The 70,852-nt window shown below is 31.3% G+C and overlaps 9 protein-coding genes and 1 non-coding gene across 17 annotated transcripts; 5 read left to right on the top strand and 5 right to left on the bottom strand.

Moving 5' to 3' along the window:
- The first annotated feature begins 1,932 nt into the window (after nt 1-1,932).
- Nucleotides 1,933-4,214, top strand: LOC108488396 (uncharacterized). The gene is made up of 4 exons (XM_017792678.2): nt 1,933-2,356; nt 2,729-2,851; nt 3,691-3,810; nt 3,909-4,214. Exons 1-4 carry the CDS (start codon nt 2,320-2,322, stop codon nt 3,971-3,973), a joined length of 345 nt encoding a protein of 114 aa, XP_017648167.1. The 5' UTR covers nt 1,933-2,319; the 3' UTR covers nt 3,974-4,214.
- A 7,230-nt stretch (nt 4,215-11,444) lies between these two features.
- Nucleotides 11,445-16,911, top strand: LOC108489269 (protein STICHEL-like 3). Of its 2 annotated transcripts, none has more exons than XM_017793675.2 (6): nt 11,445-11,873; nt 12,239-14,761; nt 14,874-15,389; nt 15,576-16,107; nt 16,208-16,271; nt 16,352-16,911. In XM_017793675.2, the coding sequence occupies exons 2-6, from the start codon at nt 12,499-12,501 to the stop codon at nt 16,442-16,444; spliced, it is 3,468 nt and encodes a 1,155-aa protein (XP_017649164.1). In that variant the 5' UTR covers nt 11,445-11,873; nt 12,239-12,498; the 3' UTR covers nt 16,445-16,911. The 2 variants fall into 2 exon arrangements, with proteins under 2 accessions (XP_017649164.1, XP_052875989.1); XM_053020029.1 differs by having other exon boundaries at nt 11,445-12,057.
- A 6,861-nt stretch (nt 16,912-23,772) lies between these two features.
- Nucleotides 23,773-26,531, top strand: LOC108489268 (U-box domain-containing protein 17-like). Its single transcript, XM_017793674.2, has 2 exons — nt 23,773-24,039; nt 24,247-26,531. The coding sequence occupies exon 2, from the start codon at nt 24,266-24,268 to the stop codon at nt 26,399-26,401; it is 2,136 nt and encodes a 711-aa protein (XP_017649163.1). The 5' UTR covers nt 23,773-24,039; nt 24,247-24,265; the 3' UTR covers nt 26,402-26,531.
- Nucleotides 26,532-27,925: 1,394 nt separating this feature from the next.
- TRNAE-UUC (transfer RNA glutamic acid (anticodon UUC)) lies at nt 27,926-27,997 on the top strand. The gene has a single exon. It is a non-coding gene; the product is annotated as a tRNA-Glu (tRNA).
- Nucleotides 27,998-28,385: 388 nt separating this feature from the next.
- On the bottom strand, nt 28,386-31,395 carry LOC108487106 (heat stress transcription factor A-4a-like). Of its 5 annotated transcripts, none has more exons than XR_008272212.1 (4): nt 31,166-31,395; nt 30,142-30,708; nt 28,981-30,039; nt 28,386-28,701 (listed from the first exon to the last, which is right to left on the bottom strand). XR_008272212.1 is itself a non-coding variant. In XM_017791344.2 (3 exons), the coding sequence occupies exons 2-3, from the start codon at nt 30,355-30,357 to the stop codon at nt 29,044-29,046; spliced, it is 1,212 nt and encodes a 403-aa protein (XP_017646833.1). In that variant the 5' UTR covers nt 30,358-30,708; nt 31,166-31,395; the 3' UTR covers nt 28,849-29,043. The 5 variants fall into 5 exon arrangements, 3 of the variants coding, with proteins under 3 accessions (XP_017646833.1, XP_052876049.1, XP_017646832.1); XR_008272211.1 differs by having other exon boundaries at nt 30,142-30,531; XM_017791344.2 differs by lacking the exon at nt 28,386-28,701 and having other exon boundaries at nt 28,849-30,039.
- Nucleotides 31,396-41,824: 10,429 nt separating this feature from the next.
- On the top strand, nt 41,825-44,987 carry LOC108487440 (BES1/BZR1 homolog protein 4-like). 3 transcript variants are annotated; one of them, XM_017791784.2, is made up of 3 exons: nt 41,828-42,320; nt 43,712-44,451; nt 44,534-44,987. In XM_017791784.2, the coding sequence occupies exons 1-3, from the start codon at nt 42,105-42,107 to the stop codon at nt 44,535-44,537; spliced, it is 960 nt and encodes a 319-aa protein (XP_017647273.1). In that variant the 5' UTR covers nt 41,828-42,104; the 3' UTR covers nt 44,538-44,987. The 3 variants fall into 3 exon arrangements, with proteins under 3 accessions (XP_017647274.1, XP_017647273.1, XP_052876048.1); XM_053020088.1 differs by lacking the exon at nt 41,828-42,320 and adding an exon at nt 42,869-42,920; XM_017791785.2 differs by lacking the exon at nt 44,534-44,987 and having other exon boundaries at nt 41,825-42,320; nt 43,712-44,455.
- Nucleotides 44,988-46,607: 1,620 nt separating this feature from the next.
- On the bottom strand, nt 46,608-49,740 carry LOC108487112 (uncharacterized). Its single transcript, XM_017791352.2, has 5 exons — nt 49,087-49,740; nt 47,992-48,858; nt 47,638-47,838; nt 47,145-47,340; nt 46,608-47,001 (listed from the first exon to the last, which is right to left on the bottom strand). The coding sequence occupies exons 1-5, from the start codon at nt 49,216-49,218 to the stop codon at nt 46,820-46,822; spliced, it is 1,578 nt and encodes a 525-aa protein (XP_017646841.1). The 5' UTR covers nt 49,219-49,740; the 3' UTR covers nt 46,608-46,819.
- A 143-nt stretch (nt 49,741-49,883) lies between these two features.
- On the bottom strand, nt 49,884-51,080 carry LOC108487113 (uncharacterized). Its single transcript, XM_017791354.2, has one exon. The coding sequence runs from the start codon at nt 51,078-51,080 to the stop codon at nt 50,127-50,129; it is 954 nt and encodes a 317-aa protein (XP_017646843.1). The 3' UTR covers nt 49,884-50,126.
- Nucleotides 51,081-54,127: 3,047 nt separating this feature from the next.
- On the bottom strand, nt 54,128-55,126 carry LOC108488268 (uncharacterized). The gene is made up of 2 exons (XM_053019934.1): nt 54,859-55,126; nt 54,128-54,774 (listed from the first exon to the last, which is right to left on the bottom strand). The coding sequence occupies exons 1-2, from the start codon at nt 55,124-55,126 to the stop codon at nt 54,128-54,130; spliced, it is 915 nt and encodes a 304-aa protein (XP_052875894.1).
- Nucleotides 55,127-58,089: 2,963 nt separating this feature from the next.
- LOC108488267 (uncharacterized) lies at nt 58,090-59,228 on the bottom strand. Its single transcript, XM_017792556.2, has one exon. The coding sequence runs from the start codon at nt 59,011-59,013 to the stop codon at nt 58,090-58,092; it is 924 nt and encodes a 307-aa protein (XP_017648045.1). The 5' UTR covers nt 59,014-59,228.
- Between the last annotated feature and the right edge of the window lie 11,624 nt (nt 59,229-70,852).

The following is a 70,852-nucleotide window of genomic DNA, read 5'->3' as shown; positions in this document are numbered from 1 at the left end:
TATCAAATTAAACTTTAAAACTAAACCAATTTATTAAATATCAAATTTAGGGTGACAATTGGATGTGGTGTGGTGTGATGTGTTTAGTTTATTTTTTGTTAGAGGCTACAGTATCTAATCTCACCGTTACCGTTATTTTTACACTAATAACAGATAAATACACTGCCCATCTAAACTCACCCTTAATCTATTTTTGGAAATGATCTTAACCTAATTCTTTCCATTTAAGCATTCCCTTTTACATTTGAAAAAGGAACGAAATCTTTCTCAACCAACAAACCTACAAAACTATACCTAAACCACTAAACATCGGCCACTAACACCTATTTGGAATTGCAGCAAAAATCAAATTTGGAACATTGAAAGTAAAATAACTCGACAAAGTTTATCTTCTTAAAATGATATTTATTTTAATTTTGGTTGTCATTATTTGCTTGAAAGCTCTTTAAACACAATTAAATTATAGCACAATTATGATATGTAAAAATTTATCCGTAAAATAAATCATATAAAATACAAATAAGACTTTAATTAAAATGAAAAGTTAAATTTAACATCGATAGTTTAGAGATATAATTAGAACGTTTTAAAATTTAAGGATTAATTTAAAATAATAATCATAGTTTAAGAATATATAATGCGATTAACTCTATTTTAAATCGATATCCTTTTCTATGACTTAGTCGTGCATTGACTTAGATATTTTACCTCAAAATACTCTTGGCAATTTCCTTATTTAAATAAAATTACTAAATAAATGCAAAACTAACCTACTGAATACCATATTAAAGTCTTAATAGGTTGACTTTCAATCTAATTTTTTTAATATTTAAATTTAAGTATTTTAAAATTTTGATGCAATCTCAAAGGACAATTAACACATTATGATAGGCTACATTTATATTAAACATTCCATTTACGTATTGCAATTACCATATTCAATGAACGGTTTAGCTATCATGGAAAAACAATTGAAAAGTGATTGAATTGCTTTTTTAACTTTTTACGTTTTTGTTATTTAACTTTAAAAAGTTATAAAATGATCGTTGAACTGTTTGAAAGTTTTCATTTAAATCTCTGGGCTATTAAATTTGTTGTTGTAAGCGCTTCTTTGTTCGCACTACCTACATCAATCGAAAGATCTTGTTCTCGTTCTCTCCTATAGCTCACTTTAAATAAATAAAAAAAATCATGAAACAGTTTTGAAAGTCATGAATATGAGAATGAAAATCCAAACAACTTTATTCTTTAATACCCAACACTGATTGTTAGACCTACTTGGATTTAAGATATGTTCATCTACTCGTCGATAGGTACTTATCTACGACACTAATCGCCGGATCGTTGCTTGAAGCTCGCTAGCTTAACTTAAAAAAAAACACTTAATAGCTTAGTAACTTAAACAAAAACTTTCGAATAGTTCAATGAATTAAATGAATACTTTCAAATAGTTTAGGGTCTATTTTATAACTTTTTGAAGTTGAATGACTATTTTAAAATTTCAGTCTTTACCAAATGACAACTACTAAGTTCACTAAGTTTTGTTATTTCCAAAATCTAATGTGGCAAATATATTATCATTTGTGTAATGTCGTGTCAGCTTGTTATTTTCACATATTACTCATTAACAACCACATTAATGGATTTTCAACTATCATTTGCGTTAAGATCGAAATCTCAAAATTAGGAAATTGCAGGGATTAAAATTGATCAAATTAAAATAAAGAGACTAAATCTACAACTTTTGAAAAGTACAGGGATTAACAACAGAATTTAAGCAAAAAAATTGATAAAATCACCAATTTAATTTTTTTTATGATTGAATGATCAAAACAAAACTTGTTAACAACTGAGGGACGCTACTCAAATTTACCCAAAACAAATTATACGAGAATCAAGAAACGAAGTTCTAGTAAATTAGAAGATTTAACTTCGTTAGGAAAATATAATATAAAAAAGAAGAAGTTTTGAAAAGGAAAAACAATTGTTGATCCAAACACTGTATATAAACCCAACTATTGAAAAGGAAGTTTCTTTGAAAATAAAAAAGAAGAAGCAAAAAAGAAAAAGAAAAGAAACAAGAAGAAGAGTGAAGAGGGAGCAACTCTTTTTCTTCTTCATTTTTTTTTTCATTAGCTGTCGCTTTAAAGGTCGCTGCTTGGTGCTTTGCGAAGGCAAAAAAAAAAAAAAGGTCCTAAACTACAGCCGCACCAACAGCAACAACAACAACGCCAGCTGCTGCTGTTTGCATCAATTTATAATATTTTCGATTCCTTAAAAGAAAACCCATTTTTTTTTATTGCTGCCTTTTTAGCCGTGATGGGTTGTACAGGATCCAAGCGAACCAGGGGTGACGGTAAAATGAATTAATTTATTTTTCTCTGTTTTGGATGGTTTAATTCGACTTTTTTTTTTTTTTTTTTGTAATGGTTGTTTTTCTTCTTTGATTGCATTACTTTGAATTTTTGGATTTGGTTATGGAATTTGACTAACTTTGACCAGGTTTTGATAATTTCTTTTTTGGTATTTAAAAGGTAGGGTTTAGATTTAATCATCATAAGATTTACGGTAAATCCATTTGATAATTTGATTTTTGTTTTTTACTTGACTGATATATTATGATGATTGATCCATGTTTGTATAGTAAGATTGAAAGCTAAAATTGTGTTTTTTTTTTTTTTTATTAGTTGAGGAGTTTATTGGTGATTTCAAATATGTTTTTTTGCAGAAAATGTGAAGAAAATCAGGAAACCAAAACCTTGGAAACATTCCGAACCGATTACGAGGACACAACTTAAGCAGATGCGTGATGAATTTTGGGATACAGCTCCTCACTACGGTGGCCAGAGAGGTATTTTTTTCCCCTTCGTATAATTATTTAGAAAGATCGATAATATCGTAGTGATTATTTGTTCGATGCAATATGGTCTATGCCAGTTGTTTGTGCAATGTTTTCTTCAGTTTCCGTCACACATTTATAGGTTTTACTAGGAAATGCCGCCTGGAAATGAGAGTCGGAGTAATGATTTATGTGAGGATAGAATCTTCATTTGGAAGTTAAGTTAGGGCTGCCATCAGGTTAGCAACCTGCCCGCATCGGACGTAATTTTCTAAATGTAATGCGATTAAGAATCTGTTCAATTAAAATGGTTATTTAGACAATTCGATTACTTACTATGGTTAACATCAAAAATTTTAAGATCACCATTAATTCTTATTGCTTTGAGCAACAAAATGTTGTATTTACGGTTGCTTGCGAGATGTGAGAACTTGACCCTATATGTGAAATCTTGCCCTCTTTTGCTCTCGAAAGTAAAAGGTCCAGGAGTCGGACTACCATTAAATGTCATATTGAATATATACATCTTTCTTCAATTCAAAATCTTCCCATTCACTTGCGAGCACCGTTTGCCAACCTATAAAGGTTTAGGTTAACAAGGGTACATTACATGTAAACTTTTTATATCTTGTCATTGAATTGGGTCGTTTATCCTCTCCAATTATTGCTAGATACTCTTTTTATTGAACCAACATCCCTATAGGTACCAACTAGGAATGTCTGCAGTGAGCAGTGTTTCAATATTGGAGATTCTTTTGTCTCTTTACTCTTTGACGAGATATTGTTTATGTGATGGGAACCTTATTATATAATTTGTGCTGTGCTATTCTTCATATCGGTTTTGTTACCAGAGATATGGGATGCTCTTCGAGTTGCAGCAGAATCTGAGCTAACCCACGCTCAAGCAATTATCAATAGTGCTGGGGTGATTGTCCAGAACGACGATCTAACAATTTGCTACGACGAAAGAGGTGCCAAATCACTAACAAACTAGTTATTTCTATTCTTTCAATGAATTCCTCCCTCCCCCCTATACTTTACGTTTTTGCCTGTAAATTCATGATTGCAGGTGCCAAGTATGAACTACCGAAGTATGCATTGAGCGAGCCGATCAATATGATTCACGAGAACTGACGAGAGAAACTGGAAAAAAAAGGGTACAGAAATTCATTTAGACTGTAAATTAAGGTCATTATCCTCTGGTTAAAATCCACATTTGTGTACACAATATAGTTAGTGTCAGTAAAAGGTTTCAGCTATGTCTTGAACCTTGTGGGCTTCAAGTAAAAACAGTTTTTTTTATGCTAAAGGAGATAATAAGAGAATATAAGTACATTTTATGGTGTATTATGGATTCAAATATTTCATTTTAAAAGCTCAGTTTTTTTTTTTTTTTTGATGCGTTAGCTAAGGAGTCATGTTTCTTATCACCATTTTTAAGTCTTAGTGGAAGGCTTTCTTTTTTTTTTTAATATAAAAAAAATTATGTACATAAATGAGAAAATTTATATAATTTAGATACTTTTTTAATACAAACTTTTATATTTATCAAACCCAAAAAAGCTTGATTCCACAATACCCTAAACCCAAAGGAATTTCAAATCCAAACAATTGTAATCACATCATCAATTCGAAAATTTAATTCGACCCAATTTAAGTTAATCGTAAATAATAAATAATCTGAACTCATTTAATTCAAATTTAATTTTGTTTGACTAATATATAACCTCAAATGATATGAACTAATAATCACTTTGACCTCAAAAATCAACCCTCAAGTGCTGGTAATCCAAACTCAAAATTATCATAAACATCTATAATTTTAAACCTAAAATAAACCCAAAGTAGTCCGAACAAAAAAAACTTCAAACATTTTAAAGTTTTGATTTAAGTCCATCTAAGTTGATGTAACCCAAAATCAATTGGGCGGCTGAACTTATGGTCCAATCCTCTCTTATACCACTTTAAGTATTTTTAGGTAAAACCTAGTCTAAATAATTACAAAATAGCCGCAGTTTGATTGCTTAATAGCTGTAAGTAGGCAGTATTTTTATTATTATTTTTGGGGTGGAACAGTATTTTTATTAATAAAAGGAGGGGATTAGGGGTGGGTTATTATATTGCAAGCGTGCAATGTGTAGAGTGTACCAAATGCGGCACTACCTTACCTTTCCCTAATTAAACATTTACACTATGGTTGGGGAATTTATTTAATAGTTATTCTTTCATTTAACCTTAAATAATAAAATAAAATTAATTTTTTGATTAGTCTTTAAAATTTAAATTTAAAAATATAAAAATATAATATTTAAATATAATTTAAATAAAAATAAAAAATATTTTAATATAAAAATAATTATATTAAGAATTTTATTAAATTATATATTTTGATATTAAACTTTAATAACAATAACGATAATATCTACCTAACAAAATTTATGCCAATGATACTCTGGTCATTTCGATTTTTTCTTTATATTATTACAATATCTATTACAGTTCTATTCCTTTCCAACTCTATTCCGTTTCAGTAAACTAAACGTGCTATTAATTTTAAACACCCTCCAAGTCTACCATCTATTGTGCTTTAATGGTCACTTAATCACTGCAAAAGGAAGCAACCTATTGCCGTGTGCTCAATCAACTAAATAAAAATGTTGAATCGAGTGATAAAAAATTTAATATTTTGTAAATAAAATTTTCAACTCGAATATTATTGATGAAAAAATTAATATTGATTGCAATTTTAAATTTATTTTAACACTGACGTAAGTTATAAACATTAAAAAGATTTATTGTTAAAAAAGAATGATTAGGAGGAGAGATTGGAACAAATAGCAAGAATATTGTCTGTCGGGAACTAGACATGAAGAAGCTCTTTCCAATGACTAAAAATGATGCCTTCCACTAAACTATCTTCCTTTTGTGTGTGTTAACATCAATACATAAAAGTGAGGAATCTTCATAGCCTACACCCCCATGATGATATAAAGGCAAATCTTAATCGTGAATTTCCTTCTTATTTTTTATTACGAGGGGAGAGATGAGTTTAGTCGAGTTTAAACCCTTTCATCGAGACTTGCAACCAATAACTTAGTTATTATAATTATTCATCGAAAGTGAATTTATCACTATCTTTAGTTTGGTAAATATTCGATGTTTTTATTTATTTTATTTATTGTTTTAAATTATTTGAAGCTGATTATTTTATTATGATAAATACTTATAATCATTTCAGATATCAATAACGAATCCAGAAATTTTTTTAGCAAGGACTAGAATTGAATTATAATTTTACCATAAATAAAAATTATAAGTTTATCATGTATTAATTTATAATTCCATCATTTTTAAGAAATTAAACTTTTTTTCATTTTCAAAGTGTAAAAAGTAAAACTTCACTAAATTAGCTTATAGTTTCATTATTTATAAGAAGATTGAAATGAAAATTTTCATTTTCTAGGCGTCATATATGTCATGCTTAATTTATAAAAAAATTAATCATCAACGTATTATAATATTTCATCAAAATTAATTATTATATTGATAAAATTTATCTTTTACCGTAAATCGCAAACCTTTTTCTTAATTATATAATTGAATGAACTAAATTTTACTTTCGAAAAGTAAATATAATAATTACAATAATAAGTATTTTAGAGAGTTCCTTCAGGACAATCATAAGCAAAGCCCTAACCAAAGAAAATTCCGGTCAAAGATTTCGACGCTATTATTAACTTTTATTCTTTAATCTTCATTATTATTAAATTAACATACAACCCTTTTAACTTTAAATCTAACAAATGCTTAATATATAATTATAGAATAATATCGTGTTAACTTAATGGTTAAGATATTTATCAATCTAGATAAAATTTAGGTTTGACTCACGTTAATCGCGTTACTATTAAGATTTTACTATTCTCTCATAATTCATCAATATACATATATAATTATAGAAAAACAATGCTTTATATTGTTTTGGCCTTGAGGACTGCTCCTTTGAAGAAAATCATATATTAAAATTAGAGAATATATTTGATTTACGGTGAAATTTTGCTAATAAATTTTATAGTATTTAGTTTTTGTAAATTTTGAATTTTAAAATTATAGTCTTAAATTAATCGGTAACAATTAAAAATTGATAAATTAAATTATGTTATTATTTTCGTATTATACTAAGTTGTGGGTTTGATCATTGTTCTCTAATTTGATAAAAATTGAAATTTAAAAATTTTAAAAAATATAAAAATTAAAAAGATCAAATTAAATTATATAGAATAAATCTACAATTTACACATTATATATAGACTAATAACACAATTTCCTGTTGTTAGCATATAAGAAAAATCCTTTTATCTAGATTCAGAATATTAATGCTATCTGAATAATATAAGTAAACTTTGTTGGAGGGGGTTTCCTATTTTATAATGAACAGAATGAAGGAATCCTAGAGACTATGCCATGGAAGACACTTCAGTCTGAGTTGGAGAGTGATAGGCGATATTCATTTTCCAATGGTGCACTAAGCAACAAAATTTATTCAAGTGGTCCATTCTTGACTTAGTGTATTTATTTATTTTTCATTTGGAGAATCCAAAGAAAAATCCACATGGAAACTGGATTGACCTGACATTATGCATATACTATATCCAAATACCACCCATTCCTTCCTCATGCTTGTTTATTGTAGGCACATGTGGTATTTCTCTTAAATAAGAAAAACCATAAAATATGGTCATATGGGCACACTTGCAATGCATAAAATTGTAATTTAATATGATGTACATTTTATTAAAATTTAAAATTTTATAATAATTAAATATGTTAGACCAAATTTTACTCTTAAGTCTGATTATTTGTTACGTTTCGAGTTCTAAAAGTGCTTTTTCATCACCGTATAGGTAATGAATAACCCCTGATTTTTTAGGTCAAAATTGCGGTAGAAAATATTTTTCCATCCAAACACAAAAGTTGAGATTTAGGTGTTTTAAGCTTTTGATTTTTGCGTTTAGAACTGAAAATTATCATAATATTATTATTTATATTAACTATTTTAAATGCATATAAAAATTAGATTAATATATATTTAATGTATCATATACATTAAATTATTTAAACATGATTTATGTATCATTAATTTTGCAATCAATTTATATTAATTACTTAAAAGACATTTAAAATTTATACTTTATGTAATATTATATTAAATTATTTAAATATCATATAATTTAATTAATTCTTAATTTTTTACTATCATGTCAAAAAAGACATTTTAACCTTTACACTTTTTTCGTAGTATTTTTCTATCACACTTTTTTCAACTTTAATGGCAATAGAGAACCAACCCTTAATCTCTATGTGTAAGCTATAAATCTAATTTATATTTTTCAATTTGATCATTTTAACCCTTATATTTTTTCTAAAATTTGAAATTCGATCATGTCTCGAACGGTAGCAATTATTACTATTTTTGTAATTATTATATAAAAATAAAAACTAATATAATATTACACATGTGATAATAAGTTTGTTGCACGATATTTTACTAAAAATTATAAAATCAAAATATACAACAAAATACATGACTAAGTACCCTAAAAAAAATGAGAGGAATATATAAAATACCAAAAGAAAAATCCTTGAATTAAGGATTATTATTTGATGTAGCCTTCAATTCAAGAGAATAGACATCCACCTATAATTGTAAATACAATATGTGGTATGTGGGGGTTGCTTTTCTTATATGTGGTTCCAGTTTAATATTGAAAAAAGAAAAGGGTACTGATATGATGTGTAGCTGAAGAGGAATAAATTTAATAACAAAATCTCACTTTTGGTGTCACCGTAACGGGCTAATCACCACTTGTGGGACCTTTTTCAAAATTGTTTTTATATAATAATATTATATATTTATGTGAGGTGATATTTAAATAATATAAAATAAATATCGAAATAGCATAGAAAAAATTAATTATCGGAATAGGTATTTACTACAGTAAATTGTCAATGTTGTCTGACTAACCGAAGACACCACCCTTATTTCCCACAGTTATTGTGATATGATTAGTTTAAAGTAAAAAAAAATTTTAGCACTGACATTTAATTGTATGACCAAAAGAGTTAAATTGTTAATTTATTAATTAAAAAATATTAAAAATATTATCGGTGCTGCCTAATACAATGACGTCACAAATTTCTTTTTAAAACTAATCATACCACAATGATTGAGGGAAAGTAAAGGTGGTGCCGTCAATTGGTCAGGCGTCACGGACGATTTACTGGAGCAAATACTTATTTTGGTAAATAATTTTTTCCAATCTTATTTCGGTAACTATTTATTTATTTTATATTATTTAAGTAAAAAAGTTAAAATTTTCACAATAAAATTAACTCTAATATTCAAACTTAATCTAAATATTAAAAAAATTTACATTCACTTCTTCCAATTATTTATTGATATTTAATAGTTTGAATCTCGTACAATTTTATTTACTATTAAAACCAGCAAAAGTTAACTCGGTAAAACTTCATTCGATAGGTTTCATTTATAATCCTTTTACTTAACTCGAGTTTTGGTTAAAATAAATAATAATTCATTACAATAAACTGAATAAATAATTATAACAAAAATAAATCTTTTGTGAGGTTTGCATATGAGATTTTAAAATTTCTAATAATTCAATATTGCCTATGATTGAATAAAAAAAAAGTTTGTTTGAGTTGGACCAGTTAGTCGAGTTGAAAATTAGTCGAGATATCGATTTAAAGAAAAGCATTAAATCAATTGAACGGAACAAATAAATCGATTGAATTAAATTTTAATATTTTATTATTATTATTTAAATATTTTATTTAATTAAACGATCGACTAACCAATTGATTACTTTGACCAATTCAATTATAAATCCGATTTTAGAAACATTATAAGAGAAAGAAAACTTGCCCTTTAAATTAAGATTGCATTAACTATAATTTTGAAATATTATATATATATCATAATGAAGACTTCTTAATCCATGCATGAAATAATTTTTTAATAATAATAATAATAATAATAATAATAATAATAATAAGGTGCTATGTAATTGATAACAATACATAGAAAAATGGGTTAAATTATGCATATTTCGTTTGTTTTTTTTAAAGATTTAGAAAAATAGGTCGATTTTAGAGATTTATATGAAAGCACGTATAGTTAGATGAGCTTTGGATGTGCTTTTTTGCTAACTGTGTAGAAAGCTCACTCAATTAGATGAGTTTTTCTGACAACTATACGAAAAGTTTGCCTAGCTGGACGAGCATTTCTACCAGCTGTGCAGAAAGTACGCTTAGCTGAATGTGCTTTTCATGCTCTCTCTTCAAAATCAACCTATATAATCTTAAAAAAATAATTTATTTGGTCAGTTAAAGAAAAATAACGACATATATAACTAATTTAACCAAAAAAATGAAAACCGAAAAAGTAAGTATCATCCAAAATGAAACCGGATTTAGTAATATTATATATTAAATATTAACCCTAATATATAAACAAAAAAAAAAATCCTACATTGGCATAAATGAAGAAAGCAGCTATTATTATGCATGCATGCATGATGAATCTTGATTGATGAAACTTCTATGAAAAGATGATGAGAAATTTATTTCTTTATCATTCACGTTGGTTCATAATTATGTAACATAAATAGAGTTACCAACTATATAAACATGTGTAAGTTAGGCAAAATCATGCTTTTATGATTAATTTCGGGTTCAAAAAAACTTTTTTTTACATCGATTAAATCTTAGTTTAATTGGTATGAGTTTTGTTATCAATCCAAGAAGACAGGAGTTCAAGAGCGTTGAAACGTATTATCCTCCTATTTATGGGTTGAGAAAGGACTATAAATAGTTCTAAGTATTATAGGTTCTAAATAATCTCATTATAAATTATGATCATATTTATTATTTTTTAAAAATTTAGAAGGGATTATGAATAGTTGAGCTATATTAACGTTAAAATATGCTTTAGTTCATACATTTTTCTTACTTTCGAGATTTAATTATTATTATTTTTATTTTAAAAATTCACGTGGAATTATCAATTTTCGTTAATTTTCTGTTCTTATAACAAAAGTTACATTGCAGTCAACATAAAATTAATAGAAAAACTGTAATAATCAAAATACTCTATTGCGGGATGGGCACGAAGAAATCAAATAAGAACTATTTTAATAGTTTTTTAATTTATATTTAAATGTTTAATTATATCCTAGTCCCTATACTCTTTAAACTTTTAAATTTTAGTATTTTTGCTTTAATTTCTATGAATTTAATATGATTTGAAAATTTAAATCCATTTAATAACACTTTAATGAGTTTTCGATAAATTTGATCATATAATATTTAAAAAAATAAAGTTCTGCTTTAAAAACTAAAGCCTAAGCCCTAAAACATATTTAAATTAAGCAGAACTATCCATTATACTTTACTTTTCAAACTCATAAATTCTTGAAATTAAAAGCATAGAACTAAATTGAAAATATTTAAAGAGTACAGTGACTAAAAGAAAAGTTAACCCAAAATTAAATCTCAAACAAACGGACAAAACCGCCTTATTGGCACCATGTCCTGTTTCAAGGCATGTCTCTCTATTACTATTTTTTTAACAGATCTAAGCTATAACCCTTTTCTCTCCCTAAAGATTATAGTTTTTTTCACCTCAAAAGAGCACTCTTTTTTTTTTTTTTTTCTTTAGATTCTTTCGTTTCAAGTACTCTCTTATCACTTTCTCTTTATCTTGAGGAAAAGAAGAAAAAAAAAAACTCTGATTCTATCTCTGGGCATTTTTTTTTTCTCTTTTTGTGGGACTTGACTATCGTTTTCTATAGACCCAGGGACCAATTTGTGAACCAACATGTGAAAGTGGGGGGTGGCAAAACAGTGATAGAGATTCAAAAAGAAAAAAGGATAGAAAAAAAAAGTTGAGAGAGATCTATGGGAGGTTCTTAATGATGGCAACGGTTCATTTTTGCTTTTTGGGATTTAACAGGTGAATGCAGTTGAAAACACCCTCTCTTTTTTCCTTTTCTTTCTTCTTCTTCATCCTCTTTGCCCATTTTTCTCTTTTTTTAGGACGTTGAAAATCATGGATTTTTAGTTTCCACCTCTCCTTTTTTTTTTTCTTTTCCAAAAAGCTTTAACTTTGAGGAATCTAAAGCCATGAATTTGAACTTGTGGGTTTCTTTGCCTTTTTTATTTTGCATGTTTCAAAAGTTTGTTTGTGTGCCTTTAATCTCATGCGTTGAAGTTGAAAACTTTTGGTCCAAAGAGCTCTTCTTGCTTCTCATGGAGTTAAGCTTGCTTGGTTTTTTTAAGGTATTTTCTTTGCTTACTTTTAGCTTAATACTTGTGTAGGTTTATGTCTTTGAGTACATGATGACGGCTAGCTTAAAGGACTTGTTGTGGTTGACTGGAAAATTTCAAGTTATGGGGCTCTGGTCCTTGAAAATGAATGCTTTGTTTTTGAGGAAATGACTGTGAGAGCTTCAAGTTACAGTGGGATGTGAGAAATTTGAGATTTGGAGACTGGGAGATTTAATGAAAATGCTATATATTTTGGTATGTTTGTTTAAGTCAAAAGAGATTCCACAGTGGTACACATTGATGCTTTGATCATGACCAGGGGTGTTAGTGATAGGATACTCAAGGATGCAAATGGTAACATTAGTGATCATCTACGGAACCACATTCATTTGACTAATTGTATCCACTTGAAGAACCATATGCATAAGCACAGCCCGATGTTGGCGGATAGGTCGCTTATGAGGGACCTTATAGTCCTTCAAAGATCGCGGTCCCTTAGGGACCCGTTTGCCAGTCCTCCTTCTTGGCATTCACCTTCTGTTGTTGATTTGCTTTACAAGAAGGGTGATAAGGGTGCTGTTCGAGAAGGGAGAAGGTCTTTGGGAGCCGAGGTGCAAACGGATAGGAGGAGGGTTTCGGTAAGCTCACCACCTTTAGCTGCAATGGGTGAAGCTAGTGGGGTCAATGAAGCATTACCAGTGACTAGTGATCGTAGTACTAAGAGTGGAGCTAGAGATAGTAGAAGAGTTAGGAGAGAAGAATCTGGTAGGAGAAGTAATAGGACTGACCTTATAGGTGAAAACAAGGAGCCTGCAATGGAGCAAGATGGTAATGATTTGGCTCCTGATGCAATCTCGGGTAATTCTGAACTGAAGAATAGGAAGAGTAAAAAGGTAAAAGGGAAGCAAACACAAGTGGTTCAAATCAAGACTCTATCTGAGCAATTGAATGATGTCCCTCCAGATAACGATGATGTAGCATCTTCAAATGTTTGTGGCAGGCATGCTAGACCAGAAAAAACACCTGAAGTCGCTGCCATCCGTGGTCATTCAAGTGGATTAAACAGGGTGAAAAGGCGTAAGTTTCGAGGGACAAGAAGAGCTCGGGCTGCTCCTTCCTCTAGAGAGGTTGGAGGTCAAAATGAGTTGTCAGTGGCTTCTAATTCATTCGCTCAGGGTTCTTTGCATCCAAAGTATGGTATGGAAGAGGAAGAAAATGAATATGATGATCGGAATGTCACTAGGGCCCCTAGAAATGGGTGTGGGATCCCTTTTAATTGGTCGAGAATTCACGATAGGGGTAAAACTTTCCTTGACATAGCAGGGAGGAGCTTTTCTTGTGGTTTATCGGATTCTAGATTACGGAAAGGTCGGTCAGGTTCCCATGGAAGAAATGCTCCTGAAATGCCTGTTGAATCTGATCCATCAAGCTCATCAGCAAAATCCAATGCGGAGGCACTGCCTCTTCTAATCGAAGCATCTGGATCTCTAGACAGCACCGAGAATGCTCGTTGGGTGAATGACTATTCAGGTGAGCTAGGTATATTTGCTGATAATTTGTTGAAGCGCAATGTTGATTCTGACCTTGCTTCTGAAGCTAGATTCGGTGACCAACGCAAGCTAGGCAGGAACCTCCGTAGCAGGCACCAAAATATAACACAAAAATACATGCCAAGAACCTTTAGAGACCTTGTTGGACAAAACTTGGTCTCACAAGCCCTTTCTAATGCCGTTATGAAAAGGAAAGTCGGGTTACTTTACGTGTTTTACGGACCTCATGGAACAGGAAAAACTTCCTGTGCTCGGATATTTGCCCGAGCTTTGAATTGTCAGTCAGTTGAACAGCCTAAACCTTGTGGTTTTTGCAATTCTTGTGTTTCACATGATATGGGAAAGAGTCGAAATATTCGAGAAGTTGGTCCTATAAGTAACTTCGACTTCGAGAGCATTATGGATTTACTGGATAATATGATCATCTCTCAACTGCCTTCGCAGTACAGGGTTTTTATATTCGACGACTGCGATACTTTGTCCTCTGATTGTTGGAGTGCCATATCAAAGGTCATTGATCGAGTGCCCCGGCGTGTGGTTTTTATTCTTGTGAGTTCAAGTCTTGATATTCTGCCTCATATAATCGTGTCCAGGTGTCAGAAATTTTTCTTCCCCAAGCTGAAGGATGCAGATATCATTTATACTTTGCAGTGGATTGCATCCAGAGAGGACATCGAAATCGAGAAAGATGCAGTTAAACTGATCGCATCACGATCAGATGGATCGTTGAGGGATGCCGAAATGACACTCGAGCAGCTCAGTTTGCTTGGGCAGAAAATCTCTGTTCTTCTGGTTCAAGAACTGGTCGGGCTTATCTCTGATGAAAAGCTGGTGGATCTTCTCGATCTTGCATTATCTGCAGACACAGTAAACACCGTAAAGAGCTTGAGGGTGATAATGGAAACCGGTGTGGAGCCTTTAGCTTTGATGTCACAGCTTGCTACGGTGATAACTGATATTCTTGCTGGCAGTTATGATTTCACTAAAGAAAGGCATAGACGGAAGTTCTTTCGCCGACAACCATGTGAGTCTTAAAAGAGAAATTTTAATTCTTCTGTTTAATAATGCTAAATAGTTCGACTGTTTGTTTCGATATTTATCTTCTAAAACTAATAGAATGCCTTTATGCAATCCAGTGTCCAAAGAAGATATGGAGAAGCTACGCCAAGCTTTGAAAACATTATCCGAGGCAGAAAAACAACTGAGGATGTCGAATGACAAACTAACATGGCTAACCGCTGCTTTGCTTCAGCTTGCTCCAGATCAGCAGTATATATTGCCTATATCTTCCGCTGGCACTAGTTCTCATCACAGCCCCTTGCCTCTAAGCGATGTGGACGGAAGACATGATGTCCGTAAGAGTTCTAGAGGCTTATCGAAAAATGCTCGGCTTGAAAATCTCCATGCTGGAAGTTTAGGGAATTTTGAATCTGGTATGGTTAATGGTATACATTTCGATAGGAAGAGGCATGCTGCGTCTGGGATGACTCCTCAACAAACATCAATAGTCTTTACTGAGAGGCAGAATTTAGTCAAAAACCGCAACGGGATCGAAGAAATTTGGTTGCAGGTGCTGGAGAAGATTCAAGTTAGTGGTCTAAAAGAGTTTTTATATTCAGAAGGAAAGCTGATCTCTGTCAGTTTAGGCGCAGGTATATCCTACTGTGCATCATGCTCGTCTTTGTGTGCCTTGATCATATGGTTTTAACATACTTGTACATGAGAAATTTTAGCAAGCTTGAATCCATAATGCATGCTTTCTGTACTCGAGGATAATGGGATTTGAACCTTAGTCATAGTTGTTTCCTTCTCCGTTTTAATCGAGTGTTTTTTTGCAGCACCAACTGTACAGTTGATGTTCAGTTCACCTATGACCAAATCTAAGGCGGAGAAATTTAGGGGGCATATTTTACAAGCATTCGAGACTGTTCTTGGTTCATCCGTGACAGTTGAAATTAGATGTGAAGCAAAGAAAGATGGCCGAGCTGGGGTCGGTCCATCTCAGATGGTCATGGATCTAGAGTCTAATTCTAGAAATAGGATGCATGCCGGGGTCGGCTCCCAAGCTCAGCAATCAGGGAATGAAATTGTTGAAATACCAGCTTCTCCAAGAGAAGCCAAGGATAACGAACATGCTGATAACTTTGAATCTAACAGAAGAGGTTTAACACTGGCCGATGCCGCAACTTATAGGAAACCGACATTGGCAGGAAGACGGAAACTTGGGGAACTAAGTAAGAGTCAAAGCATCGTTAGAAGTAAAGTGTCCCTCGCACACGTAATTCAGCAGGCAGAAGGATGCACGCAACGAAACGGATGGTCAAAGCGCAAAGCAGTTTCCATTGCCGAAAAGCTTGAACAGGAGAACCTGTATGTGTATATATATATCCAGTGCCACTATAGATCCTCCATTTATGTCAAGCTTTTTTTATCTTCAACTAAGAATCAAATTCATGTCTGAAAATTTCAGGAGATTGGAACCTCGGTCGAAAAGCTTGCTTTGCTGGAAAGCAACTAGAGTAACACGCCGAAAGGTAAATTATCTACCATTTTAACATAAATTAGCATTATCCTGATGAAAATGTTCGATTATCGATTTACTTATGTTCCGCAGCTCTCACGCTTGAAGATTAGGACACGAAGACCGCACTCGTTATTGAAGTTCGTCTCCTGCGGAAAATGTCTCTCTTCTAAATCTCCTAGGTAGGATAAATAACAAGAAAAATTTTGGATGGCTTTGAAGGGTTGGTGCCTAACTTGATTGAGTTCATATTTACATTTGTAATTACCCATTGTCTTGCTGGTTTACGACGTAAGTTCGATCTGTGAAAATTTTTTTTCTTTGAATAAATTACAAGCCTTCTTCCACTTCCCTCCCGGAATTAATTTCAGCCTATATTGAGTGGCTGCGGATTCGATTTTCTGCCATCCATGGTGGTGGTAACTGAAGAAATGACCCAAGGCAGGTATATAGGGAGGGGCCTGGAATCACCACAGCCATAGTGAAATCTTGGTATGCCTAGTTCATAACTTTGTTTAGCGAATGATTTTAAAATTAAAATATTTGAGCAAGTGTTACTGTAATGTAATGTGATTCGAATGAATTTTGTTCATATTACCTTTCGATACTGCTTGTGTTCTTGGAATCCTGTGGCTGATTTTGATATTCAGAAACTTCTTGTATTATTCGTACATCTTTACTTTTACGATTTTAAAATATAAATCTAATTGTTAATACCGTTAAAATTTTCTGATAAATTCAACATCTACCATAATTAGTCATGGCTTTGAAACTTATACTAACAGATTGTATTCAAACTGTTATAACTTTTTAGAAGAAAAGCACTTAAGGGATTAGAATCGTAATATGCAGAACATATTAAATTTTAGGCAAAGAAAATTTAGAGGAACATGCCGGGGTTCGAGTTATTTAAAGAAATAGGTTGATTTTGATTGGCCTTAACACGTGAAAAAAAGCGTATCTAGTAGGTAGCGCCTTCTGTCTTATAAGGTACGCTTTCGCCTTATGGGATGCCACATTAGCATCTTGTACCGTTTAAGAATTTAAAATAGGATTGTTGGATCAAAATTAAAAAAATAAAAATAAAATCACTTATCAAAATATGATAAACAAGAAAAAATTGGTAATTTTTATTCTAAAAAATCCGAAATAACTTTCATTAAAACGCCTCTAATTAAAAGCCATTCCAACAAAACCGATTTATTTCTTTAAATAACTCAAAAATCCACTTTTTTTTTTTTTTTTCAAAATCAACATCTATGTTTAATTTTACCTAAATTTTAATTTTTCTAATGGCACATATTTTCTTTGCTTAATGAAAAATTTGGGCTACCAACATTTGTATATTTTGTCAAAATAGCTTTAATTGTATTTTTGAGCATTTTTGGCCATTTAATGAAAATACCATTTAAAAATTAACGGGATGATGTGGAATTTCATATGTTGAATATTTTAATAAGATAACTCAATAAGATAATTACATGTGGAAAATAATAAAATAAATAAATAATACATTAAATTAAAAATAACTCTTAATTTAAAAAAATAAGCGTAATTATCTAAAAAAATTAACTCAGAGAAAAACATCGAAACAAACATCTGAAAAATTGAAACTTTTTGAAAGAAAACAAATATTGAAACGTTGAATTTATTCATTAAATCTGTTAGAAAAAGCAAATTTAAAAAAAGAACAAAGATTAATGACAAAAAAACTCAAAAATATAATTAAGATCATTTTGACAAAATAAACAAATATTAATAGCTAAATTTATTATTAAACCTATTTTTTAATTCCCTACCTTTTATTTTTCTGGTCGTTAGCTTCATATAGCAAAGTCTAAATCAGTTACATTGAAACGAATTTTCCAACATTCAAAAGTTCACACACCAAATTTATAAAATAATTAAATAAATAAATATTATTTCAATTTTTTCAACTGTACCAAAGTCAGCATTTATAAATTAAATTTTAATTTAGTATATAAAAAATGATTTGATTCAAATAACTTAATAGAAAAATTGCATTATCATTTTCTATTTCTCCACGTTTAAAAGAAAATTTTTATCTTTATGTATTATTTAAAAATTAGACAGTAACTAATAACGGCATTTTCTGACCACGTTGGATTCAGAATGTCCCATTTACTTATCAATTCATAACATAGCCGTGGGGAGTACGTGGGCCTTGTGTCCATTCCATTACGAGTAAATTACGTATAAAGTCATTAAATTATTAGTAAAATTATTTTTAAGTCATTTAATTTTAAAAGTTTTTACTGAATTTATAAATCAAAATTTAAACAGTTTTAGGTATGTTCTACTCATCAATGGATACTAATTATTGTTGTTTGGAGCTTGCTAATCAAATTCTTTTATTTTTTAAAAAAAACTTAATGGCTTAAATAAAACTTTCAAATAATTTAATGACCATTTTATAACTTTTTGAAACCAAGTGACCAAAACATAAAATTACTAATAGTTTAATGTCTCTATGATATTAAATGAATGAATTTTTTTTATTTACAACTTAATTCAAAATAAAGGATTTCATTTACAAAATTAAAAAAATTAATGTTAAATAATAAATGACACTGAAAAAAAGTAAATGTTGATTTTGGTGAAAATTTGAATTTAATTATTATTTTAATAATACAAACATTAAATTGATTTAATTAAAAGGGATTGATTTGATAATGTACTTATAATAGATAGACTTGCTAGGTACTTTCACCAAATTTCAATACTATTTGTTTGATGTATGGTTGGAGATGTTTGATATTGACTACTTCCTACCTGTCAATTTAATTTATTAATATTAAATGGTTCAATATTACATTAAATTATCATCATCTAACTTGACTGAAATTTTAGATTTAATCTATTTTCTAATTTGATATAATTTAGTGAATTCATTTTATATTATTATTAAAATATTTAAATTGATAAAAATTAATTTAACATGGCTAATTTTAAAAATGATAATAATAATTTCGGTTGTGATAGAGATGTACATGTTAACAACATTTGAGATCTGAATCATATTTATTTTTATTTTCAATTTAAAAAGAAAATATAATATAATAATATTAGTTAATGTTATTTAGACCATGTGTTTTTAAAAAATTCAAATTTAATTTCATTTATTCTCATTTAAAATTTAAATGATTTATTAAAAATATTTTAACTAAATTTATGAATTTTATTTTAATTTGGAATAAAATTAATTTCACTAATTTATAAAACAAAATGTTATTATAAAAATCTAATTTTAAAAACACTATGGATATGATTTTTATCATATAAATCTATTAATTATCAAGATAAGAGGGACCCGTAATATTTATTTATATTATAAGTGAAAACGATTATAAATAATAAAATAAACCATAAAAATCAATTTTATAATAAAATTGACTATTATAATAAAGTGTTGTTACAAAATTGTTAATTATAATTAAAAATAAAATTAAACATTTAAGCGATATCAAAATTATTATTTATCCAACATCTTTTAACTAATTTGTAGTTCACTCTTCATTCTATTAAATTATGTTGAATCTATGAATATTAAATTTTAAATTTTATATAAAATAGTTAATTGAGTCTTAGCTCGACCAAGTATGGACATTATTATTAATGTAGGAGTATGTGAGTTTGAAATCTGTTGATACGCATTATCCTTTTATTTATCAGTTGAGGAAATATTTTATATAAAAAAAGAATAGATATAATCATAACTTTATAATGAGATTATTTAAAAAATTATTTATTTTAAATTTAAATGAAGATCGAATGAAAATAAAATTTAAATCCAGAAAATTAAATCTGACTTTTATTGAAATTTGAAAATGTAATAAATTATTTGGAAAAAAATTTCAACATAATGAATGATTTGAATTAAGCCTTAATTTTGTGGCTATGAGGAAACTGTGTTTTGTTATGGTCCAAACATTTCGTTGACTTTTTAATTTTTTTTCAGTTTTTTTAAAGCACTGACCAAATTCTATGTACGTGGCGTAATCGTAGCCGACAATTTATCGGGGGATTTGACGGAAAGGAAATGCAACACGTGGAGGCCAAGGGTGAGGAGAGTACATGTGGAGATGTGTGGTTCAACGGACGTGAGATGATCCAGCTGTATCCTGGATAAACACGTAGCAGATGAGTTCCTTGAACTCTCCAAATAAGCTTTTGTCTATTTTAAGACATTTCGGTTTTCTTTTTGTTGTTGTTGTCGGTTTGTTTCGAGTGTTAGATATATCTTGTCTAAAAACTAAAAAGTCAACTTATAAATGTTATCAGTCAAAATAATTTTTTGGTTAATGTAATTTTTGGCCCTTAAATTTTACAATTAAGTCTATTTTGGTATTTCAACCTTTCTATCATATTAATCCTAACACTTTCATTACTTTAACAATTTGGATCTTAAATTTAGATTTTGTTAAAAGATGATAACATGATGTCATCACTTAAAACTTTAAAATATATTTTTAATAAAATTTTAAAAATATTATGCACAAAATCTAAAAAACACAAAAAAATTGTATAATATATATTAACTTTAAGGTAATGACATGGTATATTATCAAAATACCATAACATCACCTTTTAACAGAATTTAAGTTAAGGGATCAAATTGAAAAAGCTACCAAATTTCAAGAGTAATATGAATAAAAAAAGTTTAGATACCATAATAGACTTAATTCTACTCGATGTCACTAAATTATTGGTAAGTTTACATATTGGTTGCTCAACTTCAAAAAGTTACAAAATAGTTATTAAACTATTCGAATGTTTTCATTTAAACTACTGAACTCGTAAGTCTTTTTTTTTTTTTAAGTTTAGTTGGTGAGCTTTGAATGACTGTTTGACGATCAACAGTGGAACAATACCTATTCATAAGTAGAAGAATATATCTCAAATCCAAGCTGATTTGACGATTTTTTGTCAGAAATTGAAAAAGAAAATTGTGTAGATTTTAATTCACATATTGTTAACATTTAAATCTATTTTATGAAAAAAAAAAGCTAAATTGTAGAAACTAAGGGAAAGCTTATCCTTTCGAGTGTCGAAAATAAGAACAGATAAAGCTATACAATGACAATTTTAATAGCTCAACAACTTAAATAAAAATTTTTGAACAATTTAATAACTATTTTATATACTTACTAATAATTTTTCTTACCAAATAGTTGTCGCAATTACGAAATGATAAAGCAAATCTCCTTTCCTAATGACTTCACTACTTCACGCACCTAAAAGTCGCGTGGGCCATGCCTTCATAATTAGGGTCAACTCTTGAATTGAAGTAAATCTTAGGTATAAACAACTCTCCAGTCCTTCTCAAATTAGATATTAAGCAAATTGATCCTTTTAAAAAATAAGCAATTTAATCCCTATAAATTTCAAAAATGAGCAGATAAAGACAATTAATAAAATGTTACTATTTTTCGTCCATTTTACTAATATTATTTGGTATAATAACAAATATAATCTCCAATGTTTACATATTATATCAATTTAATCATAATTTTAATAAAGTTTCAACAAATTTAACTCTTAACAGCAATGCATCTTATCAAATTAATAGAAAAAAGGCCATAGTTGCGTTCCATAAACTCATGAACAAGCATTGGTTTTTCTACTAGAAAAAGAAGGAAAAAGATAAAAATAAGTCAATAAATATTATTTTTAGATCTTTTAAAAGTCTAATTTTATTTATTTTATATGCCTTTTAGAATCAGGATCAATTTAATAAAATATGTAAATATTGAGGGTTAAATTAGTTTATTTTATTTGAATTAGGAATAATTTAACAAAATATGTAAATATTAAGGACCAAATTTGTTATTATACCAATCAATATATTGTATAATGGATGGAAAATAGTAGCTCCTTTATTAATTATTCTTAATTGCTCATGTTTGAAATTGTTTACATAAACCAATTTACTCAAAATCGAAATTGAGAGAGACTAGAGAAGTCTTTTTACCTAAATCCTATAACCAATTTTGCTTTATTTTAAAGTTTTATAGTGAAAAACAAATATAATCATACTCCTACACCACAAATTGCGTATGTGTCACGGAACTAAATCTTATGTGGCCTGTAACATTTATGTGGTGATAGATCGGGATTGGGATAAATCATGAAAAAGAATCGTTTTCTTTTTCTTTTTCACGTTACTAAATCATATAAAATTTTAATGAAGTTAGTTTAAAAGTAATTTGTATATAATAACATTTTCATTTAATGTACTAATAATTATAAAAAAAGGTAAAATACTAAATTTAATTCTCAACATTTATTCATTTTGTCACTTTGATCTTAATTCATTTTTTTATCACTCCAACCGTCAACATTTCATATTTAGTTTAAAATTTTATTTTGTGAGTGAAAGTTGCTTGAACTATTAAAATTTTTACGATACAAATGTATCAAGTCAGATGATAGTCCATATGTGCTTCATTGCAGACATGATAAATTTTTAAACTTTTATGAAGTATATGTAAATTTCACGTAAGCTTCTAAACGATCGACTTTAAAATTTTAATTATCTAACTTATTTTTCATTTTAAAAACAGTAATTTAATTAAAATTTGTAAGTACGAGAACCAAAATGACTAAAAAGAAATAGGATTAAAGTGATAAATAGATAAACTTTCTTTTAGGCGAAATTAAAGTATTTTTCGTAAATGTTTTATAGTCCATTAAAATTAATTTTTCAGAATTCACAATAACCTCCTTTAATAATATTATCTTTCAAGTTCGAATTTAAAATTTTCATTAAAAATTGTAATATTTATAGATGATATCAATAGTTGGAATGAGGAATAAACCAAGGCATTATATTATTTTCAAAGTGGAATACTCCTAGAAAAATTATTTGCTTTCTCAAATTAAAAAAATTACAATTATCTCATAAAAATTAGAATTTAGAATTTATATTATTATTTTTAAATTCAAGTCCATTATTATTTTATTTTAAGTTACATTACTAAATATATATATATATATTTAAATGTTAAACCATGGGGCAAAGCCAAAACAATTGTTTAGAAATTTTAATTTTTATAGTATATATCTTTATAATTTTTAAAAGATTAAATCAAATTTTTATAATTTTAGGGGATCAAAATATAATTTTACTTTTTATTAATTTAAAATTTTAAAAAAATTTAGAAGGCCTAAATGGTAAAACTAATAAATTTAATAAAAATTTAATAAAATTAATAATTGGAGTTCAAATTTAAAATTTTGAAAAAGAATCTAAAATAAAAGTATATATACTAAAATTTAAAATTTAAAAATAGTTTATAAAAACTTGCAATTATTTCTTTGAGAAATTGGCAAATGCCAACAAACAACAAAACTTAAAGAAGAGACAGCCCCCAAAGCCATCTAAAAATAAATTGTAACCGGACAAAGTGACATCATCACTCTACCCCCCAAGCCCTAAAAAAAGGGCCGACCTTTATAGTTTAACAAAATCTAGTTTTTTTACAAACAAACCAGTAAAAAGGGTAAACACAAAAAAAAAAAGCTGTACGCATTTAAGGACCCCCATTGCTTTCTGGGTGAACAATTAATGGACTAAAATATGATTTTTTTCAGTCAAAGCCATACGCCATTTATTTTTCATAGCAAACTGCATTGAATTTTCTTACAGGAAAAAAAAGAAACACGAGCAAGGAAGGAAGAAAAAGAACAAAGCATGAAAGGATCTTAAGAGAAAGGGACAAAACACAGTGTCTTTTTTCATTTTCCTAAACGCGGATTAGGTTCATGTTCTTAAACAAAATCCCCTTCTCATTTTGTATATAAAAATGTTTTTTTTTTGGGTTGTGTTAAGAAAAAAAAAACCAAATCTTTGCTGTATTGTTTATGAACATCCTTTGAAGATTTAAATAACAACCCAAGGACTAGAATAAAGCTGAGAATCTTGGGTATTCATTAGATTTTAAAAATTTTCATTTGTTTTGTTGCAGATTCTTGAGTTTATCAACAATGGCATCAGCAGCTATATTCTCTTCTGTAAGGAGGAGAAGGTCGCCGTCTCTAGAGGCTTTCTTGGTTCCTGTTGACTTAACACAAGTGGCTCTTGTCCAAACCTTGGCCGCCTTGTCGTCCGATCTTGTTTCTTGCTTTTCCGACCATGTTTTCTTCTTTCAACGGAGGAATTCTCGGTCTTTGGTCCGAAGGGTGGAAATTTTCCTTGTGGTTTTGACGTATTTGAGGGATTCAAGGTCTGGTTCCTCGTCGAACTTGTCTCCAACAGCCGTATTGTGCTTCAAGGAACTCTATTTGTTGCTGTATAGGTCCAAGATACTACTTGATTATTGCTCTCAATCCAGTAAGTTATGGCTTTTGCTTCAAAGCCATTCAATTTCAGGCCATTTCCATGATTTGAATCAAGAAATTTCTACCCTTTTGGATGTTTTCCCTATAAAAGATTTGAATTTGAGTGATGATATTAAGGAACAAGTAGAGCTTTTGCAGAAACAAGGTAGACAATGCAAATTGTATGTTGATAAAAATGATGAGGTTTTAAGGCTTAAATTCTTTTCATTTCTTGATGAATTTGAGAATGGGAGGATACCAAATCATGTGGAATTGAGGTTGTTTTTTGTGGAGAGACTGGGGATTAAAGATGTTGAAAGTTGTAGGTCTGAAATTGAGTTTTTGGAAGAACAGATTGTTAATCATGAAGGAGATATCGAACCTGCGGCTTCTGTGCTTAATGGATTCATTGCGATTACTAGATATTGTCAGTTTTTTCTATTCGGTTTCGAGGAAGATGAGTTGCGGTTGTGTTTCGAGAATCCGAAGAAACCATGGAAAGGGTTGATTAGTCAGGAGATGGCGCATACGTTTTTGACTATCCCTAAGGACTTTTGTTGTCCTATATCGTTGGATTTGATGAAAGATCCCGTGATAGTTTCAACGGGGCAGACATATGATCGGAGTTCGATAGCTCGGTGGATGGAGGAAGGGCATTGTACTTGTCCAAAGACGGGGCAAATGCTTGATGATACTCGCATTGTTCCTAATCGAGCTTTGAGGAATTTGATCGTGCAGTGGTGTATTGCTCATGGTGTTCCGTATGATCCTACTGAGACCGGTGATGCATCTGCAGAGTCTTTTGCTGCGGCTTTGCCGACCAAAGCAGCGATTGAGGCCAATAGAGCAACAGCAGTGCTTCTTATTCAACAACTAGCAAATGGATCTCAAGGAGCTCAGACAGTAGCTGCTCGTGAAATTCGTTTGCTGGCTAAAACGGGGAAGGAAAACCGTGCTTTTATTGCGGAGGCTGGGGCGATACCGCACTTACGGAAGTTGCTGTCATCCTCAAACCCCGTTGCTCAAGAGAATGCTGTTACTGTGATGCTGAACTTATCTATTTATGCTAAGAACAAAAGTCGAATTATGGACGAGGATGGTTGTCTAGGATCGATTGTTGAAGTCTTGAGACTCGGGCTCACAGTGGAGGCTAGGCAAAATGCTGCAGCAACATTGTTTAGCCTCTCCGCAGTTCACGAGTATAAGAAGAGGATAGCTGATCAGGGAGGAGCTGTTGAAGCCTTGGCAGAGTTGTTGAGAGTAGGGACACCTAGAGGGAAGAAGGATGCCGTGACCGCTTTGTTTAACCTAGCGACTCACGCAGACACTTGTTCGAGAATGATAGAGGCCGGAACTGTTACAGCCCTCGTAGGAGCTTTAGGAAACGAAGGGGTGGCGGAGGAAGTAGCAGGTGCATTAGCCTTAATTGTCAGGCAGCCAATCGGGGCCGAAGCTGTAGGGAAGGAAGAAACGGCAGTCTCAGGACTAATAGCAATGATGCGATGCGGAACACCAAGAGGGAAAGAGAATGCTGTTGCAGCATTGCTCGAGTTTTGCCGCACCGGTGGAGCTACCGCAACCAGAAGAGTGCTCAAGGCCCCTGCAATGGCTAGTTTACTCCAGACACTATTGTTTACCGGTACAAAACGAGCAAGAAGAAAGGCCGCATCACTTGCTAGAGTGTTTCAGAAGTGCGAGAACGCCGCTTCACGTTTCGGAGGATCGGGTGTTGGATATCCATTCGCAAGCAACTCAACTACGAACGACGCGTCGGTGGTACCCATGTCCATTTCAGTGTTGTAATGGCATTGCCTCCTTTTTTGTTGGCAAATATAAAATTACAAATTCTTTCATTGAAAAAAAAAAGTTTATACAACTACTGTTCATTCGGCATGATTTTCATATATGTAATTCCAATGAATTAGAATAACAATGTTATAATAATACTGAAAAAAGAAAGAATACTGTTTACAAGTTCATCACTTTAAGCCACCCGCAATTTACAATATTTTGCTTGTTCTAGTGGTAATTATGATATAAAGGTGGGCAACCATGGCCTTGCTCCATTACATTCTTATTGCTTATACATGTCATCACACATCATTACACAGTTTTGCCATTTGATTTGCTAATGGGTCATTAAGTGGGATTTAGCAACTTGCCAACTTACTTAGAACACCATTGGTGTATCTCCTTAAAAAAAAAAAAAATTTATGGCATTGTATCTGTACCTGGATTTAACCCGACCCAGGGACTCAAATATTCTAAGTTGGAATTAATTGCTGATATGAACTACTCATTATAAACATTAGAAGAAAGCTTTGTAAAGCAAACATAAACCACAATCCACACTTATCTTCTTCCTAATAATAATCGCATTAAGATGGGGGGGGGAGGGGGTGGGGTATGGGACATATACTTACTGAAGAATGTAGGGACTTTTCTTTTCACCACATCGAAAAGAAATATATTTGGGTTTTTGTTAATAAAAAGTTCTAGATGACAGGAGCAATGCATTAAATTTATAAACCATAAATATGATTTGTTTATTGGTTTTATATAATGATCAGTTATTGTCAATTTTTATCAGTATATGACCGCAATATGGCAGTCAGTAATAAAGGACAAAGTTTGAACGTTCGTGTTCCTTCCAATGTCTGACCATTTGCATGCTACAGGATGGGAATGGACATTGTCTGTTTTTAGTAGAAAAAGAAAGGTTAAATTTTACTATTAGGTTCCTGTACTTTATAAAAGTTGTGGATTTATGTCTTTATACTTTAATTCGATCAATTTTAGTTTTTATATTTGTTGAAATTTGAAACTTTAGTCCTTATCCAGATAGTAGTAGTTAAATCCGTTTGGTTAATTCAATTACAATTTATAAGTCTTGTACTATGCATATAGTTGTAGATTTAGTCCATATTCTCCAATTAGACATTCAAAATCCCATAGTTTTCGAATTTTAAAATTTCAATATTGACACAAATGATAGTTATCAATCTATTAACTTGATTAACAATTTGCCGCATCATATTTTAGAAATAATGGAATCTAACATAATGGGCCCAAAAATGACCAAATTAAAGTACAGAGAGTAAATCCACACTTTTGTAAAGTACAGAGACCGATAGTAAAATTTAACCAAAAGGGAAAGTGCTTTGAAGACTACTTTTTTCTTCTTTTGAGTGACGTAAAGAGCCCACAGATTGCAATCGAACTCAGGCTGATATGGAATGAAAATGGGGACCAAATTGGTCATTGCAAGTCATTGTGTTATTTTATTACATTATCAAGTAAACATTTTATTATTAACTAATCAAGTCATCCATTGTCGTCCAGTGGTTAGGATATCTGGCTTTCACCCAGGAGACCCGGGTTCAATTCCCGGCAATGGAAATATCTTTTATATTATGTACAATTGCCCTATTTTTTATTTTAATACTACATGGGCCACAGCCCGATACCAAAAAGAATTTCAACCATAGGCCCGTTTTGAGTTATTTTTATTAATATTAATACATTTTTATAATTAAAATTAACTTTAAAATATTTTTTTAACTATTTAAACCGAGACAAAAAAGTCCTTATCCAAGCCTCGTTCAAGTTGGGTTGAGCCATGACTGCTCTAGTGACATCCTTCGGCTCAGGTGAGCCTCTTCGCAAGAGGTAGACAAAGTAAGTCGTCCCTACAGGAGCCCGGCACTGCCAAGAAAGATGGAAGAGGAGAGGGTGACAGCTGATTGCCAGCGGCCAAGCAAAGAAGATCCAGGGTACTTTTAGACAGTTTCTTTTTAGTTGCTTTCATATATTTAATCTTTACCTAGAAGTTACTTGAGTTGCAAGCATAAAAATACAAGAAAATCGAACTTTTTACTTAAGACACTTAAGTCCATACCATCATAAGCTATATCCATCAAGACATTTTTTCCTAAACCCTCAGCCATACACCCTTCTACTGCAACACAGCAGTTAATTCTACTTTTCCAGCAAAATGGATTGATTTTTTCAGTAATTTCACAACTACGTAACAACACCGTCTACTTCAATCAGGTACATCTGCATTTCCCAACTCGACATAAACACAGCATGTTGTTAATCACCTGTCGGAATACATTTTCAAGACGTTAATGAAGCATGCCTATTGCAACCTTTAGCAGACCCTCACATGATGCAGGCAACAATATAATCATCAAATATTCCATAAAATACAGTAACATGACAACTTTGCAAATACATTAAAATCAGAGTTATTCTAAAAAAAATATGTGAATCTGAACTATATTGAAGCGGTAAAAACAAACAGCCATGTATACAGCACCTAAAAATAAAATGAACAAGTGAATATTAATGACATGCTTTAGTTTTCAAACCAATCATACCTAAACTTAATACATCTGAAATACTGAGGCACCAAAAGGTGTAAAAAGAATAGTCAACCGATATCACGTTCTCTCCGCAGGAGTAAGATGCCCCATCTGTTCTGCAAGGTTATTTACATTCTTCGTATTCCACCAAAATTTACCATGATCACCGGGTTTGCTTTCGTTCTTACTAGCATCGGAATCTTTTCTTTCTGACTGAACTTCCTGTGTATCGGTTGAACCGGGATTTTCAGTCAAAAATTGTTCCCAAAATATATCATTAACCCCAGTTGTTGCAGGTGCAGTAGTTCCTGCAGTTTGTTCCCTTGCTGTAATAGGCTCAGAAACAACAACGAAAGCAGGCTCAGAGTTCATGTCAATCCCAGGGGATTTAAGTCGAGCATCGATATTAAGCTGTATGCAAGATATTGCTGGGGTATCTACACAACTTGTTGATTCATCCAATTCAAGGTTTGACTCATGTTGAATGTTGGTTTGACCAAAATCGTGTACCGCATTCTCCCAAAACACCATGGATGACTCTAATTGTTCAAATGGCTCCATATTAGACAATGATGTACTATCTACATTTTCTCTAGCAATTAGGGAATTGCCTGTCTGACTATCTTCGATCCCGGCTTCATCATATAAGTAGGCAATTCTAGTCAACCTTCTCTTTCTGTCGTTAGTCTCCAATTGTGGGGTCAGATTTATGGCACCTCCTGGTTTCTGCAAGACACGAGCCACGGAAGACATCATAATTTGTTGCCGCCGTTCCATATCTTGTAAACGCTCCCTCAAAAGCCGCATTTGCAACTGAAATCCTTGACGCTCCTGTTCATGCCTCTTTAACTCTAAAGCAAGCAACTCTTTTTCATTCTTAAGTCTCTCGATCTCATCTCTTAAATTCTGTCTCTCTGATTCCGTTAATGAAGATGCTCCTTGACCTAAGTGACTCTGCATGGAATAACTATGAACCGGTTTGCGTCTATGTATGTTTTTCAGAAGATGAGGCTGACCTCTTATAAAATCATCATTCGCAAATTCCCACTGCTCTGGATCAATTTTCCTGAAACCCTGCAAAGTATGGAAATAATTTAATTCAAGCTATAAAAAAATAAAATAAAAATGTGCTCGAGCGATAAATGTCGGAAGGAGACAAAGGAACAAGTGGCTCACATATGTATTAAGCTGTCTGATAAAGCTAGAAAAGTTATTGTGCTTGAAGAATCTCGGAAGTAAATCTCTTGCAAACTCAGGAGGATTCCATACAACGAAACTCTTATCACTTGCACTCCAGGACACGATAGAATCTGTGGAAGGATCATCCACCATCTCATACGTCTTCGCAAGGAAAGGAGGGAGCGAACTTGAGCTGCCCTGAGCATCATCCATACCCAAATTCCACTGTATCTAATCTCAAACACCCTATGTTTGGTTCCCCAACAGTCAAATGTCAACCAACTTCAACAATTTCCTCATAAATCTCAGAACTTAGAAACTAACATCCTCACTCCAACCATCAATCTCGCCCTTATACCGTATGCAGCCGACCGGAGTTTGTCATCCCTTATTAATTAGGATCCATAATTAGTCAAAAGGCTCTAATTCATGATTTGAATCAAAGATCAAACCCTTAATAGCAGTAGCATCAAACACCGAATGTATAAAATAAGCAACAGCTTTGTTGACCACTTAATACCCCAAAATCACAAACCCAGATCAATAAAAGAAAACCCTTTAATCCTGTACAAAACCCAGTCAAATATATAAGCTGTTTCGATGTAATCAGCTAAAAATTTAAATAAATAAAAAAACCCTAATCCAAACCCCTAAATTCTCCAAAATTCAATCAAATAAAACAACTTTGTCCTCCAATCACAAAACTACATATCATTCAAGTTCAGCTTCAAATTTGAAAACAAAACAGAGGTTTCTGTATTCAATAAAAGCAAAATCAAAATGAAAAAACCCATCAGAAAAGAAACTCTCTGATTCTATTATTAGCTGGAAAACTATCGAATATTCAACAAGCCGTTACTAGAGCCACAATCACAACTTTTTTTTCTCATTTTTCTTACAAAAGATGAAAAGAAAAGAAAAAAATTACAATAGAAACAACTTGAAGCAAAAGCAACAAGAAATGAATTAATAATTAGGTTTTGATGAATGAGTCACGGGCGTTAGTTGAGTTTGTTGTTACCTGAGACAAACTATAGGCCAAAAAAAAAAAAAGCGAAGTTGCAGTGAAGATGATGATGACGACCCAGAATTCGAAAACCACAAACAAACAATTCCAAAAAAAAAAAAAAGCCGAATCGTTTTAGAAATCTGAGGGTTTTTTTTTCTTTTCCCGAGAATATTTGGAGATTCTCGTTTTCTCGTTCCTTGAACCTAGCTATGCTAATTTGTAAGAAAATTTTATTAAATATTAATAATATTTAATATTAACTAAAATAGTAAAATTGTCGTTGAAATTTTAAAAATTGGGCATTATTGCTTTAGAATTTGACGTGAACTAGTGAAATTCGCTTTATATATATATATATATATTATTTTTTTGATAATTTAAAAATACGAAGAAAAAATATTTTTACGCTAGAAAAATATAAATAAAATAATAGGGTTGATATGGAAATCTCTAAAAATATATTAGAAAATTGAGGATTTGATTCCTTGAATTAGAGTGTTGGGATTTTAAGCAATTTTATTCTCCATTTACCTTACAATAGTAATAATTGGGAGGGCTTGTCTTCTTGCTTAGTACTTTTCATTTATTAATTCATTTTCATAAAGAGAATATTTTATTTTCTATCAACATGAAAAATGTTATAAATATTTTATTAATCTATTGAAGATAAAAAGTTTGATATATTTTACGGTTTTAATATCCATTAAGAAGAACATAAAATTTATCACCAACAGACTGATTTGAAGTTGTATCTCGTGTTTTTATTAACAAATTACTCGATTATTCTAGATTTTAACAAGATTTGAACCTACACCATTTGCAAACAATGCAAAACTTTATCTGTTCAGATGAATCATTTTCTTTCCCGATCACATCATACCCGATATGTTTCTAAATATAAATATCTATCTTATTTGATTTTGAAAAGGTTAAAACATCGTAAGTCTGTATACATATAAGGTAAAATTAAATTTTTAGTCTCTTGAGAAAATTTAGAGTAATTTGATCAATTAATTTTAAAAGCGAATAATTTATAACAATTAATCATGATGAAATTACTCTCTTTTTAAGAAAAAATAATTTGTTTAATATTGAAATTGAGAGAAAGAATAAAGCATGATAATATTCCCATTGCTCCGTGATTGGCTGTTGAAACTCGAGGAGTGGGCCATGTAACACTTGGTTGACTTTCGGCAAAAGAGTTGGTCCACTAAATCATTTGGAAAGTGGGCCCTACGTTTAGGAAACTATAAATGGGCATTATAAAGTCAACGCTGAGTAAATGGCCCATATGGATCTTTCTTGGGTTCGTCGCTGAATTCATTTCATTGGCCCAAACTATGGCTTAAGTTTAATGCTTCATTAGTTTTATAATTTGAGTCAAAAATTAGAGTGCAATTATTTTGTAAGTCAAGTTTATGGTTTTTTATTTTAAATTTTGGATGGATAATTTTAAAATATTAAAATCTTAGAATTTATCAATTTAAAATATCAATCATCGTAATTATATTGTTTAGATAATTAATTATTAGAATTTCGTAAGTTAAAATTAATTATCAAATATATTAATAATAAAAATATGCAAGATATATATTTTGTTTGTAAAAACTATAAATAGTTTTAATAATATAAGATCTTAAATTATATATTAAAATTTGAGTAAATATATATATTAAAATCAAATAAAATTTATTTTTATATTTAATTTTTTATTCTATAGTAGGAATATGTACATTAAATAATTAGGTAAATTGTTAAAATGATCACTTTTGTTTATATCATGTTACGTTAAATTGTTATAACATTTTATTCACTAAACCATTAATTGTCATTAATGACAATTAACAATGTAATGATAGTGATGTGGCACATTCAATCATCATTTCAAATAAAATTTTAAATTAAATTATACAATTGGTTCCTATATTTTGTCGTTTTGAGAAATTTAATTTTTTTAATATTTTTTAATTTTTCCTTTTCTTTTTTTTCATTCTTTTTTGCTTCTCTCTCTGTTTTTCTCCCTTCTCTAACTCTTTTAATGTAGTTTGTTTCTGTTTCCCATTTTTTAAAATTAAAGGAAAGAAGAAAAGGAAAAAATAAAAAAATTTAAAAATAGAAGTAAAAGGACTAGTTTTAATAAATGAAAACATAGAAAATCTATGTTAAAAGAGATGGAGAATAGAGGAAAAGCAGAAGGAGAAGCAGGAGAAAATAAAAAAAAAAGAGGAAAAAAAAGTTAAAAGAACATAAAAAAATTAAATTGTTCAAAACGAAAAAATATGAAGACCAATTATATAATATTACCTAAATTTTTTGTTTAAAATGATAATTTAACGTGTCGCGTTAGCTTACCGTTATACCGTTAACGACAATTAACGGCTTATTGACTAAAATGTTATAACATGCTGACATAAACGACTAAAATGTAACATTTTAAACATAAATAACTAAAAATTAAACTGAAGTGAAGAAAAGAAACCATTTTAATAGTTAATTTTAAAACAAAATTATGATAAATTTTAGAAAACCATGGATTTAAAAGGAAAAGAATTTTTACAACTTAAATAAAGTAAATTGGGATAAACTCATGATGTAAATTTGAGTTGAATGGATATTAAATTACTAAAAGTAAAAATATAAAATTAAATTTTAAATATAAAAAATATAAAGACGACATTTATCTGAATCGAATCAAGATATTAATTTAAATAAAAATTTTAAATCGATTAAACTATAAACATTTTTAATTTTAAATAATTTTTAATAATATATTTATTCCAACTATGACATGATCGGTGGTTTTTCTGAAAAGCTTGATAAAGATTTGAAACAAATTGTAAGCAAAAGAAAAACAGGGATGCCAAGTGGGTGGCGGGCATATCGGGCATCACCTGACCCCACCATTGTAACGGATAATATGATTGAGATGGACCCCACCACATTTCAACAACCACCGTGAGAACCCAAAAAAGAAAAATGTACACTCTCTTATCTCATTCTCTCCCGTAATGGGTGCCTTGCGAAACGGATAATTAATCATAAAAAACTGCTCCAAAGGGAAAGTGGGGGTGGCGGACTCAACGGTACTACTTTCAACTCCATTTATATGCCCTCTTTGGAATCCGCCCCAACATACGTTTTATTTTTAAAAAATGTTATTGGATTTGTATTTTAAATACAGATTTATCTTTAAATTCGCTTTTTTTTTTAAAAACAGAAAAAATTACAATTTAAAAACTCTTGTCTGCTAAAAAATACAGAAAAAATTATAATTTAAATACAGCTTTGTCTTGTTGGATAGCTATAACTACCACATTAGGAGGTACTTCAAATATTTGGAAGGAAGTCTGCTAAAAAAGACTAATCATTACCAATTGGTCTACAATTAAGATATACTCTCTAGGTACACACTTGATTTCCCATTGTCCTTTAGATTACAAAAATTATTTAACTCTTCTAAGTAAAGTAATACCAGAGTCCACAGCTTCTTCCATGGACAAGACCCTGACTACTTCGAGATTATCAATTTGAATATTGACTCTCTTGTACTCTTTATTTAATAAATGAGAATTCTATGAAGAATACCCTAAAGTTCTACATCTAAAAGTGAGTATCTACCTAGGTAATGCATGAATCCCAAAATCTAATTACATCCTGATCATGAACCACTCCACTCGCTGAGATATTTTTAAAGGTTTTAGCCATTGTTCCATCAAAAAATAAATGCACCCAAACATATGAAAAGTGATGATAAATCTTTGAAGAGGTTGAACTAGCCTTGGTCCCAATTAAAAAAGATATTTGTTGAGGGTTATTTTACTATTTGGAGGGAAATTTATGAAGTGTTATTTATTAAAAGTTGATATATCCCTCTAACAGGTTTCGATATAAATTTAAAATGTTAATGTTTGATATTATTTTTTAATTTTATCTTTTAATTTTATTTTGATTTTATTAACAGTCAAGGAGATTCATAAAGTGAAAATAATTTAATTTACTCCGATATAATTTTGGATTAATTTCTGAACCAATAAGTTTACTACCACTTGTCTCTCAATACTATTACTATTAGCCGAAATAGAAGAACAATCCAAAGCAAAAAAATGCCAAAATAAACGAGGGAAGATTGTCTCACATTTTATAATCTGTATAAGATAAAAAAGACATCGGTTTAAATTTGAGTTAAATTTAAATTTTAGTCACAGTATAAATAAACTGAATGTAAATAAATAAAACAATTACTATGCCGGGAAAAAATTATTGTCTTAAAAGTAAATTCATCTTGATCAGTGTAATCGTGTAGTGGACGTTGCCCTCAATGTTAACACACAATTTCAATATTCATACACCAAAAATTAAAAAAAATAAAAAAAAAGTGGAACACAATTAGTATTACTCTTCTCAAAAGTATAAAGAAAAGTAAACTGAAAACTTGGTCAAAAATTTAACCGGAATTTTTTTTTTTTAACAGAAAACAGACGAGTTAAAAAAGGCAAAGAAAAATTGTAGTTTGCTTCTTGTTGTGAAAAAATGAGAAGAATGAGTTGTTATTTATCAGGTTTTCTAAATGGGTAAAATGGTAAAATAACAATGCCAATTTTCGAAAATTGAGAATTTTCTTTAACCGAAAATATTCAGTAATAACCAGAAGATTTTCTATAACTGAAAAAATATATTGAAAAACAAATAAAAATATTTTTAAAATAAAACACGGACTAGGCCAAGTGACAACAACACGTATTGAGTCTTTAACCCCAATTTACTCCATAAAAATAAGAGACGGTACTGTATTTAAATCCCCTTTTTCTCAATTATTTACATCACATTACCAACAAAATCAAATTAAGTTGTAATACGAATCATTATACTCCTACTTGTATTATAATTATTTCTTTTGCTTTAGAAGCATTTAGATTTTAGACCACTACCATTAAACAACCTCGTATATCATTAACGAAAATTCTATATTAAAAAATAATAATAACACTTATCCATTCAAATTCTCGAAAAACATCCGTTCAAATGTATTAAAAATAAAAATAATTATAAATGTAATCTCGATGCTTATAAAAAAAATATATAGTTGAACAGTAACTAAGAAACTATCCCGCTACATAAAATTAAGAAGCATGAGAGGGACAGAGAATCAACATACACAAACACGTAGTACCGAATGTTTGCATGAAATCCGACTCAATGAATGGTAAAAGTGTTACTCGTTATTTGAATTTGAATCGCGTTAATTATATTTATTGTTCAGATTTTTTTTATTATAGTTTAAAAAAATCAATTTAATAATTATGACAAGTTTAATAACATAATACATCAATAATCGATATAATTTAATCATAATAGCACAAACAAAAATAATAAATCAAGATAATTTTTTTCGTAAAAACCCTCTTTAAAGTAAATGATAAAAACAATGTGATTTTAAAATCTATTAAAAAATTCACTATAATCAAAATTTTACTACAAAATTATAAGTTAATCAGTATACAATTGAGACATGACTATTATCAAATAATTTCAAATAAATTTTAAGAGAAAAATTAAAAATATTGTTAAAAAAGACTGACTTTAAAAACCAAAAACCTGAAACGACAGTATTCCAAACTAAAATGGGACTACACAGACTGTAGATTTTTTAGTCTACTAACTACTGTAATCAGCTCCAACGGATATCAAACGGAGCTCGGATGGAAAAAAATACAAAGGGCCTGTTCTTTTGTGTTTAAAAAAATACTTTTGACTCTAAAAATATTTTTAAAAAAAAAACTGTGCAGAATAAATTGTTTTTAGTTAAAATTTTTGGCTTTTCAGAAATATTTTTCTCTCCCAAAAGTACTTTTAGTGGTTAATTACTTTTCACCCCTTTAATAACATAATATTTTCCTTTTTTTCTTGGTGCTTAATTATAAAGATGTTAAAATCATTAATTAAAAATAAAAAATATTTTTAAAATACTAATTACAAGTATTTAATGGTTATATTTAAATATTTAAAATGTAATTTATATATATTCTAATTAAATTTTATAAGTAATTAATATTTATTACTTAAAACATTTAAAATTTATATTTCATATATGAAAATATTAACAACAAGTTATAATAATTTTTATATTCTTATTAAAATATAATTATATTAACTAATTTAAATTTTATTTAAATGCATATTTGTTATCTAATAATAACATATTTAAAATAGAAATTTTATTTTTAAAAATATTTTTAATAACAATACTAAATATTTAAATTTTAAACTAAACTCTTTAAAATACTCCTCAAAAATACTTTTCTACAGTAATTTTTGAAAAATATTATCAAACTAGCCCTCTATGTAAATAAACTGTTTTCTCCTTTTTATTCTTTATCTTGCAGGTTGCAGCACACAAGCTCCTCTTTTTCAACACCCCACAACTATATATATATAGGGTACACATAGAAGTGGGCTCCCACGTAGTGGGACCACCCACTGCCCAACACTGACAATGTGACGGTCAGTCAACTCAGCCAGTTCTTCGCATGCTACCGGGCCCCACCGCATATAGTCCCTAATGACCAACCGATACATTAGCTACTAGACGATCCCAATTATTTTCACTTTCTTTTCTTCTTTTTCTGAAAGGATTTTTCACTTTCTTTAATAATAAGAAAATTGAAGACACTATTTTTTTTCCAAAATTCATTCAATTAAATAAAATCAGAGAAAAATATTAATAAATACTTATAGATTATGAATAATAAATTTTATTAACACAACAAACGTTTTAGCTTCAATATCAATATAATATCATGACACGTTAATATTTGATTTTATTATAATTCAAGCATGACATATCTAGAATAATTACAAGCATTTAATACGATAAAACAACCAGCCCTGAATAGCCCAAAGCGATAAGCCAAAATGAACAAAAGAGTCGAGCATTCACCACATTAGAGAGAATGATAACAAAACCATCACTACAATCACTTGTAAAACTAATCTTACATGCATAAACAAGACTAAAAAGTATACTATAACAGCAGATAAAAACTTCAAAAACTGAAAATTTATTAAACAATAAAAAAATAAACAAAAAAAACATAAAACTTAAGACAACATGAGTTCAAATCGACTTGTGAAATCATTTACTATTATAAAATACTATCAAAATAGAAACAAATTAAGAAATTAATGAAGAGCCACCCACTTTCCAAGAAAAACTACTAGTGGTCGGTGGAGTTTTAGTGAACGGCAGACGTTGTCATCTCTCCCTTACAACTTTTGAAGACAACAAAGATACTCACAAAATAAATCTGTAAATTGGAAAGAGATAAAACATGTGGAGTGAATGAGAAGAAGAAATAAATAAATGGTTGATGAAAGGGGAAAAAAGCGAGTGATGCTAGCCCGAAAACTAGCACCGCTGCTAGACAAAAATGGCTTGGGAAAAAAAGAGTTAATATCAATATTTTTAAAACCAGATTGATGTCGAATTGATCAAATTATTGATTTTAGTTTAACCAATTTATCTAATTTAATTAAACAAAATCATTTAAAATAAAAATATTAAAAAATAAAGAATACCAATTCAACTATCAATTAATCAGTTTAAAATTAATCAATTTGATTTTGAAAACAATGATTACAATACACTTACATGTTGGTGAATAAATTTACGTATAAAACGTATTTATAAAAATTTGATATATATATATAAAGCCTTCAGTTAAAATAGTAAATTTGGGTTATTAAAAAATAGTAAATTTGATACATTGAAACTTCTGCTATTTTAAGTTCAAAATATATCTTGCGTGTATTCTTAAGAAATTTATATAAAGAGATAAAAAGACATAAATATTATCATTATAATCGTAATCTATTTTTTATGTAGAAGTTGCTCACCTTATCTTTCAATTATGAAATTGGGGATTTGAACCCCACTCATAATAATGGAACATATTTCATGGTCAGTCGTTTACCTGTTTGGAGAGTACCCACGACATAGGAATCAATCACTGTTACTAACAGTGAACACCCTAATTTCGACTATCATTTTAATATCTTGTTTTGTAAAAATAATAGTTTTTGATAATTTGATGATTAAGTTGGAACTCAAATAATTGGTGATACAATTTCAATCAAACACATAAATAATAAGTAAATATTAATTAAAATTTCCTTTTTTATACTATATTTATTTTGAAACATAATATTTACATTTCAATTTGTTACAATTTGATTTGTTTATTATTGTTAATTTCTAATTAAGGTATTTATTTCTAAATCGGTATAGCTCGTACTTGTTAAAACTTTCTGTTTTGGTAGTAAATTGGAACAATATAATGCCTAGAAGTACTCATAACTCATTCTCAACCCATAAATAAGAGAATAATGCGCTTCGGCGCACTCAAACCCACGTTCTCTTGCACTGACAATAATACTCATACTAATCAAACTAAAATTCTGGAGACATTAATTTTAAATATAAAATACTAACATAATTAGAAATTTTAGTTAGTTAGTAAATGGTGGATGATAATTAACTTTCGTTAATTTTAAAAAGTTTTCCTTAGTATAGATTTATATTATATGTACTTATATAATAAATAAAATTAAATTGACACTGTAAAAATAAATTTTATATATTTACTTGTAACTTAAATGTATATTAATAAGGTATAATGATTGATTTAATTTTCTAATTTAAAAAAATATATATATATATATATATATATTAGTTATTTATTTATTTATTTTTATCTATTTAGTTTTTAAATTTGCATGGTTTTTTAATCACTTCAAAATGGATGAAAAAAATCTTAATTTTAAAATAAATTAGTTAATTGGTTACATGGCATACACATAAATGTCACATCTGCAAAGTTAGACCGATGTTAACATTTTCATCCATATTAGGGTGATTTGATAAAAATGCAAGTTTAAGTATTAAAAGAGGCAAAAAATTAAATGGTTAGCTATTTTTCTTTTTTTTTGCAAAGTTAGAGGGATCCACTTATATCGGTGTAAAACTTAAGTTTGACGTTTATGGAGATCATGCATATCAAGTTATACCGATGTAAGTGAATACCTCCCCTAACAATATAATTTACCAAATAAAAAAACACATTGCTATTACTGTTATTTATGAGTAGATACAACTTATTATTTTATAATATTTTTTATGAGATGGGTAAGTTTTTAAGGCTTCAACATGAGATTAAATGTTAATTGACATCTTATCACTAGTTGGTTGGTTAGCATAGTACTTATATATTTTTAATTTGTGCTGAACTTATTAATTTAATTAATTTAATGAATTAATTAGACATCGATTTAATTAAAGACAATAAAAATATTATGATAATATTTATATTTCAGTAATTTTATTATTTATATTAAATAACTTAAAATACAACTTTTAAATAGATATTAAAATGAATGAGTGGTTAAGAGATTAATTTAAAACTCAATCCTTGCTATTGAGTATATATAATTTTAGGGTAAAGTTATGATGTTTTTGGAAGTTGAGGGTTAACTTGTATATATACTTATAGCTTTTAAAAGGATTAAATTAAAATTATATCATTTTTCAAAGGATCAAACTATAATTTTGCTACGTATTATTTTAAAAATTTATAGATTTGAAGGAGTTAAAACATAATTGTTCCATTCTTGGGGGAGCTAGGGTATTGCTTGCCACATAGTCTATGGGTTGGGTAGCCCGTTAGTTCTGACCCAACTTGCATCAAGTTTGGACAATACTTTTATATTTTGAGTCGATCCGACCTGGCTTGAATTTAATTTAAATAATAAAAATGGTTAATAATGTTAAACTATGTCAAAATAAAGTGTATTAAACTAATAGAGATTAAAATCGAAATTTAACACATTATACTCCAAACATGCTTTAGTTTTTTTAAAGGGATAAATACTAAAATTATACATAAAGTTTGATACAAATCGTAATGTTGTATATAAACTTTAATTTGGCGCATTTACACACATCAAGCTTTATTTTTTGTTAAATTTTTACGTTTCACTAACTTCATTATTTATGTAGCACAAATTTCCGTTAAATCACGTGTAAATTTTGATATGACATTTTGTTAGGTTAAAAAATTATTTTAATTGAGATTAAAAAATGGATTTGGAAATAAAAACCATTTTTGAAGTGTTTTATTTTAACCTAAAAAATACCATGTCGATAATTTACACATGATTTAATAAAAATTGTGTCGCATAGACAATGAAATAATATGAAAATTGAACTAAATTAAATTTTGATATATGCAAATGCACTAAATTAAAATTAATGAGTAATATTATAAAATTAATTAAAATTTATATATAATTTTGATATTTATTTTTTAAAAGGTATATTGAGTTTTTTAAATTATTGGGATAATTATCCAAACTCTCGACAATTTTAAATTTATTGATATTAGAATAAAAGAAGGAAAATATATTATAATTATTTATTTAATATTTGACTATAATTAGTTTTAGTACAACTTATACTTCTGTTTTTATGGAAAGTACAACTACATATTTCCTACTAGAATTAAAATGAAAATAAAACATAACATAAACAGCCAATTGACCGAAAAATATCTCAAGTTGAAAATACAAAAATACACGTGTTGCCCACGTGATCCTGGGTAAATCATTTCTATTGCATATAATAAGTGGCTCTCTTGTAATTTTAACTAACATTCATGCCCAATTACACTCCTCCCTTATAGCTCACACTTTTCCTTCATTTAATAGCACTTCCATCTCCAAAAAAAACCAAAACGAAAAAAGAACACTGGAAATAATAATATTAAAAAGACCGCCAAATCCTTTTGTGTTTTTTTTTTTCTTTTTTCATCTCTTCGTTTGTTTCTCGAGAAAATATACACTTCCGGGTTCCGTGAAGTTAATCGAGTTGCCGGCGCTGCTTTGAGGAAGGTATTGAAGCATGACGTCAGGGACGAGAATGCCGACGTGGAAGGAGAGGGAGAACAACAAACGGAGAGAAAGGAGGAGGAGGGCGATCGCGGCGAAGATCTTCGCGGGGTTGCGAATGTACGGAAACTACAAGCTACCGAAGCACTGCGACAACAACGAGGTTTTGAAAGCACTCTGCAACGAAGCCGGTTGGACCGTCGAAGAAGACGGCACCACTTACAGAAAGGTAAACAAATCAAATTCCAGAACCATTCAACTTTTTTTTTTACATGCGATTATGCGTATGTTAGTATAAAGGTAGCGAATTGTGATAGAATACGCCTTGGTGTAGCAAGTTGTCTGTTAAAACTGTGATGGTGTCGGTTAAGAAAAAGTGAAAGCACAAAGCACGAAGGTTTATCAAAGATTCGTTTTTTCTCTGTTGATGTTACTGTTTCGGCTTCGGTAAGACAAAAGGACGAAGAAGATTTGTCCAGGCAGCTTTAACCAGAACTTGTTTGTTAGTAAGACGATAATGCCCTTCGTCGATCATCAAAAGAATTGCCGGTGTTTTATTCTTTTGCTTTCTACTGTAGCATTTCAGGCAAGGGTAATTGTGACATTTAGAGGACACTATGCATCTCCTAGATTGAAGCTTTGCAGCTTGCTTTAATGCAGCTAATAATGATAAAAAAAAATGCTTTTCTATTTCTCTTTTTCTTCTCAAAGGTAAGGTCACTTTGGTCATTCTCTTTCACGTTTATTATATGCATTCCCGGGATTATTGGCTTTGCGTGCTGCAATGCTTTTTAATGAGTTTTATGAGAAAATGAAGGAGAAAAAAAAGGTGATCCTTGGATTCCTCTTTTTGTGACGAGATTTCAAAAGCGTGTAGGGATAGGGTTTTAATTAATTAAGCTTGTAATAAAACATGTTAGAATAGTTAGCGTGTTAGCATGGTGTGCTTGTGTTGTGTTAACATATCCTATCCAAGTAAGTCTAACGCCATTGTCTTTGACAATAGTTTTCTCTTTAAATCAAAGTTTTTGTCGGGTTGTAATGACCATGTTGTCCCATCATGCTTTTTTTTTTTTCATCAGAAATGGTCTAGAGACAAAGATGTCGCATGTGATGTTTGGCAAAATGAAGACTGGTAGTTAGATTCTCTTTAGAAAAATGATTTATGTTCATAATCAATCATTGCTTGTTCTTTTCTAGTCGTTGTTATTAGAGTCAGGTGGTTGAGACAAAGTTAGTCATTGTAGATGGTGTGAACTTAGGGACTTGAAGATTAGCATGAGCAACGATTTGGGGTGTTTTTCTTATCCAAAAAACAATTTGGTTTTTTTTTCGGTAATATGACTTCACGTTGTCATGGTGGCTTGTGTGTTAGCTACTATGTGTATGAAATGAATTTGCTCATACTTAAAGATAGGGGATACCAATGGTGAGGTCCATATTCTATGCAATCAGCTTCTTGCAAGAACTGTGTTCATGGATCCATGAAAATTTTCACCTATGATCATTGGGGATGAGAAAGTAGGGAAAGGGTCTTTAGAGAAATGTGTATTTTGTTATTTTTGCTCCGACGTGTAGAGCTGTTTCAGTGATTTTGTGTTGGTTTTTCCATTTCTGCAGGGATGTAAACCAGTGGATCGTATGGACATAATGGGAGGTTCTGCATCAGCTAGTCCATGCTCATCATATCACCCAAGCCCTGGTTCATCTTCCTTCCCAAGTCCAGCCTCATCCCATTACACGGCCAATGCCAATGGCAATGCTGATGCCAATTCCCTAATCCCTTGGCTCAAAAACCTTTCTTCTGGTTCATCTTCAGCTTCATCCAAGCTCGCTCACCATCTCTTCATCGCAGGTGGTTCCATAAGTGCTCCTGTCACTCCACCACTTAGCTCTCCAACTTCCAGAACTCCTCGAACCAGAAGTGATTGGGATGAAATGAATGCTGGCCCAACTTGCACGGGGAAGCGCTTTTCTTACCTGCCTGCATCCACTCCACCAAGTCCAAGCCGTCAGGTTTTTCCTGATCCAGGTTGGCTTTCCAGACTTGAAATACCCCAAAGTGGGCCAACATCTCCTACGTTTAGCCTCGTCTCCCGAAACCCGTTTGGATTTAAAGACGAGGCCTTATCACGAGGAGGTTCACGAATGTGGACTCCAGGGCAGAGTGGCACATGCTCACCCGCCTTTCCTGCAGGCGTTGATCAAACATCAGATGTTCCCATGTCTGATGCTATTGCTGCCGAGTTTGCCTTTGGCAGTAACATGACAGGGTTAGTGAAGCCTTGGGAAGGAGAAAAGATCCACGAGGAATGTGTAGCTGATGATCTCGAACTTACACTTGGAAATTCAAAAACCAGGTAATTCGGGATCAATCCATGCATTTTTCATAATCCTTCATAGGCTTCTTCAGTTGTCTAATAAACTCGTTTTGACGAACAGATAGAGCTCCAGAAAGAGAATGAGCATCACATCAAGCAAACACTGTCAGAAAGAGGGCGAGAATATAATTTCCCATGGGACTTCTTTAAAGCTTCGTCATTTAGATCGGAAGTTAAAAATTTTCAAATCAAAATCTAAGATTTCTATGTTTCGGTCGGGCAACAATTTTTCGAGTTAGTACGATGACTAGAAGAAGCACCTATTCCAATCTCCAACCCCATTAATCACTTTTCAAGCAAAAGAGAATAGCTCTAATTCCTATGAATTTGCCTCTATTAAGTGCATGCACTTCATTCCTCTATATTTCATATTCCGTCTTCTCCAAGTTAGCAAACAGCATCAACAATGGTACTGGCTGATTTGTATGATTGTGGCTTTCTGATTGAAAAAAGTGGTTTTTTGAATGTCTGAATTCTTACATATTTGCTTATGAAATGACCTTTTTTCCTTTTTATTCCCATGGAGTTTGAATATAGAGTATATATAATGAACAATGATGATAGCAAGCAATGCAATCATTTCCCATATCCGTTTGATAGGGTAAAAGAAAATTGGAAAACAGTGGCAAACGTGGAAATGAATGATTACCAGTTCAAATACTTGCATGTTTACAACACTAAGGACGATATAATTTAACAGTATGGGGGCAATCAAAGCCAAGATCAATTGATCATATGATGATGTTTTGAGAAAAACAAAAAATGGTGTCATGGTCCATGAAGAGCAGCACTCCATCATTGCCTTTATGTTTCTGCCTCTTTTTACACACTGCATTTGCGTTGATCAAATCAGTAATGTCAAGACTAAAATAAAACTTTATCTATATTTTGGTCACTTTATCTATAGTTTGACCAAAGAAGATTTTTTCTTTTAAAAAAATAATCAAAATTTAAGATTATTTTCTTTTTATAATATTTTAGATACTAAATAAATATTAAAATCATAGATATTTGAATATGTTATATATTTTATAAATATATGAAATTCATACATTAGTATGGAATTGTGTTGAACAATTATTGAATTGATATAACTAATATTCATATACGTGAATATTTTTAACTTTAATTGATATAAATTTTGGCCCGATAATTAGGTTCATTTTGGTATTTGTATTTTTTTTTGTCCACTCTGGCACTTAAACTTGATAACTAAATCCATTTTGATCTTTGGACTTGAAAAATATAAAAGTTTGATGATGTGACACTTTGAGATTGTACTATATTATCACTTGAAAATTTAAAAATTTATATAAATATCTAAGTGATTATGTGGTACAATCTTATATGTCACATTCCGTGTTTTAATAATCAAACTAGTGATTGAACAAGTTGAACTATTAATCATTGATTTAATCAGTTTTTTTTTACCAATTTCAAGTAATTTTCGAGTCAATCGGTTCAACCTCTTTGTTCGAACCGTTACATTGATTAATTCTCAGACAACCGATTCAGTCCTGTTCTAGTAACATTGATCATCACATCATCAAATCTTGACATGATCCAAGTTCAAGGATCAAAATGGATAAAAAAAGTACTAAATCAGATCTAGTTGCTAAGTTAAGGGACCAAAAATTATATTATCCCTTTTTGACTTCACTACAAACCCGAGACAGAGATGGATAAAAGGATCCCGGCTCCTTCCACTCCATTACCTTCCCTATTACCCTCATGTTGCATTCCAACTTATTTGGCTGCTGAGAAATCAGGAGTCAGACTTGGAGTTGAATGGTAATTAGGAAAAAGTAAAATAGAAAAGAAAAAGGGTTTGATAGTGGTAATGCAATTATAGTGCTGCCTTGTGAATTATTGCTCTGCAGCCGCACAATATAATCACGCTCTCCTTTTACCTTTTTTGCAAACGCCAAAATGGTCCGGTGTTTTCTTTTTAAGTCGTTTGTAGATTTTACGGTATGCATGTCGTAGATTCTTGTATTTTAATTTAATTTTCGAATTTTAAATTTTTAATTCCAAAAAAATGAATAGGGCCGTGGGTGGACGGAAAGCATCCACGGTGAAGTCTTGGTGATGCACCGACATCGTATCGGAAAAGGATATATTAGCCAACAACATAATTTAAACAAATATATTTGTTCTTTCTTTTCTTTTATGATTTGAACGTTGTTCAACAATATGTACCTGCATCTTATACAGGTAAAGAATGATGGTATGGAAGATGACATAAATATATATGATTTACACAATGTACATAAAGATTCATGTTGAATTGGATCCTTCTTCATACTGAGTCTTGAAGCTAATCAGTTCGGAACCTGACTTCCGGCATTCAACTTAGTGTGCTGTATAGATCAGAAAGAGCATGGTAGAGAATGGCAGCAGCAGGTGCTTGAGGCATTGACCCTAGAAGTATATCTGATGCCGTTATTGTTTGGCTGCCATAGAATCGGGAATTCTCTCGTCTGCGAGTTGTGACGATACTTCCTTCGAGAGAACATCCGAAAAAAGCACCTACATATTCAAACATAATATCAGTTATAATGGCGAGTAGCAGGGACCTTCCGTGTGTAGACGACAGACACTATGTTAATGGTCAACATGATACGATGGCAGTCCCACTAAGACAAATAAGAAACTAAAATGGATCCATTTACCTTTACTGCAGCTATATGTATAACAAGCGGCACAACCACCATCACCGACTCGTAAATTAGCTTCTGCAGCCCTTCCTACACTACCAACAGCAGCACTCAAACCAGCTCCGAAAGAAAGATGTGCATTGCTACTAAAAGTCTTGACTGCATCATTTGTTCTCAAGATTATAATAAAATCGGTCAGTTCACCCCCAGCCTGCAAAATGTAACCCTTAATAGTTAGGAAACAAAATGGGAAATAACCTAATTTTACAAGATTGGTCCATTGCATCTGATTGTCGGCAAATCCCAATTGAATTCCCCGTGCTCTGCCGTTTAATAATAAAGTTCAAGCAATGTTTGCATTTGAATTGTTCAACAGTACGTAACAGAGATGCTCCAACATGCAACAAACAACCACAACATACAGTCATTTTCGACTTTGTTGGATGCAAATTTCGAATAGGAAACGCCTATTGTATGTGTTGTTAAAGAACAAAGATTAAGTATTCACCTGAGCTCCCCACCCTACACCGAGTGAAGAAATGGCAGAGGGTGGTGACCAGAAGCCATCCTCTCTACGAGCGATCACGACTCCCGTACCAATATTATATATAACCATGACACCAACTTTCACAACAGATATTATTGCGAGGCCTTTTGCTTCTCGGAGAATGGCATCTGGAATTGATTTCTCGGGTTTCAAAGAAGCAACCTAGCCAATGAAAAGGAAAAAGGTAAGAATTTATAGTTTCTTTTCGTTATACTCAACACTCCGACATTGAAAATAGGAAGTCAAGACATGATAGTCCGGAGAAACTACCAACAAGAAGAATAACAGGCTCTTCACATTAAGCTCACTTCTTACCTTAGTGATATAACCTCGAATTGTATTTGTTGCCTTATAGATTTCGTGTTCCATGGACTGCCCCCAGGGGAAATTAACCCAAGATCTCAAAGTACTCAAGTCGGTTAGGTCATGAGTTGGCAGCCGAGCAGCATTACTAACTCGGTCCATCAAGTATGGTTGGACAGACTCGAGCCGCACGCAGCAGACATCGCAGACACGTTGTGGATCAGCAACACGAAACTTTCCTGGCATTAAACTCCTTCCTCTAGAACACTCGCCACAAAAAATTCCTCCACAAAACCTGCAATGGTGTCTAGAACACATGATCGGGTGAAACCTCACACCACACAGCATACAAGCAGAAGCAGCACTGTCAGCCAACCACTTCGGCGGTTCTACTTCAAGAATTTCCTTCATGTTCCCCAAATTTGATTCGGTTAGTGTCTGAGCCATCTCTTGCCAAGCCTGCTCAAGTAAATGACTCGATAAAAGCCATGAGATACCACGTCTTTGAAGATCACCGGAAGTTAAAGTGCGTACTTTCCCACGGGCAGCCAGAACCATTTCCGCTATCACATCCCACATTGTCAACTCCTTGTCTTCTTCCCCAAGAAACTGGTCCCATCCCATGTCACCTTCTGGGAAATAACCACCATTGGAATGAAAACCTCTACTCCACTCTTTGTGATCACTTTCTAGCATAGGCGGAACCGAGACCGGTATCCATACGCCGGTGTCCTCAACAAGTGGGGAGTCGTAAAAGAAGTATTTTCCCGGCTTCCGAGGGCCGGTCATCGATTCTTTTTCCTCATCATTCAACTCTTCCATACTTTTAGTTGGCACTGATAACCCATTATCATAGTTTTCAAGTCCCATCTTATCATCCTATTATTAACATAGAAAATATACAACCATCAAATAAAAAGGCAAAACACCCAAATCAGAAATATCCCCCAAAAGTTCGAATTCTAATGGAAAAAAATAGATCAGTAATTAAAAACATTCAAAAGGAAGAAGGAAAACAAAATCAAAATCAAAGTCAAAATCCCAAACCTCATCCATTCAAAGATTCTAAGACTAATTCAATGAATAAAAACAATTCGAAAGACTTACCGTGAGAGAATTAGGGTTCTTATAGTCGGTATCCTCGTTTGGGGTCGAATAGAAAACCCGAGAATCCAAAACCTGGCTTTCTGAGTCTCTGGAATCGGAATAAAACCCAGAATTTTGATTGGAGCCATCCATGAAGTGATCGAAATTCAATTAAATTCTTTAGCTAAATAAGGGCATAATGGAATTTTTTCAAAAACAGAGGCCGGAAAGAGGAAAAAAGATTGCTTTTTTTACCTTGTGCAATTAATTTTAAAGAAATTTTTTTATAGATGGACTATTTGAGTTGCCTTGGAAACTTGGAAGTCCTTTTTGTTGTTTACGTTTTGTTTACGGTTTTCTCTCCTAATCTTTCTAAAGCTTAATTAATTAGGTTTTCTTGTAAACTAATAATCATATTAAGGGGAAAAAAAAAAACAGGTCTTTCATTTTTTTTTTAACAAAAAAAGAGATCATGGAACAGCAAACTCTAAGCTTTTCAAATTTCACCCTCTCTTCCCAATTCTCTTCTTTTCGTTATCAAATGTAAGTTTCATCATAATCAACTGATAGCAAAACCTATCACTCAATAATTGCCACGTGCTTTATTATTTTATTATTATTGAATAGTTCTAAGGGATTTTTTTTCTATGAACCAGAGGGTAAGCTGTTTTTGATGATGATGATGACAATGGGTTTCTTTTTAAGAGGCTAAAACATAAACTTGAATTAAAAATTAAAGATTTGAGCAATAGCCTTTTACCACTGGAAAGGGTCCTACTTTTCAAACTTCATTAGAACTTGATGCCATTAAAAATCTGTGCTTTGAAAGTTTGAAACTAGTTATAGATCTTTAAATCTTACATGAAAAATCTGGGAAAAGAAAAAAGAAAGAGAAGAGAATATAACAATGAAGACGTGGAATTCGATCTAATCATAATGCAGGCCTTTTGGGTTTTTTTTTTTTTTTCTAACTTGAACAAAATCTATTGTTCAAAAACGAAAACAAGAAAGAAAAAAAAAAGAATTGAACCACCGTTATGAGCAGAGCAAGACTGCAAGAGTCATAGCTTCAACTGCACAAAGCCATAATCATCAGCAGCGCCGCCACCGTTGAAATACTGCTTGACCGCTACTCTCATATCCTCGAACCGTTCACACCACTGAAAGAATTGCACCAATTTCTCCAGCTCCCTATCGTGACTATCCTCCACAAATGGTCGTATAGGGACGGCGTTCTCTGGTTGCAGAGAGTAAGCGTTTGGGTTATCGTCGACGATGACAATTCTCCCTAAATCCCTCCCCATTTCAGACAAGTCTTTAACGAACTTCCCGTTCAGTTCCTTGCAAGAATCCCGATAAAGCCGGTGGGATATTAAGCCCTTCGGGTCGAGCTTATCCAAGACCTGGGAAGCATATTGCTTGAGCCCCGCCGTGAAAACCACCACTTCGTGTTTCTTGCTTATTTCTTCCAGGAAAAAATCGACGCCGGGCCGTTTCGACACGTAGAAGTTCATGACCTGGCCTTCAATGCTCGGCCGTACGACGAAATCGTACGTTTCGGGAGGAGGGTCGGGGCTAGAATGCACCAGGGTCTCGTCCAAGTCAAGAAAGATCGTCTTTTTCGTCTTGGAAATCAACGGTGGAAGCAAGCACCGCTCGAACACTAAAGCACGAGGAACGATGAAATTGCTTTCGAACCCACAGAACTCTTCTTGCTCTTCGTTTTCTTCTTGCTTGAGGAGTTGGAAGCCATTGCGGTAGCGTTTGGCGGCGGTGGAAGGGGTTGCTATATGGGCTAACCTCGAGAAAAGCCTCACGATGCGACGACGGCAAGTCTTGATGGACTTGTTGAGGGAGGCAATGACGGAGAACGAACCATTCTTCTTCACCGGAGAAGTCTTTCTCCGGTGGTGGTGGCGGTGGCGCTTGATGGATCGTGGCGGAGTTCGTTTCTTGATAATCTTGGAAACCATTTCAGGGCTGTGGATTATGAAAGGGCGATGGAGATTAATCATTAGCCGCTTATAGGAGAAGTTCGTAGATTTAAAAAAACATAAAGCCAAAGCGGAGGTTTCCCTTTGGTTCGGGTAATAACGGGAAGCTCTGAGGCTCCGTTATGTTTCAAATTTTGGTTCGGTGTAACGGTCATGAAGAGAGAGCTTCGGAGTGCAAGCTTGAGTCGTTGGGTATAATTGATTAGCAAAGCGACAGGGTGGAATTGTTTGGTCAATTTTTATAAAGATCCCCGTATTATGACATTTTACCTGATTTAATCCTTCTACTGAAATTTGATATTTTTAATTTATTTTTAAAAATATGTATTTTTAAACATGGTTTGATATGACATTCTACAACTTGATTTTTTTTATTTTACATTTTTTAATTGTCTAAAAATGGTTTCATTGTAAAATAAAATGTCAAGATGTATATATTAGTTTATCATTTTTTTTAAAAATAAGCCACATTGAGTTATTTGGTGGAATTAAAGAAAAGGGTTGGGTTCTTGAAAATACATATTTTGAAAAGTGGAAGACTAAGAATATTATCAAAGTATAGTAGAAAGACTAAATTTAACAAAATCGCATAGTATAGGTACTTTAATAGAATTTGACCTTTTTTGGATTAAAATTCTGTAGACCCTAAAGCCCGTTACTGATTATTGATTATTTTTGGATTTTATTATCGAGTGTCCATAGTTTAAAACGGAATTGTAGTAGTTTTGGTGAAAGAAAAGTGTAAAAATTTAAAATTATGAGAAACAAATAAATGAAAAAAAAAAATTGTCACATTAGTGTGGGTAACTATCTTCATAATTATCCTATGATGTATTAGAATGATGAATAAAATTATTAAATTAATGCATTAATACAAATCTTAATAAGTATCTTACAATATTTGGTAACAAAATCATTTTAATTAATTTTACATATATAATTTTTTTTTTACTTTTATCATTATAAATATATTATAATATTAAAATAAATACAAGTCCATGCAATTGCAACATAGAAATCAAAATAATATAAATACAACTAATGAATAATCGAACAAAGCGCATTTATGATATATGCACATGTTGGAGCTAGAGACCAATGTAATTCTATTTTAAGAACACGGGTCATTTCATCAAATCTTGATGAAATTCAAGTTCAATGACCAAAATGGATCTAGTTGCCAAATTTAAGTACAGAAGTGAAAAAAATATAGTATAAGTACCAAAGTGGACCTAATTACGAAGTTTAGGGACAAAAAATATATTATCCCTTATTTAAAGAAAAAAATATTGGTAAAATGTTAGTTTTGATCCTTTTGCTAAACTCAATTTTGAGGCTTAATTCTTATACTTCGATTTGACATAATTAAATTTCTCAATTTTTCTGTATAATTAAGATATTTTTTATGTTCGTTTTATGATCTATAAAAGATTATTTTGAGATTCATGGTTGCTCTTTCCAACAAAGTCATCTACAAGACTCGAATCAGAGTTCTTTTATTGAAAGTACAATGTAACTTATTATTAACTTAAACACTTATGGGCTAAATTTCTCTACTTTTATAAGACGTTAGTTAATGTAAATAATAAATACATTAACTATTTTGGTTAATTCGAGGCAAAATGAGTTGATAGTTGATGAGTGGCACTCGACAATGCCAACTATATCTTGCCATTGAGGCAAAGGTTGTATTATAAACATTATTGAAAGTGTTTACTACTCAAGTTCTCAAGAGGAGGACTTGGAAGTGAAAGTTCTAGTCTTTAGGCACAAGGGTGAGGTTTCTATACTTAGAGAGTGATAAAATGTGAGTCACTTGTTGTATTGTTGACTAAGGATACTGAAATTTCTCACTAAGCTAAGCTCCACAGATATAGAAAAATCGAATTGCGTAAACAAACCCTTAATGTTATTTGCTATTTTGTTTGCATAGTTTCACAGTGCCAAACCGTAATAGCCATTGATAGTTCCATTTGCATTTATTATGTAGCAAAAATTAAAATATTAACATAATTTTTCTTAAAAATATCCCTTTTAACACAAAAAAATCAAATTACCATAATGAGTAAATAGATATTTTCAAAGAAAATCAACATTAATATTAATAATTAATTGTATTAACTATTTAAATTAATTAATAATATTAAAAATAATGGAAAGATGAAACAAGAAGATACGACCAATATTAAAACCCAAAGAATTCATGATTGCTTTTTATTTTTTAAATGTTAATTTATACTTATTTTAAAGTTTTTAAGCGAGTTGGTGTCATGATGTCGAAATTAATCGAGCAAATTTAATTGAAAAAACCTATTTATCTTTTTATTTTAAATAATAACTAAATTATTTTAATTATACTTTTATCTTTTCATGCTTTTATATAATAAATTTTAAATAAAAAATAAAAATAATATATCTAAAGATTAAACACGTTCAAAAGATTTAAATACAAGTTTTTATCACAATTAAATTTTCTTTCATCTATGTCGTGTGTTTGAGATAATTTAATAAATGTTACCTACTTGAAATAGGGTAATCACTTTTTGAAGCGTGAACTTAGTAATTTTTTCTAAATTGAGGCTTGAAACTTTTTTTTTGTCCAGATTAGACTCTAAACTTGATAATTGTTCTCACATTTGGGCATGAACTTTCTTTTGTCCAAGTTAATTCTCGAAAAGTCTAAAGTTCAAGCCTCGATGTGAAAACGATTGTCAAGTTTAAAGTACTAACTTAGATAAAAAAAAATTAAAACCTCGATATGAGAACAGTTGTCTAACTCAATGAGCAAATTTAGAGTTAATTTAACTAAAAAAAACATGTTTAAGCACAAATAGTGATTCAACTCTTTCACTTTAATTTAAACCTTTTCTTTTTTGGTCTTATCATTCAAAAAGAAACTTCTTTTTCTTGATTCACAATTAAAAAGTAAACGCATTTAATCTACAAATGAACCAGCAATTGGTTTGAATTAATAGCGGCCTTTGAATCCACTTATTAAGTCTCGACGAAAATTAATCTCCTGTGTTTACACAAAAATACATTTTATCTACAACTATATATATAATTTTTCATATGTGGTGATATTTTATAACTGATGAAAGATCCCTAGTACTACGATGACGAGACGACGATGATGTCCGAGCCGGTTTGGTGGTGTTGTTGGCACCACCTAAATACTGTTTCACCGCCTCTCGCATATCCTCAAACCCATCACAATACTTCTCGAAAAACCCTAGCAGCTTCTCCAATTCCTTGTCTTCAACATCATCGACAAATCGCTTTATGGGGATTGCATTTGCAGGTTGCAAAGCATACGACCTCGGGTTATCATCGACGATCACGACGTTCTCAAGGTCCCTCCCTATCGTTGACAAGTCCTTGGCAAACCTTCGTTTCACCAATGGCTTGCACGAGTCTCTGTATAAACGATGCGATATCAGCCCTTTGGGGTCTAAAACGTCGAGCAACAATGAAGCGTATTGCTCCAACCCGGCTGTGAACACCACCACTTCATACTTTTTGCTTATGGCTTCCAAGAATTTATCGACACCAGGACGTTTCAAAACGTAGAAGTTCATGGTTACACCCTCGATGGTCGGTGTGATCATGAAGTCATAGTTTGGTGGTGGTGTGCCGGTTGTGGAATGGACCAAGGTCTCGTCCAAGTCGAGGACGACGGTCCTTTTTTTACTTGAAACTAATGGAGGAAGCGAATGTTGATGTTTTTCAACTTGGACTTCGGCTTGGCGCTGCTCCTCCTTCAACGCTGTAGCGCGAGGGACAACCGGTGAGAAACTGGTGCTGAATTTGAGTTTAATCCTCGGCTCGACGTTGGGTTCCGAGCTGATCGGTTCTTCTTCCCGTCTGAGGATCACGAAGCATTGGTGTCGCCTCGGGCTGGCAGCCAACTTAGAAAAGAATTGGAGGATGCGGCACTGGCATTTGTGAATGGACTTGCTTATGGAAGAAATGAAGGAGAAGGATTTGGTTTTCAGCGACGATGATCGTCTCTGAGGGTGGTGGACACGGTGGAGGTGTTGGCAACGGAAGAGGCGGTGGTAGCGCATGGTGGACTTGAGCTGAACCCTTTTGTTTACCTTGAATGACATAATTTTTGGCTCTGGGTATTGATTAAACAATACCCAGTTAGAATTGTTATGCAGAGAAATACGAAGAAGAAGAACATTTACAGAAATCTATGCAAATTCGGTGATTAAAAGGATGTCTTTACTTTTCTGTTTTGATAAACAATGGGTTGTTTTTGTTTTTGTTTTAATGCTTAGTGCTAGTTATTAACAGCTAAATTAGGCAAAAACAAATGTAATTTTCTTTCCAAACCTAAACTAAGTTGTTAACTACAACTATTAAGGGGTTTCAACTTGCAATAGTACTTCATATATTGTTAATTACTAAGTTTTAGTTCATTTAAAATAGGTTAAATTTTGCTATTAATCCCTGTACTTTGTGAAAGTTGTGGGTTTAGTTTTTATACTTTAATTTAGTATTTTTAGTCCTTATACTTTTTAAAATTCAAAACCCTCACCAAATGATAACTGTTAAATTCATCAAGTTAAGTTTTGTTATTTCTAAAACATGATACGCCAAACATATGCTAATGTCATGTCTGCATTGTTTTTTCAATATATAGTAATGAGTAAATAAATGAAATAAGATTCAGTATAGATATAACATATAATAACTAATTATTAAGAGTTAAATTAGGTAAAACAAATGTAATTTCCTTTCTAAAACTAAACAATGTTAATTAACTAAACTGAATTGTTGTCAATTAGAAGTTTTAGTTATTAAATATGGGATTTCAAGTGGATTATCATAAACATTGTTGAGGGAAAGATGTTCTTTCCCGGCCCGTGGACAACCCTTTCTAAAGCTTGGTCACTTATTCGAAAAAAATTGCATTGCTCAATAGGTGATGGTACTATTATTAGATGTTGGCAGGATCTATGGATCCTAAAAGTGGGACCACTGGCTAACATGGTTCCCGGATGTTCCACTCTAGATATGGATGGCCTTTTGTGTGTTATGGTTACTGAGGATGGCAAATGGAATCTAGATCTCTTCCGTCTTTGGCTTTTACAGGAGATAATTCGAAAGATTGTTGGGATACCTCTACATCATCCGGCAGCCAGGGTTGACAAGATTATTTGGGGAGGTATTTCGACCGATTGTTTCTCCCTTTAAAATGCCTATAAGAAGCTTCGAGAAGAATCGTGGAATCTGAAAAAACTGATGTGACGCATCCCATGAAAACTCCAAGGACCCCAATGGGTTAGATTCTTTATTTGGCTTGCTTTCAATCAATGCCTGCTTACCAAGGTGGAAATAACACGCTGAGGACTTGGACATGATTCAGCCTGTGGGGTTTGTGGTCATAGTCCTAAAGATGTGCTACATGCTATTATGGATTGTCCTGCAGCGAGGAATATTCGGGACTAGTTAATCCCAGTCGAATGGTAATCTAGATTCTAAGCAGGAAATTTACATGAGTGGCTAGGTTTAAACTTGGAAAATCAACATGGCTAGTGCTTGGGAGACGTGGACTGGCAATGTCTTCTTGGGGTCATCGCTTGGTATATTTGGAAGAATCGTAATCTTTTCATCTTCCAGGGTGCTTCATGGAGTGTTAGTGAAACTATTAATAGTTGGGCAAAGCAGTGTGTCTCTACTACTAAGGGCAAGTCGACTGAACCACGACGTAAATTTCCGTTTTTTGAATTAGTTAACAATTGGGTATGTTTGAGTATAGATGCATTTATCCAAAAAGAAGTTGGTGACGTGATGGCAGGGGGAATAGTCTGTGATCGAGATGGAGTTTGGATTATTTGTTTTAATAGATATTTGGAAAATTGTTCTATTTTCTTTATGAGGAATCATAGGGCATTTTGGACGGACCGAGTCTTCTTATTGAACGGGGATATGACAATGTGCTTATTTAGTTTGATTGCCTTAAGGCGGTTATAGCTATTCAGGAGAATTCTTCAGAAGGGTCCAATTCTACCTTGATCAGGAGGATCCATCAAGTGTTATCCCGATTTAAACAGTGGAGCATTTGATACATTTCCAGAGAGGATAATCAAAAAGCTGATCGTTTGGTCAAATTAGTCCAACATATATAAAACAAACAATTTACTTTTGTTTGAGATCTACCCATTGGAGGGGATGTGGTCTAGTTTATATAATTAGATTATGTATTCTATTTTTTCATAGAACAAATTTTAGTTAGTTAAATAAAAGAAAAATTGCAATCTTCTTTAAATGAAAATTTTCAAATTTTCTACAAATAGATTTTTTTTTGAATTTAGTGTAAATATATGGTAAGATATTTGCATAGAACTATCCATAGCCCTTCTTGATATGATGTTTAAAATTATCCATCCCAACTCATAAATAAGAGCAAAATGCGCTTTAACGCAGTTGAACCCACGACTTCTTACCAATTGAGCTAACACTCGATCGACTTACCTTTTATCTTTTAGTTTTATAAGTTACAGATTTAATCTAAATATTTTAAATACCTAAATGAATGGGATTAAAACTCTTTTTTAATATATTAAAAAAAAAAGCATTGACATTTCCATATCTCCCCAGTCTTATAAATTAAGATTTAACCTTCACAAATTTTTGGGAAATTAATTAACCAAATAAATAACAAAGAAATTTATCTCCGTGCTCTTCAATTCTCTTTATGAAAGCATTCTTCTACATTTTGAAAGTTTAAGATCATCAGGCATATAAAAAATCACAACAACTCAAAATAATCAAATAAAAGAATGATCGAATTCATTAAAAAATATAACAAGGAGAGATGAATATAAACAACTAAAGGTTGGAAACTTACTAGGAGAGACTTCCTATCACCCTAAAAATCTTTTGTTCTTGAACCATTCAGAAACTGTATAATCATAGATGAAAAACATCATTTTTTAATTCATAGACCGTCGAAGAAGAGGATGGCACCCATGTCGAAAGCTCTAAAACACTGCTTCACCAAACAAGTGTGGAGCTCGTGTTAATCTTTAGCACCTCCAAGATAATGGTTCACAGCGTCTCTCATGTCTTGAAAAACATCGCATCTCTCGAAAAAACCGGCCAACTTCATCAATTCCCTGTCCCAAAGCTCATCGCCGTAGAACGGCTTGATCGGTATCCCGTTTTCCGGTTGCAACGAATACGACTTTGGGTTATCGTCGACGATGACAGTCTTCCTCAAGTCCCTCCCTATGTCCGACAAGTCCTTGATGAATTTCCCCCGCACTTGCTTGCATGAATCCCTATAAAACCTATGCGATATCAATCCTGTAGGGTCGAGCGTGTCAATCACCTTGGACGCGTACGCTTTGTGCCCCGCCGTGAAAACGACGACCTCATATTTCGTGCTGATGATCTCCAAGAACTCGTCGACCCCAGGCCGTTTAAACACGTAGAAATAAATCGTCACTCCGTCCATCACCCTCGAAACCGCGAAATCGTACCTCGGTGGAGGCGGGCCGAGTCTCGAATGCACCAACGTCTCATCCAAGTCAAGCACGATGGTCCCTTTTTTATCCGGTCCCAACGGTGGAAGCAAGTTCCGCTGTAAAACAAGAAACGGTGTCGGTAGAGGCAAGACGTTAAAACTACATGGCTCGAATTGGAGTTGAAGTGTGGGACGGACGACTTTAACATCGACGTAATCGAACTGGCGTTTGTCTTTCTTTTCGATAACCTCGAATCCCTTAATGCGACACGATGGGGTTACTTTACGGGCAAGCACCGATAAAACCTTGGAGAGCTGATGGGTACATTTAACAAAGGACTTGTTTATCGATGCGAAGATGGTGATGGAATTGGCGTTGTTGTTCTTTTTACCTGAAAAGCACCTTCGTATATGGAAAATGTGGTGCAGTTGTTGGCGCTTGCTGATTGGCTCTTTTGGCTTCTCGGATAACATCATGATCGGTTCTGACTTCTGAGTCGTGTTTGGATGCCGAGAAAAGTAAACTCATTTGTTTTACAGAAAATTGAAGCGACATTAAAAGGAAGGAAAAACAATATGGTAAAGATCTTTTTAAATTTTGCTTCGATGTTAACAGACTATAACTGGATTTTGGTTAGAAAGTCGAAGCTGAATCCATATTTAGAAATCAAATCTGTTTTTTACAGATAAATTACTCTGATTTTTTTTTCCGATTCTCTTTTATTCATATCCATTTAATTGAGTAAATTTGGGTTGGTATTACAATATAATCGGAACTTAATTTGTCAATAAATTTAAAGATAATTGCGTATTTTTATGAAAAAATTAAATTATTTATTATTATTTTTTATATTTTTATATCCGTAAATTATTATTAAAGTTATTAACCCGACATTTTATTTAGACAGTGAAATAAAATAACTAAAAACCCTAAAATTAATCTTTTAAAAATTATAAACATATCCCTCAAAATTAATAAAATATTTTAATGCAAGATATTCTTATAAGTTTGATAATGGTGTTTTAATTTTGATAAAAATATGGAAAAACATGAGAAAAGTAATTAGGATACATTTAATATTATTTATCAAATATATTTATTTATCTTAATTTTTATTTAAAAGTTAAATACCTTTAATTTATTGTATTTTTATTAGCACACATGCTTATATTAAAATAATTTCCATTTGCACGCCTATAGGTATATTAATAATGGTTAATATTATTTGAGTTTTTTAATGAGTCTTTAATTTGATTGATATGAGTATTGTTGTCAATACAATAAGATTGTGGGTTCGAGCGTGTTGAAGCGCATTATTCTCGTATTTATAGGTTGAGAATGGGCTATGGATACTTCTAGTTATTGTGTCAAAAAAAGCATATTCGAATTATTAAAAAAATTATTATTTGAGTTTTATTGTTTTATGGTAATATATTATTTGAGTTTTATTGATTAAATAGTATGCGTTGGGCCTTTTACAAAGGCATACAAATAAAAGAAGGCCCAAAGGTTTACAAAGTTGCAACGCTTAATAGTGCCTGATAAATACTAATCTAATATTTTTTTTTTTGTGATTAGACCAAAACATTTTCTTTTAATAGGAGAAAATAAAATAACATATAATTTGTTATAAGTAGAGTTGTTCATGGCTCGGGTCGGGTTCTAACAAAATTTTAGGTCCAATTGTTAGCCTTGGTTCCGAAAAATGGGTCTAAATTTTTGCACAAGCCCAATCCAGATAAAAATACAAAAACTCGGCCCGACCCAACCCATATTAAATTTTTTTAATTTTATCTTTTATATAAAAATTTAATAAATATAATACATCAAATACACTAAAAATATTAAAATAAATGCTTTCCAACAAATTGAAAATAAATTTAAAAAAGTCTTTATACTTCAATAACATTAAATAAGTGTAATTTAACAAGAAAATGCCTCCAAAATAGTAGCAAAATTAACAATAAAAAAATTGTTATACAATATCAAAACATTAACAACAAAATGGTACAACATAATTGTGAAATGGTAGCAACACAGTGGCAAAAATTGGGAAAACAACAACAAAAATAGCAAAGGTTTTTTTAATTGAAAATTCGGATTGGGTCGAACCAAAAAAACTTACCCGAGGCCTGACCCTTTTTTTTTGCCCAAGCCTATTTTTCGGGCTTATATTTTTTTCCCAAACCCTCCTATTTTTCGAGCAACAACTCTAGTTATGAGTATATCTCTTAAGTAGGTTTTATCAGCCTTATCCTGTTACAACACAATTTTGCAAGTCGGCACCTTTACAAACATGCATGCGTTATATGTGAAATTCCTATAGTCCACCTTGCCAAAAACAGATATTAGAACCTTTCTTACATAGTTTACATATAAAATCTCACTTAATCATCTTTATTCCGTCACTGCCTACCTAAAGAATTAAATTGCTCCCTAAATAGCCGACCAAGATAGAACTTGCATCATACATGTGTTAAGACCTAAGGTTAAAGATAGGTCATCCTTAGTTGTAAATACTTACCCCTAGTATTGAGAAAAACTTTATGTCTCTCCTTCATACTTTCTCTCTTCGGGTCCCCTATCAACTACCGCATTCTGCTCCCACATCATACTCACGGTAGATGGAATTTAAGTATAATTAATTTTGGATAATGGATATAGTTAGTCAAATTTAAAGTCAAACCAAATAATGTTGTCGTTATCCTCCCACATCTTAAACCATTCTAATCGACAGCCAAATAATGGGGTGATCATAAGGAACATGAATGTTTCTTTATTTATTATTTCACTAGTGAAAATTTAAAATTTTCATATGTTCCATTTATAATTTTTTTAAATTTATCATTACAATTTTATTTTATATATAATAATTTCTAAGAACTTTCTAAGTGAATGCGAAACCAGGATGATTCAAGGGAACATAAGCTAATGGATGTGGTAAATGCCCATAGAGAAAGAGTATGATTTTGGTTTTAGTCCCTCTACTACGTTGAGATTTGGGATATAATTCTTTATCTTTAATTTGGTGCAACTTGATCCCTTTAATTTTATAATGTTAGCAGTAGGTTTAAATTGATAATAGTTTTATTGATTTATTCTGTAAATTGATGATGTGAAATTGCATTTTAAGTATTATTTGGTCGCACAATCAAGATCACCTAAAAAACACAATCAATCGTATTCAATCGATACTAAATTTATACAGCAACTGAATACTTAAAATTATATTTAAAAAATTACATCATTACTTTGAATACAATTAACTAATGGTATTATCAATTTAAAATTACTAATAACATTGTAAAAGTTGAAAGACTAAATTATATCAAATCAAAATAAATGGATTAACTTCTGGTTTCAACATAGTAGAGGGTTTGAAACCATAATTAAACAGAGAAAGAAGCTTATGATTATGAATAGAAGAAAAGAAAGCTAAGTGAGTATTTTACAATTAATGGTAGAGATTGGAAGTTTTGCATGCGCATTGAAACACACATACACACACACTCAAAGTTCTGTTAATAAAAAAAGAAAAAATTCAAGAATTAAGAAAGGAAAAACAGTATTTAAACTCTAGTTCTGAAATTAAAATATTTCTTATATACCAGCTGATTGAGTCTTAGCTCGACTGGTATGGGCATTATTGTCAATGTAAGATGATATGGGTCCGAGTACATTGAAGTGCATTATTCTCCTATTTATGAGTAAGGAAAGGACTATGGATAGTTTTAAGTATTGTGTAAAAAAACGCAGATATGATCAAAACTTATAATGAGAATTATTCAAAAAAAAAAATTTCTAATATACCAAATAATAATACATATATTATTTTCATTGATTAGCACTTGAAATACTTAGTGGGCTTCTACTTAAATTCAATGCAAAATAATTCTACAATAGTTAATAATTAGAGCATGCATGTATAAAGGTATTTATATTCATTTTCAACTGTATTTACCTTCACACTTTTTGACTATTGGTGTTAGTGTTTTTCTTCTTGAAGTGGAAATTTCATGCAAAAAAGAAGGATCAAAATGTAATGAAGTTGACTTAAGGAGAAAATTAAAAAAGTGGTGGCATTGAATATTGGATAGATAATGGTATAGTCAATGAATTGGTTATAAGTTCCATAAATATGGGCATGAAATGCTGGTGAGTGGAGACCCACTCCCACTGTATCTTTTTTGGTTGGATTTTCCCTTAGCAAAGTTGGACTGGCTGTGCTTTTAATTTCTATTTCTATGGTTTCTTTTTGGTATCCTCTTTATTATTATGAGAAAAATGCAAATCCCTTTCACACTTATCATCATTTTATAAAAAAGTTAATGAGATTAGCCAAGGGGCAAATATAGAAATTATTTTAGAAGAGGTTGGAATTGAATTATAGTATTTTAAGAGATTAAAATATAATTTTATCGTGTTTTAGTTTATAATTTTATCATTTTTAAAATGATTAAATAGAAATTTATTTTATTTTGAAGGTTAAAGTATAAATTTACGATATATAAATTTATGATTTAATAATTCTTAAAGAGGTTGAACTAAAATTCTCCATTTTAGTTACATTCACCCATGAGATTAGGTGATGGTTATTGTGTTGTATCGATAGATGTATTATTTATTTTTGTTATTGATACGTGTTGATGTTAATATGTTTCAGTGTATCTTTTTAAATTTATTGGTCTTCTTAAAATACCTTTTGATATATGTATTTATAGTTTGCATGTAATTATGAAGAAATAAAAATTGTTAAGACAAAAGAAAAAAAAAAGAAAATTGATTAAAATGACAAAATCTTGTGCCAATTAGTACGAACCCATGATAATGGTATAAGCCAGTATTGGTCGAAGCGGAACGAAACACATTGAAATTTTAATTTGAACTATACTTAAATTATGTGATACCGGTTTAAGGTAAATAGGAGTGAAGTTAGAAAATTATTTTGGGGGCAAAATTGAATTATAAATTTTTGAGAGATCAAGTTGTAATTTTTTTTATTTCTTAAGATATCTACTGAAGCGAGCCCAATAACGAATCCTCTGCACTTACCAACCTCTATTGGTCAAAATGGTACATATTAGCCAATATGACCAACATGGATTTGATACTAACGACCATGGATTATTAGTTATACGAAATAAGAGATGAAATATAATATTATATGTTTAAAAATTATTAACATGATTTATAGGCACACTTTTATTAATATTTTATAGTGTTTAAGATTTCCACATATCTGTTTTGTTTTTTTTTTATGCTTACTTGGTTAATATAAAAACAAATACGGTAAATTACATTTAAGGTCACTAAATTATTAATAAATTTATATTTTGGTCATTCAACTTTAAAAAGTTACAAAATGGTCACTAAACTATTTGGAAATTTTCATTTGAGTCATTAGGTTATTAAATCGTTGTTGTATGTCCTTCTCTATTTGCAACGCTTTTACCAATCAAAATTAAAGCTCTCTTTTCCCTTCTCTTCTACAATTCAATTTTTTCATGAAACAAATTTAAACATCATGAGTCTGTAAACCAAAATTCAAACAACTTTCTTCTTCTATCTCTGACACTAACGTCAGATCGACTTGGATATAAGGTATGCATATTGATCCACTATACTGATCATTTAATTGTCGTTTGGAGTCTGTTAGCTAGACTTTAAAAAAACTTAACAGTTCAGATACTTAAACAAAACTTTTGAATAGTTTAGTGACAATTTTGTAACTTTTTAAAGTTGAGTGACCAAAACATAAACTTACTAATAGTTTAGTAACACTAGGTGTAGTTTACCCAAATAAACTGTCAGGAACTTTCCTACAATTTAGCTCAGATTTGTAGAATATTAAAGAACAGAGAATAGAAAAAGAAGAGAAGAGATAAAAGAAAAGAGAATAATGAATAACCAACTTGGATACCCATTCTGTTACAACCATTTCTCTTTATATAATCCTAGTGGTTACTAATAAAAATGCATATAGTCTCCTAATGCTTTTGGCTCTCTATTTTCACATGTTCTTGTGAGATTCTGAGCTGACACATGTTGTTAAATAGGCTGCTCATCAGGCCCTAATTCTATTACATTGCCTTTCCTTGGAAAGGGAACCTTGTCCATATGGTTCCAAGCTGGAAAATTTTTCAGAAATTCCTCTTCATCCTCACATGTAGCTTGGCTATCATCTGTACTATCCCATTGCACCAACACTTGCGTTACAATTTGATTTTCGTATAACTTGACCCTGCAATCTAATATTGCTATATGATTCTGCATTCTTACTTCAATTCCTCGTAGTAGCGACAAATGAGTTAACAGTTGATTTGGACTGCCTTTACATGGTTTCTGTAACACTTATTGCCCGACCGGATCGCCGAGTCTGAGCTACAGGATGTTACATTCATTGTCGGAGCAATTACATTCAATCACAACATAATTTCCATCAATTCAACAATTTGAATTCATTAGCAGGATCATTATATCATAACATTATTTTGTACTGAGGTTTATACGAGTTTATGAAAGCTCTTTTAATAACTTGAGACCATTGGAGGACTAAAATGTAAAGTTTTAAAATATTTTGGATTGGAATCACGACATTAGGGGTGTGATGTCGCAACCTCCAAAACAATAGCCATGCATTACAACTTAGGGACTAAAATGTAAAGTTTTCAAAGTTCACCAAGTTGGCGTCCCGACATCAGGATTCAATGTCGTGATGACGATAGTTGGTGTCGCGACTTTACAGAAAATCTACTATAAGTTTCTAACCATTTTAAACTAGTGTCGCGACATCCATGAGGTGGTGTTGTAACTTTGTAGGCATAATGCAACAATTTCAATCCCCTTTGAATTCAACTTATCATTTCACATATTAAACAAATTTGGTGACCTATATTGACAACCATCACAATGCAATTTCATACCAAGTTCACCAAATCATCTTATTATGCCAATTATGCAACTTAAGCATATGAAACCTTTAGAACCAATTGCCTAAATGGCACATAACTCTTGAACAAGATTAATCATAGCTAGGCCATATATCAAGCCAAACACAAACATAACCATAGCTACACATTCAACCTTGACATTCACATTTAGGGAATGACCATTTACATAACTAAAACCTTATATACATGCCACAATTTTAGGTTCCAAAATAAACACATTTCTACCGTCTTGATGATAGGGTGTGATCCGCACTAGTCCGCCTTGGTGAGTTCCACAAAACGAGAATCTACATGTAGGAAAAACAACGATAGTAAGCATTTAATGTTTAGTAAGTGCAAATAGAAATTACAACACTTACCTTGCTCATAGGTGAGCATGTTAACTACTAAAAGTTTGGCATACATTTAGCTAAAACATGACACTTAAGGCCACAACAAGGTGAGCATATAAACATAAGTATTCATTTGCATCAATCATTATAAACATAACTCAAAGCATCATCAAATTTCTATCAAATTCACATATACTCATTTCAATGTCATATTCTATCATTAATCCACAAATCTATACCATTTCTATTGAATCACGTATCATATGAGTTTATCAAATTCAATTCGTTTAATTTTTTCTCCAATTTCCAAGTTTGATTCAATATTTCGCCCAATGGAACCTTAATAAAACTAATTCGAATACGCAGGTGAACTGCACCACATCTAGGTAGCTCATAAGAGGATAAACTACACTACACTAAAGTACCAAAGTGAAAAAGCCCATAGGTATCACTGTAAATACATATACAAATACATCTCTCCACCATACCGAAGTCTCAGTAGAGACTATAACAGCCAAATTTTCAGTGGTGTCGAAAATAGTGATTCGAGATCACTAAATCCGATGAGTAAGTTTAGAAATTTTAATAAATAATAATTATGGGCCAAGCGCGAACTTAAAATAATTTTTTTTAATTAGTGAATTTTGCGATTTTAAAAGAATTAATCAGGTAAATTGGGTTAAAAACGAAGTATCGAGACCTCGGATTCATAAACCGAGCCATAAATATTTTTATAAATATTTAAAAATATTTATGGAGTGTTATTAAGTTAGTATTAAAGTTTCATTAGAAAATTTTAACGTTTGGTTAGTCAATTAATTAAAAAGGACTAAATTGAAAATAGTGCAAAATTTGTTAAATTGTGATTAAATAGTTTAAGTGATTAAAAAGGATGGATTTAAAAGGCAATTGGACCCAAATTGTATGGGCTAGATGATTGGGCAAGAAAATCAGCAAAAAAACAAGGAGAAACAAGGGTAAAATGGGAAATTTTGTAAATTAAACATATAAAACAAGACAAAATTGAAAAATCTAGAGATATCATCATTTTTCTTCAACAAAAACACCATGGGAGGTCTGAAAGTTGCTGGTTTTTCATACTTTGACATATGTGAGTTCAATTCTTGCCCTTTTCTTTGAGATTTTTGTGTTTTTGTGACTTTTACAATTAGGTCCAAGTGTTTAATTCATTAGTTTTTGATTTTATAGACAAAATTGAAAGATACCATTGATAAGTGTTGGCTGTTTATGATGAAATAAAATGAATTTGAAGTTTTGATTTTGTTGTTTGATGATTTTATCAAGTAATTTCAATAGAAATTGATTTTAGGACCTAATTGTGAAAAAGTTATGAATTAAGGTTTAGTGTTAAAATTCTGATTTTAAAAGGTTGTGTAATAGTTTAGAATGATGGAATAAAATGTTAATTGAGAAAAATTAGCTTAACAGATGGGCTAATTGAGCAAGGACTGAATTGTATGACCTGTGAAATTTAGAGGAAAAATGGTAATAAACATCTTGAACTAAAAAAGTTTTGGACAGCAGCAGTAGGTTAACTTTGAAAAATCACCATAAATTGTAAAAATCACATTAGAGGATGAAAAAATATTGAATTAAAGCTTATTGAGTCTAGTTTCTCATAGAAGAAACAATGTAAGCAATTGAATTGTAAATTATGAGATATAATGAATTTTGTGAGACAAGGTCAGAATGAATTTGGGTTCCCCTGTTTTGACTTTGGAAAATCACCAAAAATTGGAGAAAATTTATTTGGGGCTAAAATTTATATGCTTAGAATCCTTAATGAGTCTATTTTCAATAGAAATCAACGGGAACATTATCCGAGTTCTGTACTGTGATATAATTAATTTTTAGTGAAGAGAGATCAGAACTGTCATATAGTGAAACAGGGGAAACTTAAATGAATAAAATATACTAATTGACTAAACCAAAAATTCTGAAAAATTTATGGTGGAATGATATGTGAGTTTAGTTTCAAGGAAAATTTACGGATCTTAATTTGGAGCTCTGTAGCTCGAATTATAAATAATTGAGTGACTATGACTCGTGTGAACAGCTTGATGTGAGCATTAATAAGTAAATTGTGAAATAGTACTTACAAGAATGTTATATACATTAAGGATGTGGAATGGAGAGGAGGAAGAGGAAAGTAAATGATATATGTTTATAAGAAAACAGTATGAGAATGATACATATCATGACATGTATATATATAACTAGTTTCAATATGATGCTTGTTGGGTATGAAGTTGGATTGAAATGTCTCTGGCAAGTATTTTATTTTGCGTATCTAAAATATGGTATTTTATGAAGATATGATCTAGCTTTAAATATGAATGCTTGATGATTAAGATGAAAATATTTGGTAAGATGATAATCATGGTATAAAAGTATAAGTGGTACCATAATAGACAAGGTAAAATGAGTATGAGAGATACATGTATGATGACATACAAATACTATGTTTGTAGTTTAATTAAGAATGTTTAATCATTAAATGAATACCATGTTATATGCTTTTGATTTTGTATAAGTGTGTAAGAGATTAAGGTTGACCAAGGCTTGGAAAATAGCTTAGGTATTGACCGCACAGGCAGAGACACGACCGTGTGTCTTAGCCGTGTATGGAACACGACTTTAGGACACGGGCGTGCGATGTGGCCGTGTGCCCCTAAATTGATGATGATTTCATAAACAGAAAGCTCCATGGACAAGGGACACGGCCATGTCCCAAGCCACACGGGCGTGTGGAATCCACACAGGCTAATCACACGGGCATGTGGGTACTGTTCACAAGTAAAATTTTTAAAAAAATTAAGCGAAAAATTTTATGAGAAATCGGTTAACTTTCGACTTGATTTTAATGTTCATGTTGGGCTTCGAGGCCCCAAATAAAGGTCGTTATATATATATGATCTCAGAAAGTGAATAGTAATGTTTCGATTAATCTGTAAATGTTCTGTATGTACTGGTAACACTCTGTAACCCTGTTTCGGCGACGGATACGGGTTAGGGGTGTTACAGAGACAAAGATTACTAGATGATCCACAACAAATGTTGGATCTTAATATAGCCTATTATAATCTCCATATCGTCAAGTATCTCATACAAGTACACATATGACCCTATTGGCATGCCAATTGTATCCTAAGATTTTACTCACATGGGCATCAATCATATATATTAATATATTCATACCTTGTATCATTCACACTTGCATATCATACCTTGTAATTGGTTATATTTGCATTTTCATACCTTGTAATTAGTCACAATTGTCTCCTTCTTTGCATCTATTGGAACCACTTCTTTGCTAGTCCATCCATCCGAAATGATGCCATTGTAACTCGATGGTGGTCTTCTATCTCGTAAAAATCAAAGAAGTCATGTGCTAATGCAATCCAATCCTTAGGATCCTTACCAGTGAATAGGGGTAACTCCACATACGTAGGTTTGGGTGAAAAAGGAAATTCATCTTCTATCTCTTCCTTTACTCGCACCTTTCCTCGATTTTTAGAGCCCCTACCTAAACCACCAGCATCGCCAATGATTTCAGACAATTGCACCATATTCAAAAGAGAAATCTGGGAAGCCACATCTTGCAAGGTTTCCTGTTGAGCTTCCATCATCCTTTTCTGAGCTACCATGTTGGATTGAAGGAGGTCAACATCTGGTCATGCTTTGAATGAGACTCTTGCAATTGACACATCATTTCTTGTGCTCGTGTCTCCATAACTCTCAACGAAAGCACCAATGTCAGGAACTTTCATGCAATTTAGCTCAAACTTACATAATATTAAAGAACGGATAATAGAAAAGGAAAAGAAGAGATAGAAGGAAAGAGAATGTTGAATATCCAATCGGAATACTTATTATGTTACAACCATTTCCCTTTATATAATACTAGTGGTTACTATTAAAAATGCACATAGTCCCTCGATGCTTTTAGCTCCCTTCTTTCACGTGCTTCTTTGTGATTCTGAGCTGGCACATATTATTAACTGGGTTGGTCACTAGGCCCCAAATTTGTAACAAAACAAACAAATAAAAAAGATGTGAATAATTTTTTAAAAATAATGTTGATAATTTAGAGGATTATTAACCTAATTAGTATATTAACTACAAATCCAAATGCCAAGTTTAGATCAAAACAAAATTCATTTTATAGTCTTTATTTAAGAAATAATTAAATAACAACAATAATAATGATTAGGTCATAACGTAAACATGATTTTTGTCTTTGTTCAAATGTAAACATGATTGTGATCATTCACGTAATCCATGATGGAACATGAGATCATTTTGGTGGGTAAAATATTTTAGTTCTCTTTTTATTTCAGAAATATACAATTATTAGATATTATTTGATATTTGAAAATACAAGTCAAAAAAAGACTTCAATTATTTTCCACATTTTTTTAATTCAATATTTTTTAGGGTTTAATTCAACCCATCGAGAATTCCCTTTCACTTTCAATGCCTATCATAGAAAACCGCCATAATCAGAGGGTTAACTTTTTAAGCAATAAATTATTTTAAAATTTTCATATTTCATTAATTATTGGAAATTAATAGAATGAAAACAGTGATGATTAGAGCATGGCCATGATGTTTTGGTGGGTCTTATAAGACGGAAATTATGAATTTATTATATTAAATATGATAATTAAATTAATATATGTTAGATATGGGATTCAAATTAATTAAGTATTAATTCAGTTGAAAAAATTAATAATAATATAAAGACGGTGTTATTATTTTTTCATTCATTTATATAATTTTTATATAAAATTATTAAAACATATATTCAAGTATTGAGTATGTGTTTAATAAGATTTATATACAAATTCTTGATTAGTCCATCTATAATTACTATTGAATAAAATTTAAATAAAGCGTTGATACATGGTGGTACAACAAGAAAGGAGGACAAAAAAAAGGGATCACAGCGGTACATAAGAGGCCGGTTCATCTAAAGAGACCAAGAGTTGGAACAGAGACAAGAGGACATG

This window comes from Gossypium arboreum, chromosome 10 (assembly GCF_025698485.1).
Source record: "Gossypium arboreum isolate Shixiya-1 chromosome 10, ASM2569848v2, whole genome shotgun sequence".
NCBI lineage: Eukaryota > Viridiplantae > Streptophyta > Magnoliopsida > Malvales > Malvaceae > Gossypium > Gossypium arboreum.
This window is presented reverse-complemented; position numbering and strand designations above follow the sequence as displayed.

Coding starts and splice junctions, on each gene's coding strand:
- LOC108488396 (XM_017792678.2), top strand. CDS start 2,320: ATGGGTTGTACAGGATCCAAGCGAACCAGGGGTGACG. Junction 2,357..2,728: donor CAAGCGAACCAGGGGTGACG/GTAAAATGAATT, acceptor GTTTTTTTGCAG/AAAATGTGAAGAAAATCAGG. Junction 2,852..3,690: donor TCACTACGGTGGCCAGAGAG/GTATTTTTTTCC, acceptor TTTTGTTACCAG/AGATATGGGATGCTCTTCGA.
- LOC108489269 (XM_017793675.2), top strand. CDS start 12,499: ATGACCAGGGGTGTTAGTGATAGGATACTCAAGGATGCAAATGGTAAC. Junction 14,762..14,873: donor GTTCTTTCGCCGACAACCAT/GTGAGTCTTAAA, acceptor TATGCAATCCAG/TGTCCAAAGAAGATATGGAG. Junction 16,272..16,351: donor CTAGAGTAACACGCCGAAAG/GTAAATTATCTA, acceptor TATGTTCCGCAG/CTCTCACGCTTGAAGATTAG.
- LOC108489268 (XM_017793674.2), top strand. CDS start 24,266: ATGGCATCAGCAGCTATATTCTCTTCTGTAAGGAGGAGAAGGTCGCCG.
- LOC108487106 (XM_017791343.2), bottom strand. CDS start 30,357: ATGGATGATGCTCAGGGCAGCTCAAGTTCGCTCCCTCCTTTCCTTGCG. Junction 30,040..30,141: donor TCAGACAGCTTAATACATAT/GTGAGCCACTTG, acceptor CATACTTTGCAG/GGTTTCAGGAAAATTGATCC.
- LOC108487440 (XM_017791784.2), top strand. CDS start 42,105: ATGACGTCAGGGACGAGAATGCCGACGTGGAAGGAGAGGGAGAACAAC. Junction 42,321..43,711: donor ACGGCACCACTTACAGAAAG/GTAAACAAATCA, acceptor CCATTTCTGCAG/GGATGTAAACCAGTGGATCG.
- LOC108487112 (XM_017791352.2), bottom strand. CDS start 49,218: ATGGATGGCTCCAATCAAAATTCTGGGTTTTATTCCGATTCCAGAGAC. Junction 47,341..47,637: donor GTGTAGGGTGGGGAGCTCAG/GTGAATACTTAA, acceptor TACATTTTGCAG/GCTGGGGGTGAACTGACCGA. Junction 47,002..47,144: donor TACATATAGCTGCAGTAAAG/GTAAATGGATCC, acceptor TTGAATATGTAG/GTGCTTTTTTCGGATGTTCT.
- LOC108487113 (XM_017791354.2), bottom strand. CDS start 51,080: ATGATTAATCTCCATCGCCCTTTCATAATCCACAGCCCTGAAATGGTT.
- LOC108488268 (XM_053019934.1), bottom strand. CDS start 55,126: ATGCGCTACCACCGCCTCTTCCGTTGCCAACACCTCCACCGTGTCCAC. Junction 54,775..54,858: donor GATTAAACTCAAATTCAGCA/CCAGTTTCTCAC, acceptor AAAAACATCAAC/ATTCGCTTCCTCCATTAGTT.
- LOC108488267 (XM_017792556.2), bottom strand. CDS start 59,013: ATGATGTTATCCGAGAAGCCAAAAGAGCCAATCAGCAAGCGCCAACAA.